Source organism: Mytilus californianus, unplaced genomic scaffold, assembly GCF_021869535.1.
Source record: "Mytilus californianus isolate M0D057914Y unplaced genomic scaffold, xbMytCali1.0.p SCAF_8, whole genome shotgun sequence".
NCBI lineage: Eukaryota > Metazoa > Mollusca > Bivalvia > Mytilida > Mytilidae > Mytilus > Mytilus californianus.
The window spans coordinates 115305428-115377516 of NW_026262734.1; the positions used below are offsets into that span (position 1 = coordinate 115305428).

Sequence of the window (72089 nt, forward strand, 5' to 3'; positions counted from 1 at the left end):
TTGGGCGATCATCCGCATTGTTGGTCTTACGTTGCTTTCTTTACAAAACTTCAACCATTTGTCCAAAATGTCCTTGTTCAGTTTCACTAAATCATTTTTCATCTCACAATGTCTCTGGTGTATATCTTCCCATATACAGAAATCCATACCAAGTTCAATTAGATACAGTAAGGATTTGTTTCCAATCAAAGGCGCCATTTTGTCAATATCTTTATCAGTTGGAACAAGATCCCATTTCTCTGGGTCAGTCTCTATAATATCATTAAAACAATTGGTTAGTACATGTGACCTTATACTCGAAATATTTATTGTTTATTACGACTTGTCAAAAATTTACACCAAAAGTTTACGAATCAATCAAACAACCCTCTAAAAAACTCAAACAAACCAACCGACAGGAAACAACAAAGAAAGATGAAAAAACCACATTCACTTATATATACATGTATGTAAGCAATTAACAGTATTGCCAATTCAGAACGATGGCCTTGGTGATATCAGGTGCACTTAATATAAGGTCATCTATCAAATCTTAATTGCTTGAAAATTGGTTTGAATTTTAAACGAAAATACTACATTTATGTATTTCAAATCTTTATTTGATGTAGCCAAAATCTTTATTTGATCTAGAAATTGTCAATGAGGGTCGGTTGAAAAAAAAACGCTTTATGACAACAGAGATGATTTCAGCTTCCTAATAGTGAACTTTCTATTTTTATGTAGGAAACTTGCAGCGCCTGCATACGGGATATATATCTCCCAGTTGTAACGATACTACAGGGCTTGTACGACTTTTCATGATTTCCTTGATAGACGGTTGCTGCTCACAAGGACGCTATTAAACCAAGAGTTCCAAGACTACCAGCCGTAAGAAAACCTTTAGTGACCATATTTATATCCTTTTGTCACCCTTTGGACTATATTAGATTTGAAAAATTGGATTGGAATCATTTCACTTGTTAATTAAAGCAAATCAGTTATCTTATTTGTTATATATTTTGTTTTATACTAATTGATGTCTTTTTGTAATTTTGAATCATTTCAAATTCGATCTTATAAAATGTTAAAAAAAACTAACCTTAACAATACCCATAGTTAATTGAAACGTGAACTATTTATTTACATAAAACATATTTAGTCGTAAAAATAGTATTGGTTGTAAACGTTTTATCTTGATTGAGAAACGTTTAGCAATGCAATAAACTTACTTTAAATGTACTATAACTTAACGTAGATTTCGAACAGTAAACCATTTCTTACCGATAGAAAAAAAATCTGCAACTAATATCATTATAAAATACCCTGCTATATAAAACGAATGGGAAACATTTCCTTACATCACATTTTAACATGAATAACATGAGACCAATTTGAAATACCGCGAAATAAGTCTCTCTCTTTCTCTCTCTCTCCTCCACCATATATTTCCTTGAAACAATAAATTATATATAATGTTCTATAAATGAGGCTTTATATGTGATACACGTTTTATATTTAAATGTATTTAAAAAAAGACAATACATTCATGGTTTTTGTTCCCCTCAATGTCACAGTCTGATATAAACCGAAAATTGCCAGGGATATATAAAAATTCGTTGAAGACTTCTATGGAACCAGCGTCACTTGTGATTCCTGCTGTCGGTGTTAAAACTGTTATTTTGACTGTAAAAAGTGCTTAAGTCCAAGTTAAGTACAGAATTAAAAAAATAACTCTACCGTTTTTATATTTCTTTATTTTAGAGGTAAGCTTCTGGCCAAGTTTCACCAATTTTAACGCAAATCATTTACCTTAAATAACCAATCAATTGTATTCTAAAAGTTGTTGATTTGTTCTGTGTACGAATACATGAAATATTTGTCACTGGACGTAATGCATGCAATAGATGATCAAATACAAATATACAGTATTTATAAACATACTGCAATTGTATATATGAAAGAGACTAAATAATATAAATTTTAATTATTTTACGCATTTTTGAAGGATCGAAATAATCAGTTCTACAAATGGTTGTTATTGAATGACTTAAAATTTTACAAATATCACATGCCTCTTATGAAATTTCATATCGACGCACCAAACTATTTCCTTTTATCGTGCATAGCTCATTTTCCGATTCACTTTAGGTTTTTAACGATCTTCTTACTTGTTCATTACATTCTAAAATTAAAATCCAACACAAATTGCCAAAACTTTTATTCTCAGGCTAGACAGCGTAAAAGATGAATACTGTTTTGTTAGTGTACACACGGTGTTTTGAAGGCCGATATCCAATTTCGCTGAAAAAAAATTAATTTGCGTCGCAAATTAATTACGCCAATTCTTTTTTTGTATCACTTTATTTTAAAAACTGCAGCATTCATTTGCGCCAATAAAACAAGCATTTAATTGCGCAAATATTATAGACTTATTTGCAAATTGTTGTTCTTAGTGCACTAAGGAGGCCCTTTGCGGTATTTCTACTTGTCCACTAAGAACAAAATATTGCACTAAGGACCAGTCCTGATGGAATGATAGAATTGACACAAAAAGCATGGTATATAGAAGGAGACTTTCTAAAAGAACATAATTTCAAATTTTATAATCATATCTTTAGTAATTATTAATTTATTTAAAGTTTCATCGACACGCGCCACCCTCCGTTGATTGTCACCTGTGTAATCGATAGCAATTCATGTTCGTTCAACCTTGACCCGTTTTGAATCCGCTTGTATTTTAAATTAACATGTTTATGATATTTCAATTTTCTCTGATTTTTTTCGTCTGTTTGTTACTGTCGTATTTCTTTTGTTTTTCTGACTGCTATATTTTTTAGTTCAATGTAATAATGTATGTCCTACTATTTTTTTTTTTATTTTTTTTTTCCTTTTTATTTCTCTTGCTTGTTTGTAAACTTCTCTTTTTTATAGTTCTCTAGTATTTTTTTATTAAAAAATATTTTAGAATGTATATACTTGTTTACCAGCACATTAGTAAGGTATAACAGTTTATTACATTTTTGTCGAGCCTGCGACTTTTGTCGCAAAAGCGAGACGTATAGCGAACCTACATTCCGTCGTCGGCGTCGGCTAGCGACATCCACAAACTCACTCTGTGGTTAACGTCTTTGAAATTTTAATTACTTTCTTAAACTTTCCAGGATTTCTACCAGCAAAAGAATGTTTATGATCATAAGATAGTATCCAGAAGTAAAGTTTGGAAAAAAAGTCCTGGTTACCTGTGTTTTACGTACATGTATAAATGGACTTTTTTTCTCTCAGTTAACATTACATTCATTCTGTGGTTAAAGTTTTTGAAAGTTAAATAACTAAAATATCCCGGATTTCTACCAAACTTGGATAGAAGCTTGTTTATGACCACAAGATAGTATCCAGAAGTAAATTTTGTAGAATAAATCGTATTTTATTTATAAATGGAGTTTTTCTGCCAGCTAACATTATTTTCACTCTGTGGTTAAAAGTTTTAATTTTTTTTAAAACTTTTTTTAAACTATCCTGGATTTGTACCAGTGGCACGCGCTGATTACAAAGTCATTTAACTTCAAAATAAGAAAATCTATTCACACCAAACTTTATATTTATGAGTTATATACTCATATCCTCTTTTATCCATGTTCTTTGTGGTCTTAAAACATCATTTTAGTGTCCTTAGTACAAACACGTTGGTCTTAGTGCACTAAGAAGTCCTTTGCGGTATTTCTGCACACCGTTTTGATATTTAATTAATAACTGGATTCCCTCCTCATAGCTATTTACGGGCTAGTTTCTGAGTGCTTAATGCATGTATGTGATCTTATTCACCATTCAAAATGATTGTGCACGAGTCATATGTAAACAGCCTTGCAAAGCATGACTTAACAGCGCGCATTATGTTTCCATTTAATTTCTCCTTTTTCTATAATAAGTTCAAATGTTGCTTTATTAAATGCACCTAGGTACGTATTTGTAAACTTATGTTATTACTTTATTTCGTGTATCTTTTTTGTCTTCTTTTTTGGCTCAATTACTTATTTTTTTTCAAATTGACTTATTCGTAAATCGAAAAACGCAGAAACCTAAATAGAATCATATGACATTGAATGATTTCTCCAACTCAAAACTAGTTATAGATGCCTCTTAAATTTTATTTTTCTCGTTGGGTTGCTTGTCCATTAATTGACGTTCACGCCGTATTCTTTTTTTCGGTATTTGTAAAAAGCCGCTCATCGATCAATTTCACAAGAAATCTGATACTCGAAAGTCATGTACATTGAAGTTTAACTTGCTAATAATTTTTCGTATACGCACAAAGATAAAATAAATGAAACACTTTTAAGCTGTTTAAATCATGCAGTGAATTTTGAAAATATGGTTTTGAAAAACCAGTTATTTCTGTTTAATACTTTTCTGTCCCTTTTCTTAATAATTAGGACACGTGCCACTGGTTAATATAGAACTAGTCAACCATGAATAATCCCAAACAACAAATTTTTTGACTGGTTTGTCATACTAGTACTTGCTTATCAATTTCGTATTGTTTTCGGCTGAGACTACTATAACAGTTATAGTAGTCTCAGTTTTCGGCAATATTGTAACAATATCCTTTAGAATTTTAAATTGCTTCAGTCATTTAATATATAATTTATTTTTGTTGTTGTTCACGATTAATATTTTTATTTTGATTGATAATATGATTGCATCATTTTTTAAGCATTATAGAAGTCACAGTAAACATTAAACTTATGCATGGCGGAAAAGAAATATACGAAAACGATAGGTGCAATGTTCATGCAGCCTTGCAAATAATATTTAAACAAAAAAACATTTAATTTATAAAACTTAAGACTTTAATTTAAGTATTTTTGATGGGATGTTGAAGTTTCCAGAACATAGAAAATACACAAAAAAAATCTATTAGTACACTAGTCTATCAAAATGTGCTTGCTGTCCATTTTACAATATATTATTTAAGAATTTAGTGTTTTCTTATTTATTCTGACATCTGTGTCCCTGGATCTGAACAAGAAATTGCGAGGACGTTATGCTTATTTGTTTACCTTTAAAATAATTTTTCAACAGAATGTTATCTATATAAAATTTTAATTTTTTTGTTTTTCGTTGCGAAAACAAAATGGCCCTAAAGCTAAATGTCATCGTCAGATGTATAATGGAAGGTGATAAACACTTAAGAATATATACCACCTGCTGGTTCTTTTTACCTGGACACAGATCTTATTACGTAACAAGTACGAAGGTAAAATTATCAATTTGGTATATTCAGTCGAATATATACGGTATCTCTGGACTGGGGTTTTTAATATATTTTGATCTGACAATGTGTGTAAATTTATTTGTGCTTCAAATCACTGATTTCAAATTATAGACCAATCTCATTATTATCAACAGTGGGAAAAGTATTTGAAAAAATTGTATTTAAAATGTATTTAATCACTTAATTAGTTATATTTCAAATATACAAGAAAGCGTTTTTGTTTCAAGTTTATATTCGCCTTTTTAGAATACTAATGCAGGAGTTCCACAAGGCTCTGTATTAGGTTCCCTACTATTCCTTATTTATGTATATGAGATAGCTGGTAATTTGATAAGTCTAACTCGATTGTGTGCTGATGAAACATCCCTTTCTAATTTAAGTATTATAGTCCTTACACAATAGAGGATGTCTTTACTAGCGATTTAGAACAAATTTCAGAATGGTTTAAAGATTGGCTTATTGATTTCAATCCTAACAAGACAATTACTATGCTATTCTCCTGTAATTCTTCCCCAGATGATATTAAAATAGAACTTCAAAATCAAGTAGTAGAATTGTCTCCTGTCATAATCACTTAGGGATAACTTTTGATTCCAATGGTAAATTCTATACACATATAGAAAACGTTTTAAATTGTGCAAGCACAAGATTAAATTTCTAAAAAGAATTGAAATATGTATTGACTAGAAATTATCTTACTCGTATAAACTTAACACTTATAAGACCAATTATGGAAATGCACGTGAGTTATGGGATGGTTGTACTCAACAAGATTCCGACAATCTAGAACATGACGTTTAGTTGGAAGCAGGAAGATTAGTAGCTGGGTTGCCCGTGTTTGCTAGTCCGGAAGTTATATATTTTCCGTGGTACAGGCCCACATTTGCTAGTGGACAGAAGAAAATCCAGAAAGCTCAATATGTTCTATTCTTCACATAAAGTGGGACTGCCTCTACGATTTAATGCCACCTTTTTTTCAGTTATGAATAGATATAACCAGAAAATTCTTTTTTTTTCCATCTACTACTATCGAATGAAATAGTCTAAACCCCGACATATGTACGTCCAGAAATATGATTATATCTATCTGACTTGATACAGACACAATTGCACGCCAATCTTTATTATTAAGGACAGTTGATTGGATAGAAGTGATGGATTGCCACGCCTATATTAAAACTGAGGTCCTATGAACTGACTTCAGATAGCTCCCAGTATTCGAATTTGATAAATAAAAAATATTGATGTCTCGTATTGTTTCAATATTAAAAGTGTTGTTTAACGTAGTTGAATTTTAGATTAAATTTGGGAAGTCGTGTACATCCCCATCAGGGGTGGATCCAGAACCTTGATGTCTGGGGGGTGGGGGGTGGGGGGGACCATGAGATCAAATTAAATATTTATTTAGAGGTGTATATATGCGAGTGTGGGTGGTAATGGTGGGGGGGGGGGGGGGAGTCAGATCATCGTTTATATAGTTCTATATCTTTTATTTTTTTACCATTTCACTGTTTTCTTTATTCTTCTGCCAATTAATCTGTATAATAATTGTCCTTAGCATGCATGTAATATTTGCCACTGGACGTTAAGCAACAAACAATCACCTCTTTATTCTGTTATCTATATTTATTTATATCTAGATCTCGTTGATTAAAAAAACATAGATTTGATGAGGAAGAAAAGTTTCAATTATAAGAAGGAAAAATGCAGTATTCTTGTAACAATCACTGATTTACAAAAGATTCTTTAGTATGCCTCTTTTATATAAAGTCCATTGATTTATATAAAGAATAGTTCCGTATTTTTTTAAGACAAGATAATTTTTCAAATTAATAAAGTTATACGATAAATAACATTTTTTTAATTATGATATTGAACGGCTATTGACAAGGAGCAATGTTAGGAAGAGGTTTTAGTCTCGGCTAAGACAAAATATGTTGATATAATATAAAATTCCCAGGTTATAGAAATGTAAACGTCGAAAAATTGGAACTCAATTTTTTATTAAAAGTGTTTTTTTAACCAATCTTTTAACTTTATCAAATTGATACGGGATCAATTCGGAACAGTCACTTATAAAGACACTTTACAGTTAAATGTGTGACCCTATCTGGTATGTTTGGTAACAAATGTATAGTTTTTTTTTCTTTTTAAATTTTATTTACGTTATCTTATTATATATAAATATATATATATATTTTGGCTTCCTCCCGAATTGATAATAGGTATGTCAGAATTATTGATAGATGTCGTGTCAGAGCGACACATTCAGTTAGTTATCCCAAGGACGTATACTATATTAGATACACGTCCTTGTGTACTCCAGTGACATCCTGTCGACTAAAAATTCGTATTACACAATTATATAATACAGGTTCATGCATGGCTTCTGTATTGAGATACCCGGCGTGCACAGGTAACATTTATTGAACCACATATATTTGTGTTCGACGTTGTTTATCTTGTGCGTGTTTGAAATTATAATTCCACCTGTTACTGAATGATGTTCTGATAATAATATTATCCACTACTTTTGTTGATAATAAGTTTTAAAATTTTATAAACATGACCTTATTTTTTGTGAAATAAATACTGTTTTGTCATGATTCTGGACCCTTCTTTTAAAAAATACAAGCTTTTGACAAATGGCAAACATGCAGATGTAAAGTAATGCAGCACTTATAGTCAGTATCAATATTTATTTATTGAAGATAAGAGAGCTCCTTCTATGTCCAATGTCCCTATCTTTATAAGTACAGTGGAAATAGTCATTGTAAAGGAGCGGAGATAGAGTGGCATCGTGAAAAAAGATAACCGAATAGAGAACAATATACTATATGGAGAATTATCGACGAAAAGGGTAATAGTAATTGTAAAGGAAAAGAGATATAGAGAGGCATAGTAAAAAAAAATGTTTGCTAGACAAAGTTACTGCTCGTTTGACATTTTTAGTTATACAAAATCACACTTCGTGTTCCAAATTGGTATTCACGTGCGATAACTTGATGCATAGCATGGTTAAAAATAAATAAGTATCCCATTCGTTATATCGTAGTGTCACTGTGTTTCTTTTTTCAATTTATTTAGTTTGTTAATGATTATGTAAATAAGAATAAATCTGCATAAAAACTTCATACCCGTTTAGTTATTGCCTGTAGGCGTTTGATTATTGTTACATTTAATATATATATAGAACCTTTCATACATCTTAAAGTAAAAGATGTGTCAGTCTGATTCAAACGACCTGAGAAGCCTGTAATACTAGTACGACTCGAGTATAGCATGTAAAAATTCCTACTCAATATGGTTGTATTGGAAATCTTTTCATACAGATAGATAACTCATGATCCGACATTCATGTAATATTTGCCACATGACACTCATATTTCTTTCTACCATCATCATCTTATTCATTAAATATTGCTGTAAACATCGATGGTTCACACCCAAACAAAATTGGAGTAATATACCTTTAGAGCTTCTCCGTGGTATACACTTGTGAAATATATAGACGAAATTCGTTATTAAAGTGAATCTACATCTCACAAACACAATTTTTGAATTACGATTTTGAACCATTACGAAATGGCAAGATATAACCATGCAGGCATTTAGTTTTCGTCAGACACAAGATAAATAATCACTCTCATAAACGTATATATATGCATGCAGTTTCAAATATCAAGAACAAGCGGTCGATGTCTATAGATCATTGTTAAGTCGGTTTACTAGCTGTTCAGAGTCAGACATGTCACTTGTACATTCTTGGCCTTCATATACCCCACCCGACGATGGGAACCCTTTTCTGGTAGTGTTGACAACATAAGCTTGTATGGTGATTCTGTTTATCTGTACCATTGGTTGGGTTCTACTGCCCCAAAAACAAACTAACGAAACGCTACAAGTCTGCTTTGTCTGTTAGAAAGAACCTTTGGCGCTCATCCTCAATGGCGCTAATACGTCAGGAAACTTACAAGTCTACTAGTAAAGATTGTTTCAAGAACAACGAGGTTGGGACGAACTGTTCTAAAATCGTCAATATCAGTTATACATTACTACGATATGCCTTTTATTACAACTACTGTATAACTAATTTGGATTAATGACGGCTATCCTGTTCAGCATTGCACAAAATTATCATAGAATATAAAAAAAACTTGTTAAAAAAAATCCTCAAGCAAAATAATGTATTAGCTTAGATTTATAATGTACGTATATACATTAATGAAATAAACGATATTTTTTACAAATAATTCGTTTAAGTGATTGGCAGCTTAATATGATTATGAAAGAATGAAATGTTAAAAAGAAAATTTAAAAAATCACGCATGTTGTACTGTTGTATTTTTTTTTTCAATTAAAAACTTAAAAATAAAAATAGTTTTACGATTGTTAGCATTTTAACATCGCCAGATTTAAATACAAGTTAAAGAATTCCGGTAAAGTAAATTACACAGATGTGCAATTATTATTAATTGGGAAATGAAACATTTAATTTTTAAGATTAAAAGTACTATTCTTTTAACTTCACATTTTAATTTTATGCAAATTGCATAGAACGTAATCGAAAATTGTTCCACTGTAATATTGTATACAATTCCGGAATTGACAAAGATTGAATGTTTATTTTCAATTAATTTAAACAATTTAATTATTGTTTCTCTATTGTCATCGGATATTTTATCTTGGTGTATTAAACACGCTATACTCTTTCTGTTAATCCATTCAAAATGACAACATACACGCTTGTGTACGCTTGAATTTACACCTGTGTACGCCTGAGGATAAATTGCTGCAAGGTAAAGTTCAAACGAATTCTCCTCAAATCGAGAAATAAACAATGACTTTACAAAATAATATACACGTTCTGTTCACATATAGTTTGCATTGAAATGGTTATCAAAGTTATGACGGTAAATAAAAACGTAAAATATTTCAGTTCAATATCAGTAAAAATGTTCAATAGATATTTTATGAAACAATCTCAACAACAATTTATGAAATTTAGATTTTTTGTCAAAAGAGAAGCACAATTACCCCAAAGCGAATTGCGAGAAGTGGTTTCGTATTCGTTATAGAAAAAAAATACTAGTAGTTTATGTAAAGTAACGACTCTCGTACGGTGTCGCGTTAATATCTTTTTAATACATTGGTGCAATTGGATTGTTACGATTGTTAGCATTTTAACATCGCCAGATCTAAATAAAAGTTAAAGAATTCCGGTAAAGTAAATTAAACAGATGTGCAATTATTATTAATTGGGGAAATGAAACATTTAATTTTTAAGATTAAAAGTACTATTCTTTTAACTTCATATTTTAATTTTATGCAAATTGCATAGAACGTAATCGAAAATTGTTCCACTGTAATATTGTATACTATTCCGGAATTGACAAAGATTGAATGTTTATTTTCAATTAATTTAAACAATTTAATTATTGTTTCTCTATTGTCATCGGATATTTTATCTTGGTGTATTAAACACGCTATACTCTTTCTGTTAATCCATTCAAAATGACAACATACACGCCTGTGTACGCTTGAATTCACACCTGTGTACGCCTGAGGATAAATTGCTGCAAGGTAAAGTTCGAACGAATTCTCCTCAAATCGAGAAATAAACAATGACTTTACAAAATAATATACACGTTCTGTTCACATATATTTTGCATTGAAATGGTTATCAAAGTCATGACGGTAAATTAAAACTTAAATATTTCAGTTCAATATCAGTAAAAATGTTCAATAGATATTTTATGAAACAATCTCAACAACAATTTATGAAATTTAGATTTTTTGTCAAAAGAGAAGCACAATTACCCCAAAGCGAATTGCGAGAAGTGGTTTCGTATTCGTTATAGAAAAAAAAAAATACTAGTAGTTTATGTAAAGTAACGACTCTCGTACGATGTCGCGTTAATATCTTTTTAATAAATTGGTGCAATTGGATGCAACAAATAATGACCATAAAATGTCAGGTTTGCGAGATCAGACAGTAACCTAACCAGTAAACAATTGAAAATCTAGGGATCAATATTTAACATTCGTCAGCAATGAGCAATTTTCATAAATAAAACATGATTTAGTCGAATACTTTGCGAGTAAAGAAAAAGAGACTACCATAGATTTGTTATTAACCCCAAATGCTTGATGGGTACAAATCAGTATTCAGGAGTTACCTTTTTTGCATTAAACCACATTACAACAGAAATTGGAAAATAGGGCGTGGAAGTATTTCTAAGACATTGTTGTTTTCTGTTCTATGTAGCTTTCTTATTGGCAAACATGGTGATATATTTTATAGATGAAAACAATCGATCTGTTTAAAATAAGAAATGAAAATAACTGTTTGGTGTTGTTTTTTTTTTGTTGGCAAATAAGAAAAATGACCGTTTGATTTAAAATTGTTTAAAATTATTTTGAAATAGATTTATGAAAATAATTTACATGTGAAAAGGCTAGACTTTATGGCGTAGGTATGTGATTGAGTGGTTTTGTTTACAATTATTTCCCATTATTTCGGCAGCGAAAATCTGCAATAATTATTTGTTCATCATGTTGTGTGATTTACACATTATAACAAAACTATGACGGATGAATTTAGAGTTAGCTGTTTAATGTCCAGTGGCAACTATTATATGTATTATTAGGAGGACATTTAAAATGTTATAAATATGAACAAGGACATCCTTTGTTATGCAAACATGTGTATCACGGCACAAGCGATGACCTATAGACCGTGTGTATCATATGTATATTTAGGGTGGGGTTGCTCCGAATAAAGGAGGTATAGATACAGGAAAATAAAGAAAAAAAATATAAAATTAGAATAGAGTATAACGGGAAAAATAAAGACAGAGGAAAATGGTATAAAAAAAATTAAAGAATAGAGGGTCTAGTTTTTTTGCCGGACAATTGTTGATGATAGTTTAAAGTCAAGTGCATTTATAGTTAAAATAATACACAATCGTATGTACATTGGTAGGGATTTATGTTTAGGGTTGATGAGGCACATAACGAGTAATTGTTTTTATTTGAAATTTCTCGAATGTTTGTTTTTTCGACTGATTTGATAGATGAATAAAAACAAACTATAATTTAAAAAAAATGGTTTAATTACGATATATGGATACAACTGCTATTCAGTCGATTTTAAAATACATGCGATAAAAGAGAATACATAAAAATATTTAACAAACCTTTTGGACAAAAGGTCAACCTTAAGACCCCGAATATACTTTTGTAAGAACATTAGATTAATTCCGAATTCCATCTTAAATCAATTGTTCATTTAGGAAAAAAAATAAATGTTAATACCCTAAACTATTTTCAAAAATTGTTGACTGAATACCCTGCAGACTGCAGTTTACTCGCACATTCACCAAGTACGCATTTCTACGGCTAACTAAATTCATAATCGTATCTTTTAATTTGTTTAAATTTATTTCAGTGTTTATTTTTCAAACTTTTTATGTAAATAATTTTGGATCAACATCGAGTCAGATCAAATTATAATTTATCAAATTATTAATTAAAAACTGAAACATGCATCCAATCTAAATTTTACGCCTATTATCACCTATATAAAAAGATATAACAGAACACCATTCATGTTTTATATTTAAAAAAAAACATATACGCTTAACAAAACTATGCACGCCAAGAAACGATGTACGCTAAACGATACGATATACGCTAAACGAAACGATGTACGCTAATACGCTAAACGATACGGTATACGCTTAATGAAACGATGTACGCAAAACCATACGATGTACGATAAAAGGGCGCTTATGTTATTGTTTATGGTATGGTTTATGGCATATGGTTTCGTTCGTACATCATTCGTTCAGCGTCCGTACAACGTTCGGTCAGCGTTTCGTTTGCATTCGTACACCGTTCGGGAAGCGTACGTACATCGTTCGGGCATCGTCCGTACATGATTCGGGCATCGTTCGTATTGTTAACTTTTACGTTACACGGACTGTAACATGTACACAAATGCATGGATATTATTAATAGTAGCTAAAATTGTTAATATGAGAATGTTACATTGCAATTCGATTCAAAAATCTAATTTTGAGAGCTTTTACATATTTTGTATAAGTACATAAGCAATCTCCTTATGATATAGGTTGGGCAGACAACTTATATTCATACGTATCTTCTAAATATGTGGTGATGTATTAATTGCTTACTTTCGCAATGTGTCTTGTTAATTTTTGTTCTTTGGAAAAATAATATGATTAAATATCATTCATGCGTTAATTGTTTTTATTTGCCTTCGCATATCAGCTGAATATTTGTGAAGCATATTTACGAAATGATGTTTTTTTTCCATTTACAATACCAGGTTTTTCAAGCAGAAATTTAATTATGTACTGATACATATGTATTGTGGTGTTGCTGGATTTTCAGGAATTACAATTTGTCGATAAGCACATGACAGTGTAAACATAGATGTGGTAAGGGGAAGCAAGGAATTAATGTCTAATCAAATACACAACTTGTTTTAAACGGACTTTCTTGGATTAATACCCAAACCACGATAATGTTTGAGATACTCTAGAATTACATGTGTTATACGTTCGATTCATCTTTTGGTAGTCTCAAATTTAAACGATTTATTTACACATTCAGTTTTTTTTTTTGGAAAACCTATGATCCAAAGAGTGGCTGTTTCAATGAAGAAACCAGTTTTAGTGTCTTCATAAAAAAATTGATAGCATCAGTTTCAGTTTGCGCTTTTTGTACCCATTTATATTGGTGATTCAACTTATCTTATTCAAAAGCAAACGTTTAACTGAACACCACATGGTCATAACATATTTCCTAAATATGTAGGATAAACATACACAAATGTATTTATTTGCAATGTGAAAATAATATATAATCAATTATTTACAGATGGAAGAATCTTTGCTGTACGAACATTTTGCTTAAAGTCCTTCATCAAGTTAAATCGATAACAATCTTCATTAGTAAACCAAGTTTAACTTATACGGCTAGTTTAAAAGTCCGAATAGTTAATTATCATATCTTGTTCAGTCTTTCAGTCAATTTTCAGACTTTCCACTGCAATCAGTTCCATACAGTTCAGTAAATGTTCCTGGAGTCAGTATTTCGACAACATTCTTTAGTTACAGATTATCGTTGGTTATCTCAACGATATTGATTCTCTTGCTTGAGCGGCGAAAGTGAGAAAAGCAATCGAGTTGAGATGACCAATGATAATCTGTTGATCGCTATTTTGCCTATGACGACGTTGATGTTTAAATTGACAACGGCACATGCGCCCTAAGTTTCTAGCGATTATTTTGCATACCACTCTACTGTGCTGAGAAAGGAAATTAACGGTCACTAAGATCAAAGGAAAATTTCGTAAAATAACGATAATAGTAGTTATCTTAGTGAACGAATCAAAACAATACTGAATTGTTTGAAATGTTACTGAACAGTACTGGATTTACTGCAAGCAAAGTGTCTGCGTATAACTAAATTTACAACATGTAAATGTATGAATAATAACTTAACTGTTTTTATAATTTTTTACGTTAAGATCGGTAAAGATCATATTTCATGTACAAGACGCACTCGTGTACATGAACAAACAATTGGAAGCAGTCCTCTTACTTAGCTTAGTTCAAATAGTAGCTTTTACATACATGCGACATACAATCAAAAACAGTTCAGAAGGTTTACTTACCAAAGTCTACAGATGCTCCTTTCATTACCTATAAGAAACATTGTCCATGTTGTTAGTGTATCAAATAACATTTTAAACACAATAACAAGTCGATAAATATGAGGTAAAAGTAATGTACTGACGTTCAAATTTTATAAATCTGTTAAAAATACAAATCAAGATAAAAAACACATAAACCAAGAGAATCAGATAAACTGCAAACGTACTGAAAACATGTTCGTCTGTCATCTAATAAAAAAAAAGAGTTTGGACACCAGATCTGTATTGAAAATTAGATTGTCAAGAAGTGTATGAAATCTCTTTCAAAACGATACAAATCAATGCTATTAGTATAAGTGTTACTATGAAAGTCTCTATATAAGTCAGATATGGATACTCAAAAATGCAAAGGTCAGTAAGAATACATACAATTTAAATACCATGTATCTTGCAATAGAATTAACATGTATGGGTTTTTTACCCTTTACACCACTGTGCCCAATTCAGAGCTTACATACATTATAAAGGAATTTGTCCATTTTTAAGGCAACAGTAAATTACCACGATTTCTCAAAATGAGCGAGACTGGGGCACTCGTTCATAAATCTTTACTCAGTACTCGGAATACAAAGATTGTGCTCGAAACACTAAATCCAGTATTTTGATTGGTTGATTTCTGAGTCTGAGTATGGTGATCGTGCTCGAAAGATAAATGACCGCAGAGCCGGACGCGTCGACAGGGTAAGCGTCTCGAGCTATGCACCCATAACATAATATGCAAATAAAGAATTATTAAAAATGTCACAATCGGTAAATTACAAATCACTCAACTATATTGGTATCTAAAGATCTATAACCCCGAAAATATGTTGCGAGTGAGTTGAGACGCCAACAAATCATCGCGGTTGGCCGTATAACTTGCGTAGTGTCGATTGTGGTCATTCTTTCCCGTACTAGTAACTCTGAGGGAGCAGTTTTTGTGTAAGAATCACACTCCTGTAAATGCGTCCGTATTTTGCGAAAAAATGAAAAGGAAACTTTATAAATGTCATGCGTGCGAGGCACTTTTCTGAATTGATATTAATCAGAAAGTCAAATGCTTAAAAAAACAAAGATGTATAAGAACCGAACAGTTGAAGAACGAGTAGACAAAATATACCTAAAATAATAGTAAAATCCCTTTAATGACATCTTTGCCGGAGGGAGTGAGGACAGCTGACACGACAGCCAACAAAAACATTCAATAACGTAACGTATTAACTGAGATATATGAACGATAGAACAAAGGTGATGTAACCGTTGACAAATTTGCAGTTGACACCTGAAAAGTTGAAATCCTTACATTTTTCAAAATTCTGTGTCAGTATCTTGAAAAATATCAAATATAAAGCAGACACTCTTCCTACTGTTGTATACCTGATTTCAAATTCACTGGGTTATATGAAATGTAAACACTCCTTCAAATGTGAGTCATTGAGTGACAGAAAATCATCAATCAATCAAAATGTGAAATTAAAGAACTTTGTAAAAAAATAATATTGTCGTTAACAAAATTTCTGGTTGAACTCGGCTTCGTATGAATACAAAAACTAGTCGGTCAGTATTATAATACAATAAATACCCATTGGATTACCGACTGTCTGCTGAAATATAATTCTATCAATCACTACAAATATGTTGTCAATCAAAATGTCTAGCATTGTTCTTCACAGAGTAGGATTTGTCATGACCTTAAACAAGGAATTTGTTTCTACATTTCCATTGTTTATAGAAAAAGCTCTGTTTAATGAGATATTGGGGTCGATCTTTCAAATAAGCATGGGAATAATATTGTAAAGCTTGTAATAATGAACGTTGATGGTAATACTGCAGAATTGTAATGATTGTGATTCAAAAATGTAAACTAGATCTTTATAACTTTTAAGAATGCACTTACTGAACAACACAAAATCATCATAGTCCTGAAAAAATAATAAAGGCAAATGGTAAGATACAAAACTGTTACCTTGCAAAGGGTATGAGGAGTTTGTATGTGTCCTCCCTCTACAGCTTCCTTAATTTTTCTGAATGTCAGAGTTGATTTCTCGTGACATCGACGCAGTACTTTGCATTTCAGTACTTCTGGTTCACTTTCAAATTGATAGAGATCGCTCCAGTTAACGTATGGAAGTCCAAGATAGGTAACCAATTCCCGAATCTCATCTAAATTGTACAATGAGGAAAGCCGACACAAATGAAGGGCTGTCGGAATTTCGCTTAAGAACGCTTCATGTTTAACTGTAAAAATATAGCATAATAGTAACATGAATAAGGCGCAATTATAGTGTTCTATGATTGTGTCGGAGTTTTTAAATTCTAACTCGTCAGAACATGTTCTTAAGAAAGGGTAAAAAGCCTACCTTTGATGTTTAAAAGGTTAAGACAGTACATACAGTATTTAGTATTCCACCTTTTTGCATTAATTGAGTTACTTATATGGCAGAATACAGAGAACACTTATATCTATAATTAAGATATAACACATAAAACTGATAAGTTGCGTGCTTTATTTCAATGCCGCCTAAAAACAAGAGACACAAATCACCGATATAAGAGTACTTGAATTTACTGAAATCTAGCTTAACGCAAATTACAACTTACAAAATCATGTTTTCCAGGACTAAAGTTCACTACCGTATGCACAAGTGTACTAAGTTTCATTTTGCTGTGAACACAATTAAAATGGTAAACTACTTTACTAATAGTTTGTCAATACAAGGGAACTATAAATGCATGCAAATGAAATGTTTGGCTTGTTATAACACTAGGTTTCACAGAACAATTTTTCTCTTCGGAAAATGCCTGTACCAAATCAGGAATAAAGCAGTTGTTTTACATTCGTTTCTTTGATTGATAACTTTCTATTTTGTCATTTTTTATGGACTTAGGCCTTAGAGTTCGATATTTTCGTTTTACTTTTGTACCTAACAAGTGTAACCTTTAGTTAAAGGACTGTTTTCTTTGCAATTGATACAGTCCTTGGATGGTGTAAACTTCCCACTCACACCATACACCATTACACCATTCACCATACACCATTACACCATACACCTTGTGCCATTACACCATACACGTTACACCTTTGCACCATACACCTTACACATTACACCATACACCATTCCCCATTCTATCTACACGATCCGAAATAATCCATAAAGCAATTAAATTTCAAAGAAAGCGTGCGACTACAAAATTATTTATTTGATTTAAAAAACGAATTTTGATCACAATATTGTAAATTAATGTATAAAATTAAAATCTCCGTGGTCATGCCTATGATGGTTATATAAACAATACAGATTAAATATATATACATGTATTTGTAAATAAAGTACGCTTGTAATGCAAATTTATCCGCGATCTGCCTATCTATAAATTAAAAACGATATTGGTTACAATGCTATTATTATCGGTTTTAACATGTATCGTAAATCTTATAAACTTGGTTTTCAGATAAAATCGACAAACAATGCCAAAAATGAATACATCAGGATGACTGGTACATGTACAACATGTACAACAAAATTATTTTAAGCATCAACCAAAACTGACCATATTTGCACTTCTTCACAATCTGTTAATTTATATAGGGTTAAAAAATTTGGAAATATTTTTGCCCTCCTTTTATTAAAAATATTGTCTCGCTACAAAATTTCAGTAATTTTGATACCTCAGGCTGACTCATATAACAAAATTATTTAACTCATCAACCAAAACTGACCATAATATTTTCACTTTATTATATAGATCTATATAGCCGCATAGTAAATCAGCAATATTTTGATGTCAGGGTGGATTGTATAATACAAATGACAGCAACATTGCAAAACAACATGTACAATGACAAACATTTGTCCCCATCAATCTAGATTGCCAACATGTCCTCTTTTTATTCAATATATTGTCTCGCAACAAAATTTCAGTAGTTTTGATACCTCAGGTTGACTCGTATAACAAAATTATTTTAACGCATCTACAAAAACTGACCATATTTGCACTTTATTATGTATATCTATAAAGCCACATAGTAAATCAGCAATATCTTGTTGTCAGGATGGATTGTATAACACAAATGACAGCAACAGTGCAATACAATGACAACAAAAATTTTTCCTGATCAATCTAGATAGCCAGCATGACCTCTTTTATTCAAAATATTGTCTCGCAAGAAAATTTCAGTAGTTTTGAAACCTCAGGCTGACTCGTATAACAAAATTATTTTAAAGCATCAACTAAAACTGACCATATTTGCACTTTATCATGTAAATCTATATAGCCGCATAGTAAATCAGCAATATTTTGATGTCAGAATGGATTGTATAATACAAATGACAGCAACATTGCAACACAATGACGACAAAAAATATACCCATCAATTTAGATAGCCAGCATGTCCTCTTGTTAATTAAAATATGGTCTCGCAACAATTTTTCAGTAATTTTGATACCTAAGGCTGACCAGTATAACAAAATTATTAAAAAACATCAACAAAAACTGACCATATTTGCACTTTATTATGTATATCTATATAGCCGCATAGTAAATCAGCAATATTTTGATGTCAGGATGGATTGTATAATACAAATGACAGCAACATTGCAATACAATGGCAACAAAAATTTGTCCCCATCAATCTAGATAGCCAGCATGTCCTCTTTTTATTCAAAATATTGTCTCGTAAGAAAATGTCAGTAGTTTTGATACTTCAGGCTAACTTGTATAACAAAATTATTTTAAAGCATCAACCAAAACTGACCATATTTGCACTTTTAATATTATGTATATCTATATAGCCACATAGTAAAGCAGCTATATTTTATTGTCAGAATGGATTGTATAATACAAATGACAGCAACATTGCAACACAATAACATCAAAAATTATCCCCATCAATTTAGATTGCCAGCATGTCCTCTTTTTATTCAAAATATTGTCTCGCAACAAAATTTCAGTAATTTTGATACCTAAGGCTGACTAGTATAACAAAATTATTTGAACGCATCAACAAAAACTGACCATATTTGCACATTATTATGTATATCTATATAGCCACATAGTAAATCAGCAATATTTTGATGTCAGGATGGATTGTATAATACAAATGACAGCAACATTGCAACACAATGACATCAAAAATTATCCCCATCAATTTAGATTGCCAGCATGTCCTCTTTTTATTCAAAATATTGTCTCGCAACAAAATTTCAGTAATTTTGATACCTAAGGCTGACTAGTATAACAAAATTATTTGAACGCATCAACAAAAACTGACCATATTTGCACATTATTATGTATATCTATATAGCCACATAGTAAATCAGCAATATTTTGATGTCAGGATGGATTGTATAATACAAATGACAGCAACATTGCAATACAATGACAACAAAAATGTATTCCCATCAATCTAGATAGCCAGGATGTCCTCTTTTTATTCAAAATATTGTCACGCAACAAAATTTCAGTAGTTTTGTTACCTCAGGCTGACTCGTATAACAAAATTATTTAAACAAATCAACCAAAACTGACCATATTTGCATTTTATTATGTAAATCTATATAGCCGCATAGTAAATCAGCAATATTTTGTTGTCAGAATGGATTGCATAATACAAATGACAGCAACATTGCAACACAATGACAACAAAAATTTGTCCCCATCAATCTAGATTGCCAGCATGTCCTCTTTTTATTCAAAATATTGTGTCGCAAGAAAATTTCAGTAGTTTTGATACCTCAGGCTGACTCATATAACAAAACTATTTTAAAGTATCAACCAAAACTGACCATATTTGCACTTTATTATGTAAATCTATATAGCCGCATAGTAAATCAGCAATATTTTGATGTCAGGATGGATTGTATAATACAAATGACAGTAACATTGCAATACAATGACAACAAAAATTTGTCCCCATCAATCTAGATAGCCAGCATGTCCTCTTTTTATTCAAAATATTGTCTCAAGAAAATTTCAGTAGTTTTGATACCTCAGGCTGACTTGTATAACAAAATTATTTTAAAGCATCAACCAAAACTGACCATATTTGCACTTTTAATATTATGTATATCTATATAGCCACATAGTAAAGCAGCTATATTTTATTGTCAGAATGGATTGTATAATACAAATGACAGCAATATTGCAACACAATGACAACAAAAATTATCCCCATCAATTTAGATTGCCAGCATGTCCTCTTTTTATTCAAAATATTGTCTCGCAACAAAATTTCAGTAATTTTAATACCTAAGGCTGACTAGTATAACAAAATTATTTAAACGCATCAACAAAAACTGACCATATTTGCACATTATTATGTATATCTATATAGCCACATAGTAAATCAGCAATATTTTGATGTCAGGATGGATTGTATAATACAAATGACAGCAACATTGCAATACAATGACAACAACAATTTGTTCCCATCAATCTAGATAGCCAGCATGTCCTCTTTTTATTCAAAATATTGTCTCGCAACAAAATTTCAGTAGTTTTGATGCCTCAGGCTGACTCGTATAACAAAATTATTTAAACAAATCAACCAAAACTGACCATATTTGCACTTTATTATGTAAATCTATATAGCCGCATAGTAAACAACAATATTTTGATGTCAGAATGGATTGCATTATACAAATTAAATGACAGCAACATTGCAACACAATGACAACAAAAATTTGTCCCCATCAATCGACATGTAGATAGCCAGCATGTCCTCTTTTTATTCGAAATATTGTCTTGCATGAAAATTTTAGTAGTTTTGATACCTCAGGCTGACTTGTATAACAAAATTATTTTAAAGCATCAGCCAAAACTGATCGTATTAGCACTTTATTATGTCATGTATGTAAATCTATATAGCCGCATAGTGAATCAGCATATAGCCGCAAAGTAAATCAGCAATATTTTGATGTGAGGATGGATTGTATAATACAAATGACAGCAACATTGCAATACAATGACAACAAAAATTTGTCCCCATCAATCTAGATAGCCAGCATGCCCTCTTTTTATTAAAAATATTGTCTCGCAAGAAAATTTCAGTAGTTTTGATACCTCAGGCTGACTCGTATAACAAAACTATTTTAAAGTATCAAACAAAACTGACCATATTTGCACTTTATTATGTAAATCTATATAGCGGCAGCCGCATAGTAAATCAGCAATATTTTGATGTCAGGATGGATTGTATAATACAAATGACAGCAACATTGCAATACAATGATAACAAAATCTTGTCCGCTTTAATTTAGAGTGCCAGCATTTCATCTCTGTATTCGTTATATAAAACTGCCACTAAAGTCAGTATCAGTATCTGTATTTCCCACTTCCATGACTTCTGAATATGGACGGGTACATCACAGATTCCTTTTGGGCTATTGTGTGATGGGTTGGTCTGCGCATAAATTAGTCGTGCTTGCTGAGGTGTGATGATTTAAACTCAGTAGTTCAGGATGGTTTGTATAATAAAACTATTCCACCTCATCATCCAACAGTGTGACTGACATGACAGATTTCATTTGTACTTTATAATGAAAAGTATGAGAAGTTCTCTTCTAGGAAAAGTATACTGTTAGTATATTATGTCGGTTGGTTGATTTTGTTGGTGGCTAAATATCAAGTGGCAAATATTTCATTCCGTTTCACATAAGTATATTTTTTCGGACGTTCAAGATATCATTTATAATCCGTAAAGACAAATCTAACGAAATTGACGAGATTGTTCATAATTATACAACACCTTATGTGCAATAACACTGTACAATTTTCCTTTGAACATTTTTTGGAAAACAGAATCGTAAATCCAAGGCAAACATAGGTGAATGACGATAAGATATTTATAAAGAGACTGTCAAAAGTGGGGAACGAAGCAACTTTAAAAATGATGTTGATAACCCGTGATATAAAAATACTGTTCCGATGCGTGGATAACCTTTCTATCCGCCTTCTAGTTTAAATAAAATCCTTTCTTTTATGATAACTGCATGTGATCACAAGTGTGTAATTTTAAAGCCATTGTTTAATGTAAATAAGAATATGAAAAAAAAAGATTTTTTAATATGTGTATATTAAATATATATGACATAGAGTCTAACGAGTAAAGTAATTTGCTTTACTGGGAAAAAAGAACAATAGGATTATTATTATTGTTTATGTTTACAATCCGAAAAATTAAAATAAAATGAACTTCGGTTTCAACCAATGAAACGTCGTACACTATTCATTCACACCATTCCCAATCGCACGTTACACAATCACACCATTCCTCATACACCATTACACCATTCCCCTTACACCATACACCATAGCACCATACACCTTCTACCATTGCACCATATGCCATACACCATTACACCATACACGTTATTTTGGGAAGTTTACACCATCCAAGGGCTGTATCTATCATTATTGTTGAACAACCAAACCTATCTAAGAGTATTTCATTTTTATAGGGCTTTTCATTCGGTGTCAACAAACCTATTTAAAAGAACTATACACCCCAGTACAATGACCATTTATAATAAACTGTATTATAAATAACGCTGACTTGTACTGGTAAGTTGGTAGCTGTACGGTTAAAAGCTTGGTGCAGTATGCTTGGCGAAAATAAATCAGAGCGTACCTTATTCAGAAGGAAATCGCATTAACTCCAAAAGGAGCCAGAACGGTTGCGTTTACAAGCTCAGTCAGAATGTCTCAATCGGTAATCGGTAAAATTACAGATCAAACCATCAACCTGATATATAAGGATCTAATACAAAATAAAAATATAATTTTGAATCTTTGGTTTTCTTTTTTGTGCTGTTTTCTCTTGTTTATGCGTGCATGTGTGTGTGTGTGTGTGTGTGTGTGTGTGTATGTGTATGTGTATGTGTATTAAATAAAAGAGGTGGGAAAAGAGCAATCAATAGTACATTTATTGAAAACTATCGAACTGATGATAACTGATTAAGTTGATTTAATCGGGTCATATTAGTGCAAAAAAGATATTTGTGTTCTTACTATGTTGAAATTAACTTATTTGATAAAAATGGTCATTTAACACATGTTTGTTTTTTTTAACAAAAACGATATGAACCAATGCTTCACCCACAAAAGTAGTTCATACACATGAGTATCTATATAAAAGTGAGGCGAAAGATACCAAAGGGACATTCAAACTCATACATTTTGATAAGTAATACAAGCCCTGGAATATTGTATCAATTGGGAGATATAAACTCCGTATGCAGACCTGCTGGAACGTTGCTACATAGGAATAGAAAGATCACAATTAATACATTCTAAATATGAACAATTTATTCAGGTAGAGATTAATTTTATGGTAAGATGAGGCTATTTCGTCAGTTTTCTACTTTTATGAACATGGAGAATGTTATTTTGATTTTGTTGATTTCAAAAGGACAACATTTGCATGATCGAACCTTCTCCTTTGCAAACATGATTTATGCATGAGCAAGTTTACGTAAAATTATTTCTAGAAAAATGCATTAGAAAACTGTTATATTGTCGGTGATGAATAAAAGCTGGATGTTTGCAATACCAGCTGTAAAAATAGGTAGGATAGTATGCCTGCACTTAAAACTATGGATGAATAGTTACCTACCTGGACAGTTTAATTCACACTGTATTTCTGACTCCTTAAAAACAAGGAGAAATCATTGAGATTGTGCAAGTTAATAAATTGACGATGAAAAGTAAAAACAAATCTTGAAAAAGGCGACACGTTCATTTAGACCATATATGATTAAAACTGTTTGCAAATATTTTCGAGATATTGGGCTTTCTGTTCATAAAATCTGTGCATTTTAAAAGATTGAATAAATAATGCGTACGTTTCAAACCAAAAGTTGTAGGAACAGTTTTAAAAACCAGGGATGGAGTAATCATAATCTGTAATCGTAACGGATAGTAATTGAGTATTTTTTTTTCCAGTGATTGACAGTAATCTGTAATCAAAGACATGTTTGATTAAATATAATCTTAATTCAATCGATTACAGCCAAACATATGATATAATCATCGATTATTTTTCGATACAATTCGATAACTTTAGTAAAATAGTTTGATGAAATACAACATAATTTAAATGAAAATGTATATGTATTTATCACTTTATAGTACAGATAAAATATTCATTTCAAAAAGAGTTTATCAGATGCCTTATTTCTATATATTGTCTCTTGCTGCATTATGATCAACCAGATCTCCTACCAAATTTTACTGTACATCCAGCTTTCGAAACACATGACTGTACTTGATCATCTATAATTTAAGACCTTTTATTTCCAAATAAGAAACAATATTTAAAGTAATAAAATATCCCCATTTTAAGTTCTGTACTACATTGAAGTAATAAGCTTATTTGTATTCAAATTCCTTAAAGCATAATTTTCAATTACAAATGGAATGTTAGCTTAAAATAGATAAATAGTCGATTCGTCATAATGTTATGATACAAATAACTATCTGCAGCATTACATGTAATATATGTAGCTTAATTTCAGTATAACATTTGTTATTTGTAACTGAATCTTCAGCATGACATGTAGTATATGAGATAAATCGTCAGGATTAAATTCATTACGTGTAGCTTAATCTTCAGTATAACATGTATTATGTGTATCAAGAACGCCTTAAACAAATCACTTGGCTTTAGTACAAAATAAATAGGTTAGATTTTCCTTATTCATCATTTATGTAACAGATATAGAATGCACTAAGAGTAGTTAATAGAAATATTTAATTACCTTTTCTGTTATCCAACGAGACAGCACAAACTGTTCGTGTTCTATTCCATGTTTTGGACATATCCAACTCTCATCGATGTTGTTTAATTCCTCAATGGATAGCACACATGGATCTTCAACAGCACTGCAGCAAATGTTCAGTTGAAAAGACCTTGCGTTAACATCACACTTCTCACTGCTGGTTTGAATATAAAGATGGCTGATGTTCTGAATGGCAGATTTCAAACATTCACAGATACTTGAAACCAGGTCTTTCATTATAAGAATTTTCTTTCTAGCATGAACAAGACGGACAAAAATCCTTTCATCCTCGCATAGAATATGGATATCTAATGACGGATCAATCGTAAATACTGCAGATCTATGGAAAAGCATGTCATCGTTTGTCTCGCCGTATTTCTTCACATCAAAAATACTGAGGCAGTAAGTGATAAACCTGAATGATAAAGCCGGAGGTATTATTGCAGCATTTGAATTGAATGATATTGCAATGTTTCTTTCACTGAAGGATGGAGACTGAAGGTACCCAGTATCATCTTTAGCCTGGACCATGCTTGCTACATAGTAAAAGTCAGCCGGTATTCGATTGTGATTAGGATCATATCTCTTTGGTTCGACTAGTATATCAAGGTGAGTCATCACTGCTAATAAGTAGTCCTTGCGTTTTTCAAACATGCGATATTTCCTTTTTCTCCAAAGTTCTTCTATTGCAAATTTGGAGATGACTCCTTTCTGGCTCATCAGATTCCACAAATCCTCTTTTAATTTTTCGCCTTTACAGAAACTTTTATCGGTGATTATTGATTTAAAAGCATCAATGAGATACGTTGGCAAAAGTGTAACATGTTGATCCAACCCAGGTTCATCAAAGTATAGAATTTTGCCAATAGCATGATTGAATTTCAGGAAAACCTTGAGTTCAGCATCTGTCAATGGTCTTATAGGATGCTGAGTGTTAATCTTTCTCAAATCGTCAAATGTTATTACATTTATATCATTTCGGATAAGATTTTCGAATTCTAATTCTAGAGGGATAAAGCATTTTGGTAAGTTCTGCCCCCATGTTGGTTGGAGCTTGGACTCTCGTATAATACTTGTTTTGATCTTTGCCATTTCTGGGTCATTTTTGTTTTTAGCATTTACGAAGATTCTGTCTTCAATAACCAAATGTGACATCAGAGGGGATCCCTGAAACATGCTATTTACATCTTCGAATAGTTGTCTTCTCGTTGTTTCAACTTCACTCTTAAAGAATGATACATTGTATCAAATCATTTCCGTTTGAAATTAAAACTAAACGTAACATTAGGAATTTAAAATCAATCATTTGTATCTTAAATTCTTACGTTTCTGTCAGTAAAAGGTATAAAACGTGCATATATTTAAATATCAATAAAAGAGCAGCATCACCTTTATTCACATAATAAACACATATCTACCTATCAGTAAATTAAATTAAAAGACAATGACGCTATATATGATTAACCCAACAAGGAAAATGAATCAAATCAGTGAGATAAAAACCGCATTCACTTTCATTGCATAAACTAAAGTTGTGTATACTTACATGTTTAATCTTGTCTTTATGAGTAAAAACGATCATAATCTTGGGAAATCCATGCTTGCTGCCCTTGCAGTATGTCACAATTGTATTTATCCAGAACCGCAGGTAATCTGTAAACAAGGACGTTTAAAATAATTATGAAAGATAGGTATTTTCATTCTTTAGGGAAAATTGCATTTTTGTTTGTATTTCTCAGCTCGAAATAAAACAATTTGGCAATAATCATAACAAATAATACATGTGTTCATTGAAATTATAATTTTTCAGCTTCAACTGTCACTTCCAATGTAAAACCCATTAGTTGAGTATCAAGATACAACAACATGACAACATAAAATGACAATTAGAAAAAGAAGCAATTAAATGTGCAAACAATACTCGAAGGGAACAAAACGTTTAATGACATGAATGCCATAGTCTTCCTTATATACATTTCCTTCATTCTTATCGTCACATTCTTTTAGTGATCTTTGACAAAGATATGTCAAAGGTCACTAAAAATAACTAATATGGCTGGGGTTTGCAACATTATGTAAATGTACACTTTCAGCCAGTTAAATGTTGAACTGAAAGTTGTGTACAAACGTATACACTACAATAAATTCATTAATAAACAGACATATCGCTTGTAGTCAGTTAAGATCTATTCAGTCTATATTCAGGCTTGATCAGTTTTTGTTATTAATCTTCACTTCATACTGTTCAGATGATGTTAAGATCAATCTATCGTTAACGGCTAAACTTCTTTTAAATGTGCAAAATTGGACTGTGCATACAAATTTAAAAATGTTATGATACTTATGCTTTCTCATTTTAAAGAAACTTATATTTATACATTACTTGCAAATAATGGTATACATGTACTCGATGTGGTACAGTATGAATGCCAATGAGACAACTATTTCCAAATGATTTGGAAGTAACAAATTAAAGGCAACCATACAGTCTTCAATAATAAACAAAACCAATAATGGATAGTCGGCTATAACAGGCTAGATGATGGTTTCTATTAAAAAGTGGTCTCAATGGCGATCTAACAACAGCTTCTGATGTTATAAGGCATTGACAGCTGTCAATTTTCTGTAGCAGAGAGAATGTTGACGTATTACATGTCTTTCTATTGATAGAGTTGTTGGACTTCTGTGTTAATGATACATTCATACATCTCCCTGTATTCCTACTAACTGTATAAGTTGGCTGTTGATCAAGAGTCAGACGGAAATTCTTTTTGTCTTTATTTTGAAAAGGGTAGTTTTGGATGAGGTTGTTCATATGTACAGTGAAAAAACTCCTACAAATGTCTTCTATAATACTGGTGAATCAGTTAATACTTGAGCGAATTTATTGTTTTTCCCTTGACATGGTGTTATTTTTCAACCAAAGAGATCATGCTGTATATATTGAAAGCTGCCCCAAGAAACTCTCATGATTAGTCTGAATTGAAGAAAAAAAAATCCTTTGTTTGGTTGATAACATATTTGAAAAACTCCTTAGGGTTGCATAATTATTCGTTCGTTTGAAATTAAAAAAAATATTTGTATATGTTGTACATGTTGTAGTATACCTTTGAATGTGCATTACGTATAGATACATACTTCGCAGTGTTTAATCTTTAGGAAAAAAATATATTTCTCTTCTGGTTATTTGTACAAACTGTTTACCTCTCGCTGTTTTCCGTCCACTTCTTCCTGGCAGATATTGATCAAATTGACAAGGGTCATCAAGGGTCCTACTACCATCCAGTACAATCAAATATATAGCTCGATAGGACAGGAAACTTTGGTGCGTGGAGTAAAATATATCTTGACCCCCAAAGTCCCATATTATTACCGGAGCTACATGTCTTCGGTGCAATTTTTTCTTTCCTACCCTTAGAGACTGCTTTAAGATGTGTTCTTGTGTAACTGATACCTTTATTTCTTTCACTTCTTTGGAAACTCCGAAGAATCTTTTAAGTTTTGTAATAAATCTAGGGTTAGTAACAGATTCTACAGAATGTGTCAACCCAGTCGTTGCTTGCTCTGTTACAGATGACTTTGACAATGGTTCCGTTTGTTTTTGAACGAGTGAATCGTTCATAGAAAAACTGCTTTGCTTTTTACCACCAGAAACCAATGGCGATCCATGATTTGGCTTATTTTCTTTTGATTCATCTTCTGTTGCAGCATTTACCTTAGTTTGGTGAACTGTCATCGGTATAGCATCCATGACGTCTTCCAATCGGGTGTCTTCATGGGAATAATTCAATTGATCATCTGAACATTCTAGATTACTTGCCATTGCCTTGTTGTTGTGAAGATCTCTGTGTTGACTATCTATATCAGACAAAATATTTATCGGTATGTCGTATTGCAACATTTCGTTTTGCTTTTCTTCAGTAAAAATGAAATTTGGCATTGGTCTGTCATCTTTATTATATCCTTCTTGTTCATGTAAACATAACGGTTCATTTTGAAATTTATCTTTGTCCTTTGAGACCCTCGGTGGTGTATCTGAATCAAATAGGACATTTGGTATAGGTATTTCGTCTAAATAATGACCATGTTGTGTATCTGCATCAAGAAGGACTTTTGGCACAGGTCCTTTGTCCTGCCGATAATCTTGTTGTTTATTTAGATCCAGTGGCACATTAAGAACTAGCATTTCATGATCACCCTGTTGTTTGTCTCGATCAAAATAAGCTTTAGGCACTTGTTTTTTGTCTTTGGAATCATATATTGTTTTATCTAAATCAAGAGGGATATTCGCTAATTGTGTTTCGTCTTTGGTGTGGCCGTGTTGTTTTTGCACTGGTATTTCGTTTTCGTTTGGATCACCTTGGTGTTTATATAGATCAAGACAAACATTTGTGATTGGTTTGTCGTCTGGGATACGTTTCGTTGGTTTATTGACAATTCCTTGTTCTCTTAATCTGCTTGCATACTGTTCGGTTGGAACACGTGGCATTTTATATCTATCCTTATCGACTAATTGTTGTTCGTTAAATCGAACAGAGGCACTTGATGTCGGACTCTTATCGTGCTTTTTGGTTAAATCAGTGTTCAATTCAGTTGAATGACTGCTAATTGGAAGACCAAGTGGTTTCTGTCTTAACGACCTGCTGATGGTTAAGTCTGCTAAAGAGAAATCTGGGGAAAAAAAACTTCAATATAGTGTTATTCGTATTTGGCACAACGTTTGGAAATGTTGGGTTTGCAATATTCCTCAACTTAGTTTTTGATTTGGCTATCCAACTGTGTTGATTTGAATACCACTGATGAGTCTTATGTAAAAGGAACGCGCCTGTAACCTATTATGAGTTTGTACCTGTCAAATAGATACTATGTAATCGACAAATGGATACAGCTTAACGATAAATAGGATATTTATTTTAAATGAATTAAAATCCATGTGTTACATTTATTTTTGCTTTTCAATGAAGGTGCAGAATTAACCTCAATAAAACATCACCTCCTTTTTAGTATATTGATATTTATAATATACTGTTGTGAACGGGACTTCGTATGTTTCTCTTTATTTGAACTTTGAGAAGACAGTAGTCAATAAACATTCGTTGAACTGCCAATGATTCATTCAGACACATTCTGTATTTGGCAGATTTTTATTTTTTGAATTTTTCTATCGACGTTTTCAGTTGTTTCCACAATCGATTTCATGTATTTTTGTTTTCAAATTGAATAATTAATTTAAAGTAGAAATACCAATTTTTATCATGGACATGTATTATTCGGGGTAAACATATCATAAGTGTCTTAAATATTTTAACATTGATTGAATAGACTATTTTCAGAGAATAACAGCATTCATAATTGTTTTATGTCAGCATAACAGTATGGACAGTTCTTGTGAAGTTCTGGCGAAGGCGATCCATGTCTGCGATAGAACACTTACAGCATAATTGATATAATAAAGCGATGCTGTTTTCAATATCTTAAAAGAATCATTTTTTTATATTGTATACAATAATACAAACAAGATACATTGAGTTATTGCTCACACATTGATATCTGCTAACATCGATGGCACAATAATATATGTCATATGGTACGGCAATGCCAGATAAATCTAGATTCGTTGCTAAGAAAAAAAAACGACATAAAATATGTTACAGACAGATGAACGTACGGTGAGACGGACAGTCATACGCTTTGAGAGGGGTGTTGTGATAACTAAAAAGGAAAAACACCCATCGCTCTGATTGCATATGATATCCTCTTTATAGTTTGACCTTACAAATCAGCGGTTTGAAGTTTTGTCTCAAATACATCTCTTGTGACATTGTTTTAAGTATTGAAACCATTCCACAGTATACTTAATTTGAGAAGATACAGTATCATCTCTATGTGTTATTGTACAGCCTGGTTTGGATCATTTAAACATTTATTTCATAGCATATAAACATATTCGTTTGAAAGAAAAGCAGTTGTATTACACTGCAACATTTTTAATCATCATAATCATGTACCTTGTTTGCCATTCAACCATATCTCCGTTTCTCTGTCAATATACGACAAGCCTGTATATAGACCGATCCCGTCAGTGGATTTTCGCACACTCGTTGGTCCCTTGCCAACCATATATCGAGCTATTGTTGTTTTTCCAGTTCCCTGTTCGCCCGCTAACATTACTCGTGATTCAAAATGAGAGTAACTTTCTTCCTCGAGTAAATGAGTGAACACTTTTGCTGAGTCTTTATCGAGAGCTCTAATTTCAGCTGGTAAACCTTTAACAATTTATAAGAATAAAAGATACTACTTAAATATCCTCACAATGCAAACATAATTCACACAATATACAGATTTGAATATAAATAAGATATAGGTGTGTAGTTCACATGAGATATTCATAACAACTATATGATATTATAGACTTGTTGATTGGTGAATGTCTGGTGTCTGATAACCTAATATATGACTTAATGTAAATATGGCAAAAGGCTTACAAAAAAAACCCCAGTTTTTTATACAAAGAATAAGATAAAATAACCAATAATGAAAATATGTCTTTCTAAATTTGCTGCATACGAATCGCTTTTCTGGATTAATGTTCATCAGATACGCTTAACCAAAAAAGTAAAATATAAAGAATGTATAAGTACATAAACACAAAGAGAGCGACTTAGCCAGCAAGGATCTAAAATAGTAAAATCAATCTAAGGTCAACTTTGTCCTAGGGAGTCAAAACCTTAGATTTTTTTGATAATTTCTGACTTTTTCAACTATGAATAAAAAAATTGAGTTATACATGATGTCATCACGAACGCGCAAACCCTACTTATTACAAAGTATAGCGAATTTATTTCCTTTTAAAAATGAGGAAATAAATATCATAACCACAATAGTTTTCCAGAAGAAAGCTAATTTAATGTTCCAGGTACATTAATACACATATCATGGACGTTATAAAATACGTTCGTAAAACGGATCTCCGTATTACTGACGTTCGTATTCATTCGTTTAACACACCTTTTTTTTCAAACATCCGTATAACGGCTGTAAAACCACATTATTTTTTTTTTCATTAAACAATATATTGTAAAATATTTACATAATATATTTCTTTCATTGTTATATTGATTAATTTGGAACATAAACGTGTAAAAATGGTTATAAAGAAAATATGATGTTTCGATGTATTAAAAAGTTAGATTTTTTTTGACATGTCGTTATTAATTAAAGGTATACTACCCTGCAAAAATAACATGTACTTGTCTGTTGGGTTTTTGTATTACTGTTGTGCTGTCTCATAGTAAATTTGCCATGCATGATGTGTATTCGAAGGTCAATACAAAAAGGTCAGATATATGTATATATTTGTGAACCTCATGTTTGCGGTATACCATCTTTTCCGCAAGTTTACTGTTTTCTGTATTGTATTAAATTAATAATTAAGATCTATTTTTACATCTGGTGATCCGTTTATTTGGCAATCGACCTGCTACGAAGAAATTTGTTTTGCATGCACACGTATAAAAATGTTGGTTTTTTATCCAACGCAATCACAGGTTTAAACATTGTTTTCAATTTAGACTTGTTAATATTTTTTCGTTTGGGCTTGTATTATATTTGCCTTCGGGTTTATATGATCCGTTCATCCTATTTCAACTCTTCAAAATTCAATTGTCAAACCCAAATCGAGGTAAATTTTATGACCTTCCAAATACCGTTTCGATTCCTAACATCACTGAAGAGACATTAATTGTCGAAATCCGGATACGGTGTAGAAAATGTTTGCACCTCATATTTGCGATATACCATCTTTTCTGCAAGTTTATTGTTTTCTGTTTGGTATTAAATTAATAATTAAGATCCATTTTAACATCTCGTGATCCGTTTATTTGGCAATCGCTATGGCAATCAGCAGGGGTTAAGAACATATGTTTTTCGACCTGCTAGTCAAATGCGTTTTGTTAAAATATATTTTTTCACTTTTTTGGTATTTTGGAAAATGAAGTTTATGCTGTATTTAGACCACTTTACCAAGAAATTTGTTTTACATGCACACGTATAAAAATTGCGGTTTTTATCCAACGCAATCATAGGTTTGAACGTTGTTTTCAATTTAGACTTGTTTATATTTTTTCGTTTGGGCTTGTATCATATTTGCCTTCGGGTTTATATGATCCGTTCATCCTATTTCGACTCTTCAAAATTCAAGAGTCAATTCCAAATTGAGGGTAATTTTATGGCCTTCGAAATACCGTTTCGATTCCTAACATCACTGAAAAGACATTCATTGTCGAAATCTGGATATGGTATACAAAATTTGTGCACCTCATGTTTGCTGTAAACCATCTTTTCCGCAAGTTCATTCTTTTCTGTTTGGTATTAAATTAATAATTAAGATCCATTTTTACATCTGGTGATCCGTTTATTTGGCAATCGCCATGGCAGTCAGCAGGGTTTAAGAACATCCGTTGTTCAACCTGCTAGTCAAATGCGTTTTGTTAAAATATACTTTTTTTTCACTTTTTTGGTCTTTTTGGAAAATGATGTTTGTGCTGTATTTAGACCCCTCTACCAAGAAATTTGTTTTGCGTGCACACGTATAAAAATTGCGGTTTTTATCCAACGCAATCATAGGTTTGAACGTTGTTTTAAATTTAAACTTGTTTATATTTTTTTGGTAAATTTTTAGATAATTTTGTTTTATATAACTTTAGATTTTCATTAAATGCAAAACAAAAGGATTTGTCTTAAAGTTTATCATCTGTTTATTTTAATCACAATTTGGACAACATGATACACATTTGAATGTATTTATACCTATATGTATATACCTAGTTATTTCTTTTTTTAGAACGGTAGGTCTGTCTTTTGACGAGCCAACCCGGACGATACAAAGTTTCAATTGAATGTGCTTTAAGCCATTAAAAAATAACCTGGTTGAAATGTTAGCTACTGTTGTTTAAAAAAAAAATTAATCTATTTGTTAAATTGAAGTTTTACTGTACAGTTTTCCATATTATATACGCTTTTTAATTAATTGTTTAGGCATAAGCAATTTGTTTCACCGTTTATTAGACTAGTATACTTCCTTAATTTATAATAATTATGTGAAACAGATAATCGTATTCAAAATCAAACTATGACCTATGTATGTCCATGGGTCCATGTACTTTACGATGTTGTGCAGTCTTCGTGCGAGATCGTGATTGTTTTACAAGAATAAATACTTTTGTTAAACCCTTATCAAATTCAGTGTCGTAGCTGGGCCCTTATTTTAAGTTTGGCATTTGATTTGAAGGGTGGGAATCAATGTCTCAGTGTGGTTCAAGACCATGGTGCGGCTTTACAGTGGATGTGCTCCCTACGGTTGGTCTTTTGTTTGATCTATCATGACACCCTTCGAAGTGTTAACGACAAGAAAAACCTTTAAATATGCATTACTGTTATATACATTTGTTTAACTAACAAACACTTTTTGTTATTCTATATTTGAACAGGAGTAACAATTTGTAATAGCATATTATACCTGTATATCAATTTTAAATCCTAACATACAAAGATAATTTTCAAATTACGGATTTTTAACAAAAACGGGTAGTCTAAAAGTTTTTGGTACCTTCGATCACTTTAAAATAATATATTAGCAACATGCGACACATTATGTTTTGGAGTTGCACCCATGTGAATCATTTAAAAAACATACAAGCATAAGAAGACATTTTAAAACAGATGTGATGTTCTACAAAAAATAAGTTTGCCAACATTAAATTTAATATACGCCTTTATATAAAAAAACAAAAAAACACAACAAAATTTGACACCTTCAAACAATCTTAAATAGCATATCATACATAAAATTCATTTTTCCTTTAAATAAAAACACAAATAAATTTCCAAAAATGAAAGATTTGTACCAGAAATTATGTTTTTACCGCGCTTCAATATTTCAAGAAATTGTAAATTTAGAATAAAACAACCAGTATCTTTATTATTCATTAATTTTCATCATCTTCTTTAAAAAAGCACCAACTAATTTCGACATTGGGAAACAATTCTAAACAGCATATGCTACCTATATATATATATATATATATATATATTATTTTTATAAAATTGTAGCATATCTTGGGATAACGATTATGAATATATACTGTTAAGAGGTGGATGTATGAATCATTTCAAAATATTTCATGATATATAACCCACAGAAGATGGTAAAGTCTCGGTTGCACTGAAAAAATCGTGATTCATATAGTGGTTATACTGAACTATGTAACTATAATTTAAAAGTCCGTAAATAGACTAAATTTAACAATCAGTATAAAATTGGATCATATGGAAAGCAAGCACGATTTCATACGTCTTGACAATGATTTAGCAATATAAAGCATGTAAATAGCAGGAACAAACCTAAAAAGACGATAGTTAACATCAATATAACTGAAGTGGTACAGGTGAATACGGATATAATACGGATAGGAACAAACGGACGCTTAACGCCTGTGGTACTAAATATCCGTTTAATAAGGTCGTTTTACGTCCGAAGCTGTTTTAACCAGTGCATTTCATTGCATCTTTATATTCTTTAATGAGTTAATTATATGGAACAGATCAACATTTTCATTTCAGGGGATAGAAACTTTGTTTTCAAATATTTTCATCTCTAAATCAAAACAAAACAGTAAGAATTATTAGTCGAAGAAGAATAAACCACAGCATGATCAAAATAGAAAACACAGAAAAGAGGAAAAAAAAATGATATAGAAACACAAACACAGAGGCTAAAGTCCATTAAGCATCAACTGAAATTAGACACAAATGTGAACTAAAAAAATAGGATAAGGAAGAGTAATCATAGGTGCCGGTACGCTTCCCAGAATCCATCGCTGTGTCATTTCTGGCTATTTGGAAAAACGTAATAACATGGTCTAAAATAGATCTAGTTTAACTTTATAAATTAACTAATGTGCATGGAAATTGCTGTAATACGTTTTACATACACATTCTTAAAAGCAACACTATATGAAGGAACGCAAATACCTTTGTGTAGTGATTAAGATTAAAACACAATGTTGACTGCTGAATCTCAATGTTTGACATGTTTACCTATTATGTCTGATTGTTGTGCTCACACAAAGATGTCAATATAATAGAAATGTATGCGACTGTCATGCATTTGATTGGTTAACCTAGCTATAAAACCAATTTTACCCCACCGTTTTCTACATAAAGAAATGCCGGTACCAAGTCAGGAATATGACAGTTGTTTTCACTAAACATATGTATCGGTGTGACTGGTATCAAACATATAAAAAAAAGAAAATCGAATTAAAAGCCATGCAATGTGTGACTTTTTTTCAAAAGTTCGTTAAGGTTGGATAACACACACGTAGCATTTCCATCCATATAATTGTAGTAGGTTAGTTGATGAGTATGTAATCTTATCATATTCATATACGGTCGTAAGACCAATAATACTTAAAAGAAAAATGACTAATATCATTTATTCTCCACTTTTTATTTTTGTATTATTGTTTAGTTGCATAACGAGTTTACTTACCTAAGCTATAACACTGAAACAAAACAAAATGAATAAAAAGGTAAATTTCTACCGCTTGTATAGTCATGTGATCTTACAACATCTATAACTAAAAAATGGTCATAGTAAATTTTACGGTATTATATTTGCTCATTGTCCTGGTTTTAGTATAACTTATCTTCACAAATAATAAATGATGGTCTTAAAGTATAGATTCTAGGCACTGACGTTGTTTATCGTCTTTACTACATGTAAAAGATTTTACCAACTATATATGTTTGTTTTGCTCACACATTGTTAATATAATGGAATTATATGCGACTGTCATACAAGTGAGAGGTTTTGGAAGCTACCAAAACCAGGTTTAATCAACCATTTTCTACACAAGGAAATGTCTGTACCAAGTCAGGAATATGACAATTGTTTTCCATTCGTTAGATGTAATTGACATTCAGATTTTGCCATTATATAGCGGACTTTCCGTCTTGAATTTCCTTGGAGTTCGGTTTTTTTGTTATTTGACTTTTTACCTCATACAATATTATCCTATGATAATATAATTCGTAAACTTATGGTTATTACCTAACATATAAACCATACCCTCATGGACTTACAATTTACTGGGTATGTTCGTCAGTCAATAAAAATAAAGGGCAAGTAAGACAAAGCAATATATTGTTTTTTTTACTTTATGCCCTTTCCTAAGATTTGTTCTCATCACAGGCCGAAATGTTAAAAGCAGAAGAGGCATAAACATCTCGTCTCAAATAAACAATATAATTGGTACTACGCTTCTAATTTGCCTGTGAATAACACATGCTGCTCAAGGACGGGTAGTCAACTTGCAGTAGATTCGAACTGTAGGTATAAAATTATTTGAGATTGACGTGTGTTTTAACAATTACATTGACATGTACGTTCAGACAAAACGCCTGAAAGCCATTCTGAATGGATTGTGTGCAAAACTTGATCTTCCAATGCCTCCACAACATATTAAGCGTAAATTCAGCTAATTCACAAAAAGTCAGAACATAATATGATATATCAGTATTTTTACATCAACAGATAACACTATGATCAGAATACAAGTGAAAAAAAGAACATACACACAGTACACAAGATATCCAATTAAACGGAACAACTAGAACCCAATCAGAGGCAATTAGTCGTTACTTTCATGGACGCATCGGCTCGTGTTCCTTTCCTGAATTTGTATCATGAAACACATCAAACAGTATGCTACGCTATGATACAGGATATTATACATTAGAGGTCTTTATTTCGTATTCGATATTTTAATTATTTTCCTCCGTATTCATGTAATGCAGCTTGTTTTCCATTTTTCTATTTTTTTCCTAAGTATTTTATTATCTGTAAGTCCAACACATACTTTCAAACAACCAGTGATAACTAAAGAAATGATCGCCAAGAACATGCGTGAAACTATTTCCAACGCATGGAATAAATAACAATTAAGTAAACCAATTGTAGATTAAGCTCTCTTATGCTAAACTTCTAAAAAATGTTAGATTATAACATGACTCATCAATACTGCAGTATTTTAAATAAATATGTTTGATCGTGGTGATATAATAATTATGAATAAATGGAAAAATTTTACAAATTTACCTTGAATAGTTCTTGCATTGCTTTTTTTGTTTGGTTATCTTCTTCTATTCTCCAATATCGTGCCACAAAAACATCGATTGCTGTTTTATTATCCTGAAATGAAATAAAGACACTGTTATTGTGTAATAATTCCATGGTATAAATGTATATGTGTGCATGTAGTACACTACTATGGCTATGTACTGAAAAGAGCAAATTTAATAATTATGTTGTAAACTAAATAACACTGTATGTATCCGCAAGTCGTTCAATGAAATTAAGAAAACAAATCAAATCCTCATACGATAGCAGTCATAGATTACCATAAACTGACAGATGGCAAAGAGGTCAGTATCAAGAACTGACAGATGATAAGACAAAAAGTCTGCATTTGATAAAATACAAATACAAGTTAATATATACTGACATTGTGTAAGATAAGGCTGTAAAGGAACGAACAACTACATGTAAACCTGTGTTGAATGTCACAATTAAATATACAATACACAACGTGAACCCAATAAAAAGGAAAAACTGAAAGCAGACGGTCAACATATTGAATATATACACCCTTTTGACCTTTTAATCTTTCTATGGACCAACACCCAAGCATCTCTTACATATGGGTCATATACCTGAAGGCAAATACGCTATTACAGGACTATCATGTTTATTCATTGCTGTACATGTTACAGACTTTTTGTTTATTAGGGCATTTTGGTAAAATGACTGAAATGTGATAAGCAAACATTCACAAATTGCCTGTTAAATTTCGTGTTATTTGTAGAATACACGAGACACATTATCATAACCATAAACAATATACCATGAAAAGAAAAAAAGAACTAAAGGTTCAGTTATATTAAGTTCATTCTTCAAATACCAGCTTGGAAATCATTATTCATATAATATGATTTTATTTTTATGTTAAACTATGTTTAGTATGCATTCGCTCTGTATTTCAGCAGTGCACCTACGACACGGCAAAACAATTTTTAACATGCAGAAAGTGTGGTGTACCGGCTAAATTTGAGAACAAAAACATTGTTGCCAATGTTGAATGTTTTAGTAATTAGTTTTATTCTATGATTAGATGCAAGTTACTATCCCTTTATAGTGATGATTCCCGTAATCGAATTAACACAAAATATGATTAGTGAAAATCTTTGATTTACGATGAAAATAAGGAATACTAGAGCCTATATGGTATGTTTCTTTGATCTTTTTCAGATTAATTACATGTATCTTACATGTTAAAAGTTCAAAATGTTGAGCTAAATAAATGTAAAACTGAAAGAGCTTGATATTTTAGCAATAATTTAAGTAAATGTTTATAATATATATGTTTCGAAGGAGAACACGTGTATGTTTCTACCGTAAATGTTCTAATAGTTGCACTTGTGTATTATATTATAGTTCAGAAAGTTAATGTGCAAGAATGTGTATGTGAAGTTTGCAGCCGGTTCGTTATTCGTTATTCGATATTGAATAGCCAACCGGCTGCTAGCAGTCGGTTCGATATTCAAATTTTCTAAGTTTAATGTAATAAAAAATTAAACATTCGATAACATTCAAAGCAAGATAGTTATTAGTTAATAGTTTTAAAAATTAAGAGATATAGGAAATCTTTTTCTTTGACCAATTCAAGTTATCGTATATTTTCGTAGTCCTCAAATATTAACTCTTATTTAAATCGAATATTTCTCTGTATGACCTATAGATTTTTATCAATTGAATATAATCAATAATGAACATTTAAAAGATGATATGTCAACAAAAAAAGAAACGACCCCTCTATGAAGATTTAAAAATATAAATAGAAACAACTATGGAAAGCCAAACAAACTACATTTTCGATTGACTAAATATTCAGCTATATCCAGGAACGAGGGCTAAGGCTAGATCTTCCTGATCTCTCAGTCTCCATAATATTATGCATATAGTTAGTTAATATATAGATATAAATGACATCAAAAGGAATGTGGGTAAACTTTCCGTCTCCTAAGTTGACGGAGGACGTCTTTAGGTTTTCAATAAATATTTTAAATATCAAACTGCCACTTTGAGCCTCCGTAAACACAGAAGACAAGAAGTTTACCCATATTCCATATAGTGTAATTCATATATTTATATTAACTAATTTTCTGCATAACATTATGAAAATGGAGAGATCAGGGAGATCTATTCATCTACCTGTGTCCTTTTACCTGAATTTTCGACCATTTTTAGCTGAAAAGTAACAATTTAAGCCCTCCGTACATTAATCTAGGAAATCCTTTCGTTACGATCTGTATATATATAAAATATAAAAGATCATTGAACATCATGGACATTGAACGACCAGGGGGTCTCATCGTCACTTAAGCGGTCTCCTGTAGGTTTTCACTATATATTTGAATATTAAACTGGCACTTTGAGCCCTCCGTAAACATAGAAGACAAGAACATTACCCATATCTTGTTTTTTTATTTTGGCCCTCCATAATTATTTGTATTTACATTATTCAATGTAATGTTATTAGAGTGATCGTTTGTTTTGGTTTTTTCAAGAAATGTAATGTATACAAGTACATCTGTGATTGCATTGTATTAATAAAAATCTACATTTCATAAAACAAATGTGCGATTTACATAAGGGTTTACATTTGACAATGAGACTTTAGGACAGCTTGGATGGGTCTTAAAACTTTTTTTACTACATATCTGTTTACTTCCTTTTTTACTACGACTATCATGCTTTTAATGTTATCAAGTATTAACATTTCTATCATTTTCAACTAAGAAATTTGAATATCGAACCGACTGCTAGCAGCCGGTTTGCTATGGAATATAGAATAACGAATAACGAACCGGTCGCTAACTTCACGTCAATCTATCAATGAGCCTAACATGACCATGGTATTTAGCATGAAATCTCACAAGAATATGAACAATTTACAGGTTTAAGTGGATTCTGTCATTTTAATTGGCGAACATGCATATAGTGCAGCAATTCAACAGTTAGAAGAACGATATGGAGATACGACACAAGCCGGATATTGATAGGTTCTCCCTACTTTTGATTGATTAAGAAAACGCAGATGAAAGAATGGAAGCTATGTGTATTATAGAATATTCTAAGAACATTAAACGGCTTATGATTTATTTATCGTTTTACTTTCATGATCGATGGAGAAATGTAGTTATGCGAACAAAGGTAAAGAAAGAATCGGTGACATTTACACACTTTGTGCAGTTTGTGAAACAGGAAGCTAAAAAGGCAAATTCAAAACCGTTATAAACAGTTAATGTCATTGTTTTGGTTATCTCAGAATAGGAAATAGGAAATTTAACTGTAGATTGCGAGACTCATGTCTTATTTGTAACATAAAACATCAAATTTTACTTCACGGTATCAAGGGATATTACTCCAATGAAACGTATCAATGTTCTACAAAAATTGAAAACAAGATCCTGAAACAGAGAAAAAGTTCGACATCAGTTGAATGCAAGACCATCGCATACACAAGCCATTTATCACATACTAACAGCCAAATTGGGGCCGGAGGTAAGTCACGTGCGATGACTATAATACCAGAAAGGATAGAACAAAGCGACTTGTGTATAGTCAAATGCATTTTTTGATTCAGGAGGTATCGTGTCATTCTGTACAGAAAAAACTGATACATAAGATCGGCGAAAATGGTAAAAGAATGAAGATTACATTAAATACTATGAAAGACCGTACAAGATGACTATTTATGCAGTTTCTGGAATAAAAGTACTGGACCTAGAAATGAATGATCTTGTAGAACTCACAAGAGTCTCCAAAAAAGATGCCAGTATCAGTGGATCACATTCCGAAAAAAAAGAAGAAATATCCAAATGGAGTCACTTGTCCGGAATGAGATGGCCTCATTATGATGCCAGTATTGGTCTTATTATAGGCAATAAGGTTCCAGATGCTTCAACACCCAACACCGTTTGACCAAGTAGACACGCACTACATTAAAATGGATTATATGGGGTCTGATTCGAGAATATCCCGAAACTGATAAAGTCGTTAATCGAGTACAGATGTCTGCAATTCATCACAAAGAGCATTCAAGGCTTAACGAGCTAGTTGGAAAATCTATAAACTTTGATTTCTATGAACGCATGATAGAAAAAAGAAGGAGATGCAGTATGATTTTCAACGAGACAACTATCAACCTACGTTCAAACCAAGTGAATGTAAGCCGTTGTAGGCAACCGTACGTCCTTCAACAATGTGCGAAAACCCATCCCATAAAGTCGGCCATAAGGGCCCCGACCGAAAAAAACATGAAACAATTAAAATGAAAAAAACTAACGGCCCAATTTATAACAAAACAATCTACGAAAAAACAAGTATGATTGGCATGAAGCAACGACAACCACTGAACTCCAAGTTCCATACTTGGTACAAGCACATACATAATGTGGCGGGGTTAAACATGTGTGTGAGGCTCAACCTTCCCCCTTACCTTGGACAGTGGTGTTCAGCAGAACACAACAACAAACTATAAAAAACATGTTAAAAAGCATGACTTGTTGCAATGCCAACATGAAGTTATCGACAGCTTGGAGTACCGTGGAAGTGCTGATATGTATAAAAATATTATATCGTTTTGTTTTAATAACTGATACTACAATAATTATTTACAATGTTCAAAGATTTAATTACAGTGTTGAATTGGGAACCGTTTGAAATAAGTTAAGTTAAAGAATTGATAAGTTAACCCGAATCGCATATAAAGTGCTGGGCTAGGTAACAATATCACCGTAAAATAAAGAATGTGTCACCTAAATGGTGTTGGATGTGTACTGATTAAGTCTTAGATGCATTATTTTTTTTATTATTTGTTATTGGCTTTGAACTAGCTGTCAAGAACTGCAAGTACTCTCAGATCTGTGCTTACTGTCTTTTTCTTGTTGAAATGTACAAGTATCCGGTCACGTCCACTCTGTGTTTTTGTTATATGTATTTCTATTTGTATCCATCTGATGAGTTAAGCCTTTTTCAACTGATTGTAATGTTTCGTTCTTATGTTGTACTATTACATCACTGTCCCAGGATAGGGGAGGGTTTGGATCCCGCTAACATGTTTAACCCCGCCACATTCCGCGTGTATGTGCCTCTCCCAAGTCAGTAGCATGTAATTCAGTGGTTGTCGTTTGATGCTGTGTTACATATTTGTTTTTCGTAATGTTATGTCATCATTTAGGCCGTTAGTTTTCTCGTTTGAATTGTTTTACATTTGTGATTACGGGGTCTTTTATAGCTGACAATGCGATATGGGTTTTGCTCATTGTTGAAGGCCGTACGATGCCCTGCAGCTGTTAATTTCTGAGTCATTTGGTCACTTGTGGAGAGTTGTCTCATCGGAAATCATACCACATCCTCTTTTTTATATTCTGTCTGAAATATGTTTTACAGGTACATTTAAACTTGTAAACATACTCTTTGTATCTATGAAAGTATTTAGAAAAAAAAATTAGGTGACGAAATCCCTGATTTAATAATGTACACGTAATACATAGATTCAAATGTAGTGCATATGAACTTTCCATTCTAGACTATAACTTTTTTACGAAATTTCATAGAAAAATTGGCATAGTTTTAGCCGTTAAAGGAGTATTTTTGGGAAATTGCATCGCCTATATTTAAAGAAGTGCAACCTAAAGAAGTCTTCCAAACTCGTTAAGCTTGATTCATTCATAGACGATGGTTTGTTAAGAGTAAGTGGACGATAAAAGCGTGATGGTTTGCTGTATGATGCGAAAGATCCAATAATATTACTAAAGACTCAAGCATTTCAAAGTTGATCATTGAAGACATTAACCGTTCAGTCGGACACTATAGTAAACACTCAATTCTGGCAGAATGTACGCATAAGGTTTGGATTATACGTGCTAATTATAATAGAAGAAGTTTAGTGAAACGAAATGGAGTCATTTTACTTGTCTTTCAATCCGTGCCGTTCACGTGGAAATCGTACATTCTATGAATACTGGATTTTGTATAAACGCATTCAGACGCTTTATATCTCGTAGAGGAAATCTAGTATTCATACGATCTGATATCAGATAATAGAACAAATCTAGTTGGAACAGAAAGGGAAATGAGAGAAGAAATAGAAAGATATAACATCGACAAGATGAATGATTTCCTGCTTCTGAAAAATAAAAAAAATGGACATTCAACCCTCTAGCCGCTTCACATTTCGGCGGTATGTGGGTTATATTATCGAGATCAGTTCTATAAAAAATAAAATCGCGGTGAGATCGTGGTATGGTCGGCTTAAATATTCAATATTTCATAGTTTTCAAATTCATACCACGACAATGTATGATCCTGATAAGATCTTAATACCATTCAACTACGATAGTAGCACGTTCTAGTTAAGAATTATCTAGCTCATGCTACATCTAATAAGACCTTAATACGTCTTACATGATTTCTGTACGCTTCTACCAAGACCTTCTTGAGCGCATTACGATCTCAATACGAGTCTACTACGATAGAACCACAACTCCACTACGTTTCCACTTCGTTGTCACTGTTCTCCTCGTCCCTATAAATATATTGACTTTCCGGTTGTATACTCAACAGTTTTCTTGAGAACACTACCGCCAAAGGTGTCAAAAACACATTGCATCCATTATTGTATGGCAACAGAATGATGTCGTGCAATTATCGTGGCTAGGACGTAGTAGTATCTAATAAAGTTGTACTAAGGATGACAAGCACGTAGTAGCAGCGTACTATTGTCTTCCTCGTCGAAGTATAATCATATCAATATCGTAGTATATTAGTATGATAAAGACGTTGTGAAATCGGGATAGTCGCAGATAAATTGTAGTTAGGTCCAAGCAAAATCTTTTCTATGGGATTCCCGATTGCACTACGTTTCAAATTCAATGCTTCTACGCCCATGCTGACCTTACTACGCACGTACTGACTTTTTCCTACGATTTTACTACGACTAGTTTTTGCCATGACTGCACTACGAATGTTTTGAGCATGTTCAAAATCGGTCGTGGACATCAACGATTATGAAGATATTAGCACATCATTTCTACAACCACCACGATCTGACTACGGCTCATAACACATTTCATCATTTTTGAGGTCATAGCGGGATCCTTGTCTGAGTTTGATGGGGGTATTACATGTTACAAGTTCGAAATTTTGAATTAAGTTAATGTAAAATGTAAAAGAATTTGCCCTTGATATTTTGGAAATTATTTACGTATATTTTTCCATCGTAAATGTTCTAATAGTTGCACTTTTTGAAAATTGTAAGTTTTGATATTGGAATTTAGTATGTTGTATCTCTAATTTTGTCTAATCTTTGCGTAACTGAAATCAGAGGTTTGAACGGTAGTAATTAGTATTTTGTGGTCTACAAATCATATGTTGAATTCTTATTACATGAGTTATTTTCCGAATTCTGGAAATTCAAGAATTTAGACATTCTACAGTTTTCCTTCTATACATGCGTTTCACCAATGCTGGGTTTTGTTATGATGTAACTGCCTCTGATAATCCAGGAAGTAAGTAAACGTAACCATGCTAATGTTACTTTAAATCTTTTTGAAACACGTGGAAAAGAAGTATTTGTGTACTGTTTGCAAAACCCCACGTTTTTTGAGCGTTTAGTATTTAATCAGAAAAAAATTAATATCAGAGCTGACTGTGTCATGGTCTGCGTATCGAACAATTTGGTTATAGTTCCATGATCAGATTTATGATCAAATTTGATACCAAACGATATATTTGTAACACTTTCAAATGTGTTCATCCCCCAAAACGTGTTCATTTTGTGCAAAAAGAGTGTGCTTAAAATTATATAACACGCGAACGTGTCTACAACGCCGATCATCTCAAATTAGCGCTAATGTGTCCTCTGTGACTACATGACCGTCAGCGCCAAATTTAATGATGAAGTTGGATTTCTGTTCGGGTTCAAAGACAACAAAAGTATGAAAATCTCTACTAGAAAATAGAAATGCAGATGTGTTTAGAATATACCGAGTTAAACAAAGAACATCAACAATGGTGACCTCGTTAAATTGAAATGTCATAGACTGAAGGATGGTAAAAAATTACAAATTGAATTGAACAAGAATCCAGTGAAAATCTTAATGATTGTCGGTGTTGCATATTGATGACGAACATGACAATTTAAAATGAATACACTATTCTATATTAGGCATTAATCATAAAGGAAGGTGTAGACGGGGATTTCTTCTAATCTGTATTTGTTTAATGTTTAGGTATTTGTTCTCACTTTGTTATTTTTTACCCATTATTTCTTAGTTTTGTTATTTAAGCAACCCACTATTATCTGTTCTTTATATTAAATCAACCAATTATTCTATGATTTTTATTCTGTTTGCCCATTTTTCTATATTGTGTGTTATTTGTTGTCCCATTATGATCTATTCTGCTAACCCTTTCTAGACCCTGATACAGTTTTGAGCTTGATTTTATTATACACTTTAGAGTAATGTTTAAAGAGACATCTAAAGAGAGCTAATGTTATAATAGTTTGGGCATAATTAAAAAGGAAATGTTTAGGCGTCCTTTAACAGCTAGATATGTTCGGTAGTTCACTGACGTCGGACACGTTCTTGAGTGTTACATATTTTCCACAAAAAAAATCAAAACAAATTGAAACAGAACCTGCCATTCTAACATTTTATGAAGTATCAAATGATTGTCGAAATTTTAATAATTAAGTTATAATTATTTATTATTATTATAATGCTTAAAATGAAAGTGTTCATATTCAGTAAATGTCACAGATAAAAGCTGCTCTATTATTAAGTATCCTAATCCTATGCATTGAACATTATTTGAAAAATTTACGTTTTTACAGAATAAGAACTATTACTGCATTATATATAAAGCATCGTGGGTCGATTTGTTTAGAGCGCTGGACAAAGTACAGGTGGTGTTGCTACGATGTCACAGAATCAGAGGTTCGAATCCTTCTACGGGAAGAACTAAACTTTGCACACACAATTTTGCTGATAGACAATTATTGTGCTGAATTTGAGACGTAGTGTATATAAACTATGGTGTAAGTCATGTGTAACCACATGTTACACGAAAGACAATATGGGTTGTAAAGTTGTCACATATTTAATCGAATAGATCACCCAGGGTTTGTTGGAGTTTGTGTTCAGCAGTCTTTAGTTTTCTTTTTTTTTCCTTTTTTCCCTGGCATTTACAGTTTATTTTCGACTTATGCTTTCAAATTTCTCTCTAGTATCTCTCGCCTCTCTTTTATATGATAAAACTAAAATTTGATTTTACGGAATGCTAGGTAAATATATCACAAAAAAAAAGCGAATCAGCAAAGTAAACCAGCAGCTTGCCACCAATCAACACGTACTGTGTTTCAATCCTAGCTATATACCACGAGGAACGACATTACTCGACTAACGAAAGCGTTATTTCATATAGCATAGTTGTTCGAGTGGTGTGTGGCGCGTGCTGGAAACGATACAGGTGTTGTTGCTACAAAGTCTCAGAACCAGGGTTCGATTCCGCTAAGGGAAGAACAAAATTTTGATATGGCAAATTTGCAGAACTTACATTGTTGGGATAAATTTGAGCCAAAGTGTATATAGATAACCTCATTATAAATTCATAATAGTATAAATATAAGATAATCCTTATTACAAAAGTATCCATCAAGTAATATGTGTATCTTCCAACCGGGTTCATGGCTGTGTATATCTGTGTTACGAAAGAATGTTATGGTCACAATGATAAGCAAGTGAAAGTGACGTTACCATTAATGTTTAAAATAACATATTGCTTGTTTATAGAGAGAAAAGAAATGACTTGCTTGACAATTGGTAACATAACCCAGCCATGTAAATCTGTGATCGAACATCCTTTTAAAGATATAAATTTTTAAAAAAAACGTGTATTTGTGTACATGGTCATGTGATTATAAAAATCAAATATCATAGTCGTATTTGACACAAATTTCCGGAATGTTTGGTTTGTAATGACCTTCACTTTCGTGTTTGTTTTGTCTCTAAACTTTTCCAATCGGGCCTTCATTTATGACTAGCTAAACACACTGCTAAAATAAGAAAGAGCAACAACGTTATCTGAGGTACTTCGATACACATTTTCGTTTAGGGGCCAGCTAAATTCCGACTCCGGGTGCGGGATGTTCTTTTTGCGGTGGTGACCTTGGGCTGTTTTCTGCTCTTTTGTTGGGTTGTTATCTTTTTGACACGGTCCTCGCTTCCAATCTAAATTTTTTTTAAAGTCAGAAAAAATTAGTAGGATGACAAGTGTTCCTCCGGATGGTATTTTGGGGAATTAGGGTTTATAAAGTACAAAATGTACATAAGCTACTGTAGTAATATATTATCTTAATTGTATCTGGCAAACATTTGGGAAGTTTAAATCCTCAATGCTCTTAAACTTTGTAACTTTTTAACTTGATTTATTTGATCATCACTGATAAGTCTTTTCTGGACGAAACGCGCGTCTGGGTATATAATTTCAATCATGGTATCTATGATAAGTTTATGTACAAATCAGGGTTCATATTCATATGACATTGGTCTGGTCTTGTCCTGCGTATTCATTTTATTTACCACTGTTGACAGCTGGCAGTGACCATCAACATTATATGTTTGTAAGAGTATCAATCAGAACTCAACATAAACAATATATTATGCAATTATAAAGCCGTTTTTTTTTAAATGCAGATTATAATTTTGATAATGTTTCCACTTTTAAATGTCTTTTAGTAGTTGAAATACTTTAATGGCACCCGCGTCAATGGTCTTGATGCAAATATTCGGTTTTGTTTTGTAATGACCTTCAACTTCGTGTTGTTAAATAAATGTCTGTCGACTTATACTTGAGGCCAGATGCTATGCAAAGCCACAATCTCATATGAGTGTTAAAAAATTGAGAGAAATCAAAAGGGACCAAAAGTAAAGTCTAACCCGAAAAACGTATCACAGCTAGTCAAAGGTAAATACAGATATTAGTCATTGTTTGTATATTGGTATTTAACACCCCTTTCAGCAGTCATTTTTTATTGGTGGTGGAAGCTGGAGGGCCTGGGGAGAAACACCAACTTTTGGAAGGGAAACTGTCAATCAGTAGAAGCACTATTGAAACCACAAGTCCATCGAGGCCCCCTTTCATTTTTGATTGAACTGTGTCCATTTTTGACATAAAAAATGCAAATTGCATGAACCACGACAGTTGTTTTCCTTTCGTTTGATGTGTTTTAGCTTTTGATTTTGCCATTTGATAAGGGACTCTCCGTTTTGAATTTTCCTTGGCGTTAAGTATTTGTGTTAATTTGCTTTTTATATATCACGTCTGTGTATTAGATTAAAATATGAATTAACCATGTTAACTACTAATACGAAATAACATAATGTCAACTGATGACAAAAATAGAATATACTTGTACGTTCAAATAAAACTGCTTAACATGAAATTTTAAAGTAACATTTTATAGTCAAAAGGCACAAAAATCTTCATAGATTAGTGTATTCAATAAATCAGATATTGCATGTACAAATAAGTTTTAAAATATAATTAGTATTTTTGACAACTTTAACCATGTTAACTGTACTTCACATAATCTTACAATCAGTTTAATTGAGGTCTGGAGCTGGCATGTCAGTAAATGCTAGTAGTCCCTTGTTAACTGTATTATTGTCATTTTGATTAGTGTATTCTGGTATCTATTCAAACATAGGACTCGAACTTCTTTTTAACTGAGTTTTACTGTTCGTATTGCTGTGTATTTGTTTATTCTACATTGGCTACAGGTATAGGAGGAGGGTTGAGATTAAAAAAAAACTTATTTAACTCCACCGCATTTTTGCACCTGTCCAAATTCAGGAACCTCTAGCCATTGTGAATCTTGTGTGTTTTATTTTTTTTTAATTTCGGTTCTTGTACATGTTTCGGTGTTTAGTGTCATGTCCATGTTCTATGATCTAGTATACATTTTTGTTCAAGGGCCAGCTGAATCCCGTCTCCAGGTGCAAGATTTTTTTTTTGATTTGTTGAATACCAATTATTGGCCTTGGACTGTTTTCTGCTCTTCTGGTCGGGTTGATATCTCTTTGACACATTTCCCGTTTCCATTCTTATTTTTATTTTGTTTCTCAAGAGAAACGTGCACCTTTGTCACAACTTTCGAATGTACAAAAGTTGTTTGATGAGATTGATTTCTGGTTTTTGTCTGCGATATAAAAGTTATATCAAAAAAATACTATCATGAATATAAGAAAATTATGTTGGGGTAATTTCAAAATCATTTAAGGGGAGGATAGCATAATAAACGTTCATCGGTTAAAGTTACTATGATTTTTCTTTGCAGATATAAAACAGCAAAGAAAATAAAAAAGGACCTGTTTACTATTTAATTATATTTCGTTCCATTAAAATCACCTTTTTGAAGCTGGATGTAAGAGACGATATCTGTATATCAGAGTAAAATTGTCCGCTTCATTGGGCAAAATTTCCCTTGAAGGATTAATAATAAAGGGAAAGTGTAAAGTATTTAATTGGATAAATGTGTAGACATTGAATTTGCTAATTGACTGAACCAATGTAACAAAGAATAATATACCTGATTCACTTTATTTGGATCTATATCTCCTCTCTCTAATAACAATTGGATCATCTCGAAGTTTTGATATTTAACAGCTGTGTGTAAAGGAGTGTCGCCATTAATCTGAATAAAAGCATTAAGTCGATTTAGACTTTTAAATCAACATCATAATAACATTATTATCATAAAAATCGCCTTTTCAAAAATTGATATTAAAACATGAAAATGATCAAAGTCAAAGTAAAAGTATGCATTGATATACAATCCCACATCTGGATTGTCATCAAACACAAAACTAAACCTTAACTATTAAAGTCATATATATGCATGTATATTTAGAAACGTTATGAAAAATACGTATGTGTCTGTGAGATTTTCTCTTAAGATACAATAATTCGAATTATAATTATATAAACTATGTTCTTCGTATAAAATATAGGGGTATACATTGTTATTTAACTAAGAGAATTAGACATACAATTTGTTACAAATATTAAGAAATAGATATGACGTCTCTTTTAAGAAAAATGCAAAGCTTATTGTACTTTATAAAACCATTGGACAAACGCTTTAAGGGGATTTGGGGATACTTATTTCACCTGTTGCGAAATAATGTATCTTCACCTTTATATCATAACATTGTTTCAAATTAATGTGTAGTAATGCGAATTTCCGCCCTTCTTCTCTGATATCCTACTTATCTTGTTGATAGAGCAAAATGTAAATGGCAATCATGGTCAGCTAAACTAGTTCTTAAAATAAGTCAAAATGACCAAAATCTAGAAAGATAGAAATTTATTAAAACAATCTTAGATAGATCTTAAAATAAGAAACGTGGCTTTAATTGTCAGTCACTTTCATTGACGAGTATTACCCATTTTTAATTTATGGCTGAGAAAATTAAAGACAACGAGACACTTTAAACAATATAATAAATGGTCTTCAAACAGTTAAACGGCCTTAATATCAGCTGATTCCTTTTTGAAATTATTTTCCGTACAGACGGTTTAATCCTTTGCTACTTTTATGACAAATATATTATATACAGAGAAACTTTAATAAAGGCAACAGTAGTATACCGCTGTTCAAAAGTCATGAATCGATTGAGAGAAAACAAATCTGGGTTACAAATTAAAACCGCGGGAAACACATCAACTATAAGGGGAAAACAACAGAACAACAGAAACACTGAAGTAAAACAGAATTTAGTTTTCACATAGACAAGATCCGCAAATCAATCGTTATGACTTAGATCGTTATTTGAATCAATATAGGCTCCATGATGAATTTGTCGGTCGTCCTTGTTTCCCTTGATAGGAAACATTGTAATCCTTGTTCACATTATTTTTGAAAAAGTGTTTGGGGGATTTCAAAAATACTACTACAATAGTTTGACAACACATTTAACAGATGTTTAGGTCAATAAACGGGATTTGATGATAGACAAGTGTCAATACATATTTCAATGAGTAGACTACTTGTAAACAAATTGAACAGATGAAATGGACGTTTAATTAGCAAAACAAATTACAAGATGAAACATCACTACAGATCTCCTTGCTAATGGACACGATGGAGAAAACAAATATAAAATGACATGCAGAGTTTTAAAACTATTTATCAATTATCCCATTTCTGGTCTTCAGTCACCACAAAATTAGTCACATTGTTTTGTCGCTTAATACTCTTTTACTCATCAACATGTTTATTTTAGAATTGGTACACTTGAAAATCCGAAACAAAATAACCATTTTAATTGAGTTGTATGTAATATTCAGCTGGTTGTTAAGGTCAAGGAACAGATAATTAACTATGCCACTGATTTTGGTAAACTTTGGCAAACAACTTCAGCTTGTTAAACTATAAATGCAAATTGAAAAAATAATGCATTTATCACTTTATTTTCTGAAATATTGCTGACGGAAATCTGTCACAATAAGTGAACATTTGTATAGAAAGCATGTAAAATCGGCCAAATTTGTTCTTATATTTGTCTTAAAATAATGTAAATTCCAGTTTCTAGTAAATAGATTTTTTTTTATAACCAAATAAACAAATTAACCAGTGACAATTCTGCTTCTATTCGTATCAAATTCATTAAAATCAAACCAGAATTGACCCCACAATTTTTTTTGAAAAACCATAGTTTTGAATGAAATTCACAGTGTAGCGTAAAATTGTAGGTAACGACTAATTATATTGCATGTGAATTTGGGTGTTGAACAACAAAGACGTTGGCATGTCCGTTTTTATGCAATTGAAAATTTTATGATGTTTTATGTTTTATTATTTATGTAACAAGTATAAAAGATACTAAGGGGTAATCGACAACTAGTACAACATAATGAACATGAGAAAATTGATTTTCATTAATAACTCCGAAATATCAAATAAAAATAGGGGGTAACGGGCCTTATTTTCTTGAAAAAATCCCCAAAAATTTTAAATATACTTTACGACACTTAATTTTTTGATAGTTCAATCTTTAAATTTCAAGTTTTAGGTATTTTTTTGTATATTAAATGATACTTGGTAAAATATTTTCAAAACAAAAAAAGTATTTTTGCAACATGATCAGAACGGACGCTCAGAAAAAGACACCCGATCTACCTTAAACTGTGGCAGATAGTTGTCTCATTTGCAATCATACCACATCTTCTTATTTTCATATTATATTAACAAAACTGCAATTAATTTGCATTATATACAGGGACAATTTATACCAAAAACTCCGATCAGTTTTACTTTGCTAAAATTCATATGCGGGTTCTTCTTTTGACCTAATTACAGCCATAAAAATTCTCAAGATAATATGCAGATGCAGTTTTCTTATTTTTTGGGAGTCGTGCATGTGGATATTCAAAAAATAATGGTACAAGAATTTATTTCCTTTTTTACTCCAGCAAACATTATATTATGCTTTGTCGTGTAGTTAAAGAAAAGGGAAAGCGATCGAGACAGGAAATTTTTAAAATAAAATTGCAGAGTTGTGTCACGTGCACGTGTGTGAATCTGACAAATAAATTGGGTTTTGTGCGCAATACCTCGAATAGCGCCGGAAATGGTGAGGATGAAAAGATGCAGCAAATTATATACACCTTTTTAAAATACAAACATGCAGAAATAAGATTTTAAAAAAGACGCGTGTACGCGATCCCAATATTATAACCGATTATTAAAATACGTATAGAATCATTCTGTCAACGCTGTGTTAACCGGGACAATTTCAAACTTGATATTTGATTCATAATTATTAGAACAATACAATATAAAAATAAAAAGATGTGGTATGATTGCCAATGAGACAACTCTCCACAAGAGTCCTAATGACACAGAAATTAACAACTATAGGTCACCGTACGGCCTTCAACAATGATCAAAGCCCATAGTCAGCTATAAATACAAGCATTTCAAAAAAGATGTGGAACCCTGTCTAATTAAGAAAAGATGGAGTTAAAGTCTATACAGTAACTTTCTTTCACTTGCAGTATATTTATTTGCCAATTTGCTTCTTTTTTGGCAGCAGAATTATCCTTAAAAAATACTCAGTTTATTTCCTTATCAATTGATTACGCCTGTGCATTTGCAATAATTAGGAAAATGGGTTATACATAATTCGTAAATATAAATCAACATGTAGACATCTTATACGTTCAGGTATTTCACATCCAATATTTTTTGGTAATATTCTTTACAAAGCACAAAAATGTCGGCATTCACCTCAAAAGCTAACCAAAACTTTAAACAGACTTATTCGGAAAGGATATAGTTACGATACTGTTGTCAGGTAATTAAGGATTGCATATTTTGGTATTAATATTGATTCACTCATAGGGTCTTTGCATCGGAAATAAACACTATTATTCTAAAACCAGTTGTTGGCATGATACGGGTTATGTTCTTCTCATATATTTTATGATTGTATGATACTAAACCCCTAACGGGAGGGATTGTACTTGATTTTCATATGATGAAGACATAATCTTTCAATCAGTTTAATTGAGGTCTGGAGCTGGCATGTCAATAACTGCTAGTAGTCCTTTGTTAATGTATGTATCATTGTCTTTTTGTTTAGTTTCTTTTGTTACCTATTCTGACATCGGACTCGGGCTTCTTTTAAACTGAGTTATACTGTGCGTATTGCTATGTGTTTCTTTATTCTACATTGGCTAGAGGTATAGGGGGAGGGTTGAGATCTCACAAAACATGTTTAACCCCGCCGCATTGTTGCGCCTGTCCCAAGTCAGGAGACTCTGGCCTTTGTTAGTCTTGTATATTTTTTTAAATTTAGTTCATTTATATGTTTTGGAGTTTAGTGTGACGTCCATTTTCACTGAACTAGTACACAATTTTATCTAGGGGCCAGCTGAGGACCACCTCCGGGTGCGGGATTTTCTCACTGCGTTGAAGACCCATTGGTGGCCTTCGGCTGTTGTCTGCTCTTTGGTCGGGTTGTTGTCTGCTCTTTGGTCGGGTTGTTTTCTCTTTGACATATTCCCCATTTCCATTCTCAATTTTATACACACTCATGATTTTGTTTCGACACTGTACGGTATAATAGCGTTATAGAGTTAAATCTAGTAGAAATTGTGATGACGTTACGGTAGACTTCAATAACGTCGCCGAATGTTTTTTATTCTTTCTGCTAAAAATCAAAACTTTCTTTGCACCAATGGGTTCGTCGTTCATTTTTGAATCGCATATCGATTTTTAAAAAAATTCTGTGGACCAACGAATTAGAAAATCTTGATAAAGTAAAAATATCTGCCGATTTTTATGATTTTCCATATATATCCTTTGTATTTTTGGCGTATCATGCTGTTAATTTCAACAGCTTGTATCTGAAAAACGAAAACGGTTACCCCTTTTTTTTTTATTTTATTGTCTGAAGTATTTTTACAAGCAGAATCCACATGTAAAATTAAAAAAAATTCTGTGGAGTAGTTAATTACGTACACTTCGCCTTAATGCCGTTACTCTTATTTCGACGTTATGTTGTATTTTTTCCCCCACCCAAAACTCTACTTTGAATGCGCATAGCATAAAACTAAGTCGGGGACCCAATTAATTTTTTTACATAAATAAAACGAACATTTATGAATCAACAACATACTATTTAAAAAAAAAAATCTATGTACCAAACAATGGAATTGATACTATTTTAAAACAAAATCAAGAACGATTATTGCCGATTTTACTTGATTTCTATACAAATGTTCAACTATTGGACAGCATTCAATCGGTAATATTTCAAAAAATAAAAGAGATACATGCATTATGTTTTTCGATTTTCAGTTACAGTTCAACGAGTCAAATTTGTATGCAAAATTTTACCAAAATATGAGTTATAGCTTATTTACAGTAGCTTGACCTTAAGTGACTATCAGCAGCCTTTTGTTTCAGATAAAACTAATCCGATCATTAAATTTTTATTTACAATAGTAATTTTTTTTGTATTTTTTCATATAAAGGATTCCCTATTCAAGATATCAGTGAACCTCTATTTAGAAGCCTTTTTCTATTATGAGAAAGGTTAATATGCTAAAATAACTTACTGAAGGCGTGATGATATGATTAGCGCCCTAAATTTCTCCTTGACAACATTTATAAAATTGAGAATGGAAATGGGGAATGTGTCAAAGAGACAACAACCCGACCAAATGTACGTTTCAGCAATAAAGTTTATCGACAGGTTGTATGTATTCCTAATGGCACCAATTGTGTCCCTTTAAAAGCAACTTGTTATGATACTGGTATGAATTAAAGTTTATGGACAAACGCAGTAAAGAACCGTCTAACTTCCATTTAATTGATAAATTCACAACACTTACCGGTATCTTGATAATATTTTTTCTGTTGAAATTACCCAACACGAATTTACATTTAATAAATCAAATATTAAACGCATCAACTGTCTTTCCATATTTAGATATTTTCGTATTACACCAGAAACTCTACTCAAACATTTACGACTAAAGGGATGATTTGTCTTTCTCTCTTGTAAATTTTCCTTTTTCTTTTACGGTGATGTTCCTTTGGCACCGTCTTATGGTGTTTATATATCTTAACTCGTTCGTTGTGCTCATGTCTGAAGTGAAGTTTTGGATTTCTATGTGCGTAATCTATGTATTACTAGTAAATTTTTAAGTCAGGGATTTAGTGACCACAAACCTTAAAACATAAATTAAATTCTGCCATAAATACATAAATTTGATTTGCAAGTTTTGCTGTACCTGTAGAACAATTATTTCAATCGGAATAGCACACCCTAATGTTTACGGTGATGTCTATGACCGAGCACTGAAATTTAGATACGATCCGGGTAAACTGATCAATTCTTAAAATACAACTATTTTAATATGTTACCTATCCAACACTGTAATTAAAACTTGAATATTGTATGTATTGGTATACATATTGATTTTGTTATCAGTCAATTTAAACCAAACACAAGGTCATGTTTTTCTCTGACTTTTAAAAATGACGTCTTTACACTAAATCCGTTGGATGTTGGATGTGTACTGATTGATATTTTAGCCTAAGATAAATGATTTGTTATAAGTTGTTATTGTCTTTGAACTGGCTGTCAGTAACTGCAAGTAAACTTAAATCTGTACTTTGTATATATATGAAAAAAAAAGATGTTGTATGATTGCCAATGAAACAACTCTCCCTAAGAGACCAAATGACACCTAAATTAACAAATATATGTCACCGTAAAGCCTTCAACAATGAGAAAAGCCCATACCGCATAGTCAGCTATAATAGGCTCCGAAATAACAAATGTTAAACAATTCAAACGAGAAAACTAACGGCCTAATTAATGTACAAAACAAATGAACGAAAAACAAATATGTAACACAGCAACAAACGACAACCACTGAATTACAGGCCCCTGACTTGGGACAGGCACATACATACTGAATGTGGCAGGGTTAACATGTAAGCGGGATCCCAACCCTCCCCCTAACCTGGGACAGTGGTGTAACAGCACATCATAAGAACGAACTATAAAAATTAGTTGAAAAAGGCTTCACTCATCAGACTGATACAAATAGAAATACATTTAAAAAAAACACAGAGTGGACGTGACCGGGAACTTGTACATCCAAACAACAAAAAGACACTAAGTACAGATCTGAGAGTATTGGCAGGTTGTGTCTTTTTTGTTGTTAGGGATGAAGAATGGTAATCTATCATGCCACATCCTGTCTGTGGTTTGTGTTTGATGGTTTTGTTTTGTATCGACCTGATGAGTTAATAGAAATAAGAAGATGTGGTATGAGTGCCAATGAGACAACTCTCCATCCAAGTCACAATGTTTTAAAAGGTAAAAAAGTATAGGTCAAAGTACGGCCTTCAACACGGAGCCTTGGCTCACACCAAACAGCAAGCTATAAAGGGCCCCAAAATGACTAGTGTTCAAACAATTCGAACAGGAAAACCACATTTCTAATCTATATAAAAACGAGATACAATAATGAACCCAATCAACAAACGACAACTATTGAACAGACTGCTGACTTAGGACAGGTGCATATAAATGCAGCGGATTGAAGCGTTTTAACAGGCGCCAACCTTCACTCTCAACTGACACAATATTGTAATATTACAACATAAAAAGACACACTATAAAATATCAATTGAAATGGCTTAACTCGATCAAAAAGACCTATGGACAAAAACAAATAAACATACACTTAACGAATACATTTGATCTATGACACAATATAAATACAATATTAACAAAAAATATTTAAAACAATGTAAAAAAACCCAGCTCTAACCGGGGACAAAATGGCGTTAAATAAACTTTTCAACTGATTTTTATAGTTTTTTTTCTATGTTGTGTTGTTATACCACTGTCCCCGGTTAAAGAGGTGGGTGGGTTGAGCGCTTACAATCATGTTTAACGCAGCAACTGTCTTTATGTGCCTGTCCCAAGTAAGAATCTTGTAGTTCAGTGGTTGTTGTTGGTTCTTGTCTCTCAGATTTGTTTTCCGTAAATTGTTTTGTTATAAACTAGGCTACTGATTTTTCTCAATTGAATTGTTTGTTATTTTTTAAATCGGGGCTTTTTATAGCCAACTATACGGTATGGGTTTTTCTCATTAGGCCGCATGGTTACCAATAATTGATAACCTCCACTTCATTTGATCTTTGGTGGATAGCGGTCTCATTCAGATTCATACCACATCTCCTTATTTTTATTTTCATATGCAATTATTCGAAGTTAATGTTTCTTTTTGTAATTTGATATGGTATTAAAAGCGTTGATCGAGCGCCCATGTTTGTGTATGAAGCTCTTCCTCCTTAAAATGATCCTATGATCAAAGTCTTATAAGCGTTAACAGTCAACGTATATCAAATTAAATGTGCATGGTTAATTGTGTAATGTGGAAACAAACACAATTTGAACCGTAATTGTCAAAGATCAGCGGTTTATTGTGGATTTGCATGACAGGTGATGCATGTATAGCACAAAATCTAGCTCTTGTTTGGGTTCATACGAAAATCTACTGTCGGCTAAATTTAATGATAATCAATCACAAGTCGAAGCACATCATCTTAGTTCATTGTAATTATTTTGGGAGTTCGAATATATCAATCGGTTACGGATTTTAACATAGCAATAACTCAATAAATTAGTACACTGATCGTTAACATAATCTTAAACTATCATTTGCATTCATATATGATCATTATAAAAAAAGTCTCCAAACAACATATCAAGTTTTGTTCTAATATAAAAGTCATTATTTTAATATTTAATAGAAGAAAATGATGTTGCAAGAGACAATTTTGAAGCGTTAATTGTTGACCTATTAAAAAAACGCAGAAGTGAATGTGTATTATACATTTGGTTGTCAAGTGTTATCAGACATAACACATATATTTTATTGTTCGTTTCAATACTTTACACACAATAAGAACAATCTATGAAATTGACAATATCAAGATGCAACATTCAACAGCTCCAGCATGTAGAGTACATACTGTAAACCAACACATATATATCGTTCAGAATATGTAAAACTTGCATCTTTCCTTTATCAACTACATCAAGTAAATTTGAAAAATCGCGAGAAGTGAGCTAGAAAGGACTAAACGCGAAATAAAGTAACCCAGAAATAATATAGTTTACAGTAAAACTCCAAGTTGATACAATATTGTAGAGCTTGCGTTCCTCATATTCGTTCCTTAATAGTTAGTTGCTGTGTACAAAGAAGCTATTGAATCAAGGATTCCTTGTGATCAAGTTGAAGGCATTTTGTCGTTTCACGGACGCCATCACTCGTTGGTTGGCAGTTATGGATGATCTGTGTCACAGATGACATAGGATATGTTCTAATAATAATTCTAACCCCAATTTCGTCCTTTATATTTAGGGTTTGTGGAAATGTGAATTCTTAAGAATAAGATAAAAATAGTGACATTCTTTTCTTAGTTCTGTTGAAATGAACATATCTTCAGTAATTAATCTTAATACGTAGAATTGCGAAAATGTATTGATAAAATTAGCAGATTTGAAAGGTCGTTCAGACTTTTCACGAAGTTATTTTAGAGCAATACAATTGTGTTCCCTACTCTCACTACATTGTTCTATTGAAACCAATAAAAGGAACCGCTCCGAATAAGAACAATCTATGAAATTGACAATATCAAGATGCAAATATTCAACAACTCCAGCATGTAGAGTACATACTGTAAACCAACGCATATATATTTTGTCCGCTGTTAAATGATTATTCTTTTATATGTATAAATGTTTAAAGTGACTTATAGGTCCAAAGGGCCGGGTGTTGATACATGTAGTTACAACCGCTTATTGAAATATTGTTTATTGTTATAAAACACATGTCACTATAATAAACAATTTGGTATTGGTATTGGTATAGGTATATATCGTTCAGAATATGTAAAACTTGCATCTTTCCTTTATCAACTACATCAAGTAAATTTAAAAAAAAAAGAGCAAAGTGAGCTAGAAAGAACTAAACGCGAAATAAAGTATCCCCGAAATAAGCTAGTTCACAGTAAAACTCCAAGTTGATACAATATTCTAGAGCTTGCGTTCCTCATATTTGTTCCTTAATAGTTAGTTGCTGCGTACAAAGAAGCTATTGAATCAAAGATTCCTTGTGATCAAGTTGAAGGTATTCTTTCGTTTCACGGACGCTATCACACGTTGGTTGGCAGTTATGGATGATCTGTGTCACAGATGACATAGGTTATGTTCTAATTATTATTTTGTTATTAACTAGGCTATTAATTTTTCTCAATTGAATTGTTTGTTATTTTTTAAATCGGGGCGGTCTCATTCGGAATCATACCACGTCTCCTTATTTTTATTTTTATTTTCATATGTATTGGTATTGGTATAGGTATATATCGTTCAGAATATGTAAAACTTGCATCTTTCCTTTATCAACTACATCAAGTAAATTTAAAAAAAAAAGAGCAAAGTGAGCTAGAAAGGACTAAACGCGAAATAAAGTATCCCCGAAATAAGCTAGTTTACAGTAAAACTCCAAGTTGATACAATATTCTAGAGCTTGCGTTCCTCATATTTGTTCCTTAATAGTTAGTTGCTGCGTACAAAGAAGCTATTGAATCAAAGATTCCTTGTGATCAAGTTGAAAGCATTCTTTCGTTTCACGGACGCTATCACAAGTTGGTTGGCAGTTATGGATGATCTGTGTCACAAATGACATAGGTTATGTTCTAATTATTATTCTAACCCCAATTTCGTCCTCTGTCCTTTGAATGCGACATTGCCAAATGTGTACGTACATGAGCAGCATGAAGGCTTCAAAGCGTAAAAAAAAAGCATCATCCTTTTTTGGTTTGTTTCTATTTGATCAGTCTTAAGTTTTATGCAGTGTTTTATAGACTTGTGTATGTCCAATCTTTCTTTCGAGAAGGCACAGGAATCACATACTCCCGTATGCGCAGTAGAGGAGCCTGAACTTAAAATATTAGACAATGGGCCTGACCGTTGACATTTCAACGCAGAAGATGCTACATCGAAAGCTGAAGAAATCTCCTCATCAAATGTTACACTCACAGCTCTCCTGCAAAATTAACCTTGATGCGACAAGAAAAGAAAACCCCCTAAAAAAAAGAAGAAAGAAACCTGTAAGCCAATTCGTTTGCTGTACCAGTGCAAAATATGACAAATGTAGTACAAAACAAGTTCCCATCTTATTAAACAGCATAAGTATTGATTTAGATTCGTTTGAAAGTTATTTAACTGTTTTCGTTCAATATTGTTGTTTTGCATATTTTAAGTCAAATAAAATTATGAAAACAACAAGTCCTATAAAACATAGGTTCAATCCACCTTTTTTTACATAAGAAAATTCCTGTACCAAGTCAAGATTATCACAGTTATTTTGCAATCGTTAGATGTTTAAGAGCTTTTGGTTTTGCCATTTGATGAAGGACTTTCCATTTTGAATTTTCCTTGGAGTTCGGTATTTTTGTTATTTTACTTTTTCCTATTTATTTATTAATAGAGAAAATGAAATGGACAGTTCTTAACATATCAATCATAAGCATTTAACCTAACCACTAAGCTCCTTTACATAATTTGTTTTGTATTATATATCGTACATCGTGTGAATGGGTTAAAATGTTCCTGTTTTCTAGAAGAACGATTTGCGAATAGTAAAAGACTAATACAGAAATCTTGATATTAGTTAAGTTTGACATTAGTTCAAAAAAAAATAAGATAACAATTATGATGGCTATATTTATCAAATGAATTATTTTGCCCTCAAGTCACACTCGCCTACATGAACCTTCCGTGTTCCTCCTAAACACTATCCCATCCCGTACGTACTTTTGATTCTTTCGTTCCTTAATATTTCATTTCGATCTATGTAACGAGTGATATATTGTCAATACTTTGCGTTTGTCAAGGTTTGTTTCGTTTGCTACTCAATTTTAGTTGTTTCTTCTGAAATTGTTTGAAGGCATTCTAACAAAAGACACTCTTTCTTTTGATATTTAAATAACAAATTCGAAAAGACAACTGCTAACTAAAAAGATGAAATGTTAATGATCCTGTAGAATTGTATATTGGAAAAAAGTGGAGCCTCGTATGTTTATCTGTCAGAATAATTTATGTAAATTTCAAAATTCAGACAAATAGATGTAAGCTAACTTGACAAGGATGATGATAGGAATGATTTAGAAGATAAATGAATTAAAAATATGCCGATTGAATGTTGAAATTGATTCACATAGCTTGTGAGACAGTTTTTTCTCATCAAAATCAATGTGAACAGGAGTAAGAATTACAATTCGCTCGCAACACAAACGTATAAACCTACGTCAAAATGTTCAAATGTTTGGTGCAATTAGCAATTATTCAATGGAAAATGTTATCCTGCCCTCCAAGACTAAATGTATTCACATATAAACAAATAGCACCTTCAAAAACAAAATAAACAATAGCATAACCCAATTCCCTTTTAAATAATTGTTCAGTTAAGAAATAGATATAAGAAGATGTGATAAGGCCATTTAAGCTAAAAAAGGGTTAATTATTTTAATGTAAAAGATTTAACTAATTAGATAACATGAGCAAAAAATTGCTGTTGTGAAATGTTATAAATTCGGAACATATCTAGAAGCGAGCGTCAACGAAAAGGCGCTTTTTCTGCCTTTCAGTACAACATGTACAAAGAAGAATCACAAGTCGATTAATTTATCAAATGGTGTTGTCCTACATTTATTACCACGTAAAGATTGAGCCCGCTAAAATTAATTACCGTACACATAACTTTGAGATCGCCTCTATAGCTTATCTGTATAATTCTTAGTCTTACTCGTACTCTGACTTGGGAGTACAACAGTTATTGTAAATCTATATTGGTTAAGACAGCACAACTAACTGATTTTGATCATGCTGGTTTAATCAGTAAAATAATCTTTCCAGTTCTGCCATAAACAGAGAAAAACGACATTCTCGAAACTTGGCTTGCATTTGATTCAAATAAAAACAAAACATTTGATTCATTATCATGTGAAATTTTTTTTAATGGTATCACAAATTTTAGTTTAGATGAACAAAATTTACTGCATTAATCTTTTAAAAACAAATATAACATTAGCAGCCACACAGAGTTGTTATCTTCCAACCTTTTCCTAAGATAGGAAGTTGCTGTATAAAGTAAAGTTGTTAATAACGCTCCTCTTAATATGTTTGATGGACTTACAATGTCATACTGTCTCAAATTTTCAAGAGAAATGTTAGCAAACTAAATATAATAAAATTATGATATTACTGATATAAATGTGACACGAATAGAATAAATGTATCACATTTTGCAGATAGTACTAAATGTATTGTGCATTTTGAATGGGTGTCAACAGTTTTTAAAGGAAGCTTTCCTTAAAATCCTAGAATTCTATGCGACTGTCAAACAAGTCAGAGGTTTAGCTAGTTAAAAAACCATGTTTAATCCACCATTTTCTACGTAAGAAGATGCCTGTACCAAGTTAGGAATAAGACAGTTGTTTCCATTCGTTTGATTTGTTTGAGCTTTTGATTTTTCCATTTGATCAGGGACTTTCCGTTTTGAATTTTCCTCGGAGTTCGGTATTTTTGTTATTTACTTTTTTCCTAAGTAGAACTGTATTCCAAAAGCCTTGATATCAATTTAAAAAGAAATAGTTTGTATTTGAATTAAGAAATATAGCAGATATAACTTACCTCAACATAGACATTTATCTTGGGCCAAAATCATTTTTCAATTTATAAATTATCATATGATATTTTGGATTATTTTTATGTTAGTTTGAATAGAATTGGTATGTACAATGAAACTTTTTCATAGATTGCAAATATAACTATGAAATAGTAAAAAAAAAAATCATATAATAAAAAGAAAAGATACAGATGTGAAAGTTCAAATAATACCAGTTCAAATAACTTCATCGGTGTATTGTCAATTCGAATGACTGCGCTGTGCATACATCAAAGAAAGTCTTTTAAACAATAACTTTGATATGTATTGCAGTAATGATACATTGCAGTAAGTGATAATTATCAACAATTTATAGACCACAAAACCGCAATAAAGTGTGTGTGTGTTTTTTTTTTCTTTAAAGAGGATCACTTTATTAAAAGAACATGAAAACTGAATTTTAATTGTTGAAGAAAATTAAAGTTATTGAAATATGTGGTGCAAATCGAACCACCAAACAAACAATCAAGCTTTGAATCATTGTTAAAAGAAAATAATGGCGAATCATAAATAAAAACGTACAACAGTTAACGTTGATGGACAAGATCCATTGCAGGTGAAAAGAATAGATTATATGTTGACTTGTAGCAATTTTAGACCTAAAATTGATCGATCCGGGAAAACTTCCTTAAAGTAAACTTATCCTAGAAGGTTAGATATGTAACACTGTAATTAGACCTCCGAATATTGTTTTTATTGGTATTAAAAAGTAAAATAACAAAAATACCGAACTCCGAGGAAAATTCAAAAAGGAAAGTCTCTAATCAAAAGGCAAAATAAAAAGCTTAAACAAATCAAACGAATGGACAACAACTGTCATATTCCTGACTTGGTACAGGCATTTTCGTATGTAAAAAATGGTGGATTAAACCTGGTTTTAAAGCTAGCTAAACCTCTCACTTGTACGACAGTCGCATCAATTCCATCATATTGACAACGATGTGTGAATAAAACAGACCGACACAAAAGGTAAAAATGTCACAAATAGGGGTACAACAGCAACACGAACCCCACGAAATAACTGGGGGTGATCGCAGGTGCTCCGGAAGGGTAAACAGATCTTGCTACACATGTGGCACCCGTCGCGTCGCACATGTTATTACAAAGCCTGTAAATTGTCTAATTCGGTAGGTCACATTTGTGAAAAGGCAACGGGATTGTAGTGACGATATAATTGATTTTTTTATCATGCACAATTTTATTAGATTATAATTTGTGATATCATAATCTAGTGAATTTTATCACCATTGTTAAGTAATCACCTGTTTTGGTCAAACAAATATATGCATACCATATGTTTGTTTTATCTTGTTGATAATGTTTACACGTTATTGACTTGATTCAACTTATAAAAATCATCAAAGATACTACGCCAAGGTAAACAAAAACGTCTTACACATATGTACCCTTTGGTTAATTCTTAACTTGTTACCCCATGATGTTGACGAGGATGTAATATAATTCTTCCATATTTTGACAAACTCAATTTAAGCCAACAGTTCCTGATTTTGAAAACAATACATGTTTTGAGTTTTTAATCAACAAAAGCAGGTTCTCAACACGTATTGATAACATGCATAAGACTAGTTATCTTGCGAAGGTTTGTAAACAATTGTATGAGTAACATCGTGTTGACATTGATTTTGGTGGTTGTCACAGAGCTGATGTACCAATGTTTGATAGTTCTGTTAAAACTACTTTCCTTACCCGATTGTCTTTATTTGGATCTATGTCTGTTCTTTCTAATAATAACTGGACTATATCGAGATGTTTACCTTGTTTGTAGTTAGGCTATTTTTTTCGAAACCGATGAGTGCTTAGACGGTTTTTATTGCGACTGTTTAATAAATTTTCCGAAAATTCTCTAAAATATGAGATGAAATGATCATTCATTGAAAATGTCGTTGTATCATTTTCAATAAAATAAAGAAATATGCATGTTGGACACTCGAAAATAATGTAAACAAAATGTAAAGTATATTTTCCCTCAAAATTCGACATATTTTCTGGGGAACAACCCAACCAAAATTAATTATATCCAATGATGGTTTTTATGTAATTAAATCTTCATGAAATGAAAAAAATGCACTATTATTCAACACAGAAAAGAGTTTAAATATCTTAATCTCAATATTATTAAAATATATAAAAAGTAACTTATCCAAATTCAATTAAAATAACTGATTGCTTACAACGGTGCATTAATTTTTATAAAAAGAACAAATATTAGTATTTCTAAACAATGATATCATTGAAATAAAGAAATAATTGCATTCTTATACAACACAATATTTCCAATTTCAAACTATGCGAACAACATTTTACTATCTTTGATATTCATTTAATTAATTTTGTGAAAAACAACCTTTCCTGATGTACAAAAAAGCACAAAAAACAATGGCGGTCAATAATTTCTATTCATATACAAAAGTGATTGCATTCTTATTCAACAAAAACAAAAGTTTATGCATATTTATCCTTATATTATTCACATTTCATCAAAAAAAATATTCAGTATTTAAAATGACTGATAGTAATTAACATTGCATTATTTTGGATAAAAAGAAGAAATATTTTCATAATTAAATGATGCAAACACAATTTTAGTATGTTTCCTCTGATATATATTATCATTTGTAAAACAACAACCCATCTAGATGTACAAAAAGTTCTAAATTCCAATGGCGGTTCATGATTTCTATTAAAATAAAGAATTAATTGTATTGTTTTTCAACGCAAACAAAAACATAAGTTTTTGTATCTTAATTCTATTCACATCTTATACAAAATTACATATCTTAAGTCATTTATAATGACTGATTGCATATGACGTTGTATCATGTCTGATATACAAGGAGGAATATTTGCATTTTCAAGCAATGCGAACAACGTTTTAGTATCTTTTCTCTAAAATTCAGCATATTTTATAAAAAAACAGCCAATCTTGATGTACAAGAAGTACTAAAATCAAATGGCGGTTCATAATTTCTATTAAAATAAAGAAATTATTACATTCGTATTCAACACAAACAAAAGTTTAGGTATTTTCATCCTTATTTTATCTCAATATTATGAAAATAAACTTATCTTGAGGCCATTGAAATAACCAGTTACAAATAACATTGCATTATTTTTGATGAAAAGACGAAATATATTGGTAATTTCAAACTATGCGAACAACATTTTACTATCTTTTCTCTGATATTCCTTTAATTTAAGAAATGATTGTACTCGCAATCTATCAAAACCTAGCTTTAAGTATCTTTACTGGTATAAATTATCATTTTCATTTTCATCATCTAATGACATTAAAAAGTAAAATACTTAACTCCGAGGAAAATTCAAAAAGTGAAGTCTCTAATCAAATGGCAAAATCAAAAGTTCAAACACATCAAACGAATGGATAACAACTGTTATATTCCTGACTTGGCACAGGCATTTTCTTATGTAGAAAATGGTGGATTGAACCTGGTTTTATAGCTAGCTAAATCTCTCACTTGTATGACGGTAGCATAATTGCTACATAAATAACAACATGTTATCTCTTTTTTTTTGTGATACAGAACTGAGAAACATTCTGAGCATGACAATATTCTGCACTTATGTAATTTTTTTTGGCAGAAAAAAAAAAAAAAAAACATATAATGCGTGAAAAGTAATTTATATATTGTTTTTATGTGTTATTGCGACCAAGTTGATTCTTCTTTGTTTCTTCCTTTCTTATGTATAAGCTTCCTATCTTAGGAACACCCCTTATTGGGTAAAAGAGAATATTTACACGAATAAGTAAGAGGGTAAAATTCTTAATTTTTAAAAAAAATTCAAGACATAAATTTAAGAATAAAAACACCGTCATCCAGCAGACGTGCTCTGTACAATTTTTGCAAATGCAAAAGATAAAATATTTGGGAATGCATATATGTTCAAGGGAGCTTAGATAATGTATAAGTTTGAAATCTTAAAATCTCAGACCATCGTATTTATCATATGTTGATTACAAATTAACGAGTAAAGGTGTCTTCGTAAAGGTCCGCGTTTATCGCATGTAAACACAGTGGAGTTCGTTTTACATGAGAATTTTAATTATATACGTATCCGTCCGATCCTTGCATATAATTATTTGCTGATCGATCGCTGATCGTTGTCACGGTAACTCTCACATAGCTTATTTGACGTATCTGATGGATTCTATAGGTCATCGATCACCGATCATTTATCGATCAGTCAAACATCCGTCACCGATCATTCACCGATCAGTCAAGTTCGCGTCTAACAGTAACGTCTAAGGTTGCAAGTACTCACTAGTAGCAAGATTTAAGTCTGAAACGGTCATTTTGGTCTGATCAAGTCTTAATCGCCTTGATTTACTGCTAGGGAAAAACGTTAAGACCTGTTTAGACTTTCAGACTCTGTTCCGATATATCGTGTTCAGTCAGATCAGTCGGGTCAAGATAAACAAGACAGATTCTTCTAGCGTTCAAATAAGACTTGATTAGATCACGTGCAGATAAAATAAGACCAAATGTAAAAAATCTGTTTAGTTGCTGTAAGATCGTGTTCAGTCGTGTTAAGATTTTAAATATTTTAAATAAAACGAGCGACACTTTATCTGTGTTTATCAGAGGTTACTCCCCTTTATGAAGAAAATCGGCATAGCGTGGAGGATATTCTTTTGTGGTCTTTTAATGTAATACTGTATATCTATTTCATTAAATAACGTATGCAAACGTACAATTCATTTTTCGCGATAGAACTTTTAACATTTAATTGGTTATATAAGAAAAGATTAATTGTTGTAACCGGGAAATGTGTTAGTCATTAAAACTTTGCAGTCGTGCTTTCTGACATGAAGTAGTCCTGTATTTATTCATTCCGCCCGTAAAGATATAATGACAAGTAATATATCCCAAAGATGTTCTGAAATTTTCTTAAACATTTTTTTTGTTTCTAATGTATAACTATATTTCTGATCCATATAGAATTTGTCAAAAAAAATATATTCTAAGTATCTAATTTACTTTATATTTTTAAATATTATACAGATGACATTTGCTTGGTGAAAGTTATTTACATTTTAATTAACGGATTATCTAAGCAGTCAACCGAAACAGGTTGTCATAAACTATCTAAATAATTACCCGTGCAACGCTTATGATGTTTTATCCATGGACGTAAAATGAATAAAGTTCCATGTTTTATCTTATATAAGGATTTACCGGGTAAAATTATTACACTGACAAATAAAACATTATTTTTAAAAAAAAAAAATGCAACATGAATAAAGAATATTTTAAGAATTTAATTGACAGTTTATATTTACCATTAGGTGCCTACAAAGACCGATTTCGATACCTCTCTTGATTTTTTTTTTTATCATCAAGTTTTTTTTTAGGAAGAACTAATACAAGAATAAATCATATAATAGAAAAATATCAAACAACATAAAAGTTAAGAAACGATTGATAAAATCTTGTGTACGGTTTATATTTCTGTTTCGTATCAGATTTTTTTTTATAACACTAGCGTTACTTCTCATTTAAGAAACAGTGAGATGCTTACTTGCTTTTTCAGAATTGACCAAAAAGCTATAAAATAACGTAGCGAAATGACCGTACTTATAGATTAGAACTTTGTTTTTCCATTTTGAATTGTTTTACACTAGTTATTTTGGGGATCTTTAAAGCTTGCTGTTCGGTGTGAGCCAAAGCTCCGTGTTGAGGCCGTACTTTTAATCTATAATTGTTTTATACTTTGTGACTTGGATGGAGATGATTATTTGGCACACATACCACATCTTTTTATTTATAGTAACCGGGAGCAGTTTATTATATTTTCATTTCGATAAAAAGGAAATATGCAATTCAGTAAATCAAATCGATTTGTACCATATTGTTACATTCAAAAGTCTTTAACTGAAGTAAATGATTGATAGAAATACATTATTTGTATTGCATCGCACCTAAAATAATGTCCAGTGTCAAATATTACACATCGATGATCACTTAGATGTTCAACTGATTCAACAGAAAATTAAACTTAGGACTAGGATCAAATGCAATTCATTACGTTACAATTGTATCCAATATTAATATTGCTAATAACATTCAGTCGAGGAAAAGACACATGTGACATTGATATGCATTTGTTTGTTCTAGCCTGATACGGCGAGCGCGTGTCGACAAAAAAAAGGTCATGTTAACAAGAGAACAATTGTTGTGAATCAGAGCCAAATTGACCTTTGTTCCAACTTTACTCATAAATAATGCGTGCTTGTGGACAAAGGTCACAGACAAAAGGTCACAATTCCGTTTCTGAGACTATTATCTTTGAAAAAGAAAATACTTATTTTTAAAAAAATATTTTGTATGTATCTTGAACTATTGTATATATAAACCAACTCTGTAAACAAATGTATTAAATGAACAAATAATTGTTTAGTAAACAAACTATCAAAGTGGCTTGGTACCTAAACAGCTTTATGGTGCTAAGAAATATTATATCATTTGCATGATTAAAATTAAATAAATCTTCATTTACCAAGGCTAATAAACAATTTCATAAACTTTAAAAAGAATATATGTAATAAAAAGTAATTTTTCAAGATATTTCTCTTAATACGTAAACAATTGTCACTTCCTGTCCTGCGACTTTTTGTCCTGTGACTTTTCAGTGTCCGCTTACTGTTAAGAATAGGACCTCCCTTACCCAGGAACTCCCTTACTAATGGAGAGAAAGCTGTCGGGACTACCAATCCTAAGTGTTAGAGAGAATAAAAAGTACACCAGTCATTCTCAATTGTATATGTTTTGCGTAAAACAA

General features: G+C 31.8%; 1 protein-coding gene across 1 annotated transcript; it reads right to left on the reverse strand.

The window, feature by feature from the left end:
- Window positions 1–25711: 25711 nt before the first annotated feature.
- On the reverse strand, window positions 25712–29576 carry LOC127712984 (uncharacterized). The gene is made up of 4 exons (XM_052219566.1): window positions 29570–29576; window positions 28958–29233; window positions 27300–27406; window positions 25712–26977 (listed from the first exon to the last, which is right to left on the reverse strand). The coding sequence occupies exons 1-4, from the start codon at window positions 29574–29576 to the stop codon at window positions 25712–25714; spliced, it is 1656 nt and encodes a 551-aa protein (XP_052075526.1).
- Window positions 29577–72089: the final 42513 nt, after the last annotated feature.

Bases quoted from the DNA above. Each gene is read 5' to 3' on its own strand.
- LOC127712984 (XM_052219566.1), bottom strand. The intron at 27,407-28,957 runs GTAAACAGTTTG...CCTTGTTTACAG, and splicing joins TGGACGGAAAACAGCGAGAG to ATTACCTGCGGTTCTGGATA. The intron at 26,978-27,299 runs GTAAGTATACAC...TCATTCTTTAAG, and splicing joins ATAAAGACAAGATTAAACAT to AGTGAAGTTGAAACAACGAG.